Below are 71783 nucleotides of genomic sequence, written 5' to 3'. Positions count from 1 at the left end.
GTCCCTTGAGCTTGATCTCTAAATGCTGCTTCTCATGCAATTGCACAAGTGAATTCAAGAGCCTCTTCTCAGCTTCCTCGATCTTCTGCGTTGTGCCAAAGATTTTCACGTTAAGGCATTGACGGTCGTATAAAATGTACGTTTGAGTCTCCTTCTCAAGTGCACGCAGGATACTGATGCCATCTCGAGTGAGGACCAGATGGAGAAGGGAGGGTGTCATGCCCGGATGACTGAGATCCAGGATTTTGCCCTTCATAAGCAGCTCCAGTGTCCGTCGCAGATCTGCTATGGTTTTTGTTCCATTTGCTGTGACCCGTACCCTGAAAGCCCCATTTTCATTCTTCTCAATATTGTATGAGATACCTGTGTACATGCATCAACAGCATAAGTTGTTGGTGCATAAAGAAATAAGACACTAGTACCATATCTTCATTTCTAATTTATTTATTTTCTTCATTTCTAATTGCATAGGTGAGGTTAACATGTAGCTATTTAAAATAAATACCAGGATGGACTGGCTAAAGTTGTAATTGACAAAACCTACCAGTCAGTTGCTACGACTAAAGGAGAAATCAGTTGAGTTTACCCTTTTTGTTCTGGAAACTCCTGAGCTCTGAATGTATCTCTTCTTTGACAACATTGTAAACACGCGCGGAGCATGTGAGGGAGGTAGTAAACACATGCTGGCATTGAATAGTCTGCCACGGAAGGCACCCTGGCAAGACGTGTCCCTCAAGGTGGTCAAGTGCCTTTGCTGCCTCCAGATGCAAGCTCCCATTGAAGGTGATCACAGCCTTCATGTGGAAATCATTCAGCTCGGGTGTGAACACCTCCACCCGGAAGTTTTTCTCAGGAGAGTTCTTGTCAGGCATGTACTCCCGTATCTCCCTTATAAGAGCCTCTGCGCAATCAGCTTCTGATGGCTGGGCCCCCGCAGGGCCTCGCAGTATACGAATGTCCAGTATCTGCCGGCTGGTCGTGCTGTGGATTGCCTCACGTATCTCCTTTTCAGATGCATCCCGTGGGATTCCAGTTACAAATATGCAGTTTTCAAACTTAGTGCTGATCTCACAATTCACATAGCGGTTTCCAATAGCAAGCAAGAACATGTCACGCAGGATTATTGGAGCCTCCCCTTTTAAACATGCTACAAGTGCGACCCCCTTGCTTGGCCGCCTCAGCCAGGAGACCTTGGCACGCACCGCAGGAAAAGGAAAGTTGCGGTGGTCAGGGGAGATCAATACTGGGACCGCCTTGAGAAGGGTGCCTTCAAATTCTAGACCATTCAGGGTTTTAACAGCATACTCCGCCTTATCTGGTGTTAGAAAGGTGACACGGCCCCACTTGGTGGGGTCCATGCAAGCTACCTGGCCAGACCCCACAAATTTGTGCACATTTGCCATACCACCGTATGCACACTGGTCAATCATGCAAAGAAGGTCCTTTTCCACCAGAGTTTGCGCATTGGGATGGAAAATGTCCACTGTCAGAGAGCGTTTGTCCAGCTCGAGATGTTTGATCTCACCACCCGACCCGAGAAGAGCAACTTGCGGAGGTCCACCTGGTCCGCCCCGAACTGGATACAGAGACCGCTCCCAGCACTCATCCTGTAGCCACCTCTCTTCACGGTCCAATGCATTACTTACACGTGCATAGATCTCCCACAAATCTTTTTCCATGGCAAAGATCTGTATCTGATCACCATCAAAATCAACCTCTATACTTATACGGTCATCCGTGCAATCCTTTCGAACCTGTGCAATGAGCCTGTGCAAATTCTGGCATGACCTACCACAAAACCTCTTTAGCACACTATTGGCAACTCCAGTTATTGATCGCATGTGCAACTTGGAGCTTTCAATCTTCTGTCTGTCAAAAGGAGTCTCAATTGTGCACAGATCCTCATAATCAACTACCGACACACAAACCAGATAATGGTTTACAGACGATAAAATCTCCCCAAAAGCAACCCAGCCAGGGTTATTGTTATACATCAACAAAGAGCACGACGGGTGTAACTTCACATTTTGACCTGTCAAGGCAACCTGATAACCTAACTTATCATACCCCGAAAACACGGCAAGGTTTTCTACGAGACAAGAGAGTATAATCCGTTTAAGAGACTTATCATGCAAGCTCCTCCTGTCAGGGTCCCATGTCCAATAGCTCGGTACAATGGTACTAACCTCTTGCTTCAAGCAGTACTCCAGTTCTCTCACGGTTTCTTGACACCGCCTCATGGATTTGGCATTTATGCTATTCTCCCAGCACCACCTGTTGCGGTTATCTCTCTCCTCCTCCCATTTCTTGTAAACTGAAAGTAGTGTAAAAAGGTCTCCATCAGGGTGACAAAAGGGGATTTTGAGACAATCTGCCTTCAATTTTTCTTCTTCGGACCCAACCCGACAAAATATAGAACTTGCATTTGCCATAACCGCTGCTAGAACCAACCCCTCTTTCCTCAACCCACACGCAAAACAGTCTAGTATCATCTTACCCAAGCGGGGTTCAATACCAAGTTTGACCAGGGATTGACCAGTACTAGTCAGCAAGTACCCATCATCCTGAGGAATAATTGCTCCTAAATGTACCAAATTCCTAACTGCCTTGTCTATAGCTTCTGGGCTGGGTGCATCCACAAACTCGAATTCATGCACATCTTTGACACCTAATGCCAGAATCCTAAGTACTGCGGTACCAAGGTGTACTCTCTTTATCTCCGGTTCCTGGTGCAGTTCCATTACATGGAATTCCTCTTCAGAGTAAAGCCGGAAACATTTACCAGGGGAAGTACGACCTGCCCGACCTGCTCTTTGATTAGCTGAGCTTTGGGTGATCCAAGTCACCCTCAGCACATTCATACCATTCTTCGGCTGGTACCGACATTCTTTCATCATTCCAGAATCAACCACGAATTTCACGCCCCTTATTGTCAAAGAAGTCTCAGCAATGTTGGTTGAGAATATGATCTTTCTTTTCCCTGGATAGCTTTTAAAAACCCGGGCCTGCTCTTCAGGCGACAACTTCCCGTGCATCGGCAGTACAACAGCCTTGGGATTAGCAAAACTCTCACAAGCATGCTCCACTTCCATCTGAGACGTCAGAAAGGCTAGAATATCACCTTCCCCTTCACTCTTGTGTATATTCGCTACTGCTCTTATAGCATCAGAAACATAAGATCCAAAGTCATTGGTCTCCCTGTCATTTACACTCGGCAGATACTTAATATCCACCGGGAATGTTCGACCTGAGACATGAAAAGCACCACAACCATAAAAATACTCTGCCAACTTGTTGGCATCAGCCGTTGCTGACATTATAATAAGCCTTAAATCCATCCTCTCTAGAAGTTTATTTTTTATTAGTGCCAGCAAGAGGTCGGTGTTGAGGCTCCTCTCATGAGCCTCATCAACTAAGATGTATGAGATGCCATCAAGGGCAGTGCCATTCATGCAATGCTGGAGCAAGCAGTGGTCAGTCGTAAAAATGACTTGGGATTTGAATTGTTGGGAGGATGAGTAGGAGGGATAGGCCACCACATGGTTGTCCGTATAGCATCCAGCTGCTTCCTCACCCACCCGCTGTGCCAGAGATACGGCTGCAATCTTGCGCGGCTGTGTGCACACAATCGAGCCATCATTGGCAAAACCAGAGTCAGCCAAGTACTGAACCAACTGTGTGCTCTTGCCTGAACCAGTCTCTCCAATTAAGACCATAACCTGCTAATAATAGATGAAGGAATTAACCAATACATAAAGAAATACTGACCAGACCAATAAATAACAAACAATTAATTAATGGCTCCGGTTACTGGTACTCGACAACTATGCCCAAGACTGAAAAAGCTTACTATTTCTAATCAGTTAACAAGGTAAAAGTAGTTTAACAGTTTTCTAGTACAGAAATGATATATTTTCATTTAGACACCCAATCAAATATTGCTGGATGGTTTTGTATTTCATGCCAATGAGAGGACATCCTTTATTCTTACATTAAGGATTTTTGTATTTTACAAGATATCTATTTTTCTCCAATAAAACTTAAGATTATTACAGTTATTGCAAAATAGTTAAACAGGGGAATTAAATATTTTCAATTTCAAAGGGAGTTGTCAAGTCTTCAATACCCTGACAATTATGTCTCAGAAATTTGCAGAAAATTCATTATTTGTATTTTTTTTCAATTAATGTAGAAATATTCTTTGGTACTAGCTCAAGTTATGTATCCAGTAGTACAAAACAAAATCATTTAAATTGTTTGCATCAAGCTAGCATCTAATTGTTGTTACTGCAAAATAATTCAGACATCTAGTTCAAGCGCGACATAATTAAATCACTATTCTATACACCAAAAACAAATTTGTTTAGCACTAAAAGGGAGAAGTTACCTGGTTAGCAAAAATGTGAGTCAACATTTTTCTCCTACATCCATACACTGGCAACCCATCTTCTAGCCTCCTACACTCTCTGACAATCAAATAATGTAACCGGTCAAAATCTATTTGTTTCCCCAGTTTAAATATCCCAACTTTCTCCCCTTCTTCTGCTACCCCTGTCCCCCGTCTCAACCAAGACAGTATACAATCCATGGCTTCTCTAAACTCCTCCAGTCGGCTATGCACTTGATCCTTCTCCAATTCTAACCCTTTCTTCCTCTCTTGCAGTTCAGCAAAAACCGCCAACCTGTTTCTCGAACTCAACATCCTAGAAACCTTTTCTATCTCAGAATCAAGTTCAAAACCCCTCTGCTCCCACCTCGTCACAGCCGGATGGGTCTCAAGGAGACCGTCGATGTGGAGCGAGAACACAACCGCCATCTGGCGCATCTCATATGCAAAATCAGGCGAACCAGGTTCTGCTGGCGGGTCCAATTTTGTTGTCAGAAAGTGGGACCCGGCAAGACGTTGCTTCCAGAAAAAGGCAGCAGCGCCGACGGCATTATTCCAGTTGTTGTATGTCATAACAGCGGCAAGCGGGCCAATGGGGCGCACTGACGAGGTGTACGGTCGGTACGGGCAATCCTGGATTAGGGTTTGAATGTCAGAGGCGAACATGGGTTTCCTACGGACGAGGATGAGAGTGTAGGGCTGACGTGGCGGCCCCGGTTGCCGGTGCTGATCCGGAGGCCAGTACGGACGGTCTTGGCGATGGTGGTGGTTTGAATAGGAATACGACGGCGACGGTCTCATTTTGAGGTGTATGTTTGGTTTTTGATTTGAGTGGATTTGAAGTTATTTTTAAGATGAAGAATTGAAAGATTGAGACGGAATGAGGGTTTAGCGGGGTTTATAAAAGGGCAGAATTATGATAAAAATAGCAAGAGAGGGGAAGAGGAAAGAAGAGCGCGAGGCACAGAGCCAGTGGGGATAGAGCGAGAAAAATAGTTATACTATTCCAGACGTTCGTGCCGAAATTCAAGTCAGTATTTCGTATGGACTCGGTGCAAAATTCAATGTTTGGCGTAAACAGAAAGTAATAATAATGCATTCTGTCTCCTTTCAAATTCTAGCTAAAATTCTATCTAAAATGATTTAAAAGATGCTAATGGTTCAAATGCTTTTGTTAATGATGTTTTATTACATTTTATGATGGATATGAATTATATTTATTTTCTCTATTATTAAAGTACAATATTTTAATATATGATAATTGATATCGAGAGTTTGTTAAACAATTAGTAATATGGAAAATTATGAACGATGATTTTATCAAGTTTTGGTTTCCATTAAAATTAATTTAAATAAATAATATATTTTTCTTTTGTCTGTAAATAATTATATAGATCAAGTCTAATAATTTATACTTTATAATTTGGTATATAAAATTTTGCTATAATTTTTTTTAAGAATAATAAAGGTAGGATGAAAATATAAAAATAGAGAGACATTTGAACCATTTTCTTTAAAGTTTCGAGTTTCATCAGTCATTAATATTTATTTAACCCCTATTTCTTGACTTGTCAAAAATACAATATATAGTTGAGTCTCACCTTAGATTGCCAATTTTAATGTAAATTAAATGTCAGGCTTAATTGCTCTGCTTTACACGTCTCATTATTAAATTAGCATTACTGACGATTCTTAAATTAGCATTACGAGTGCTATAGACTAAAAAGGTACCATATAAAAATTGAAATGATTGTGAGTGTCATTATTAATTACAAAAAAAAAAAGCAAGCATTTACATTGATAGAAAATCATGGGAGTGGGCATATTGACACCACATCCGTTTATATTAACACAGCATCGTTAAAAAAGTTAATGTATGGACCATTTTAACTATAAATGTCCTTTTAACTTTCATAATTGCTAGATACTCTTTTCTTCTTTTAATTTTGCATTGATGCAATTTAAAGTTTGAAAATCATAATATAATTTGTATTTGCTTTTTGCTGATTAACTAGTTGTATATATTGTTTAAAGTTTGATTTCAATCATCACGATTTTCAAATGGCATATCGAATTAAAGTTTCAAGCAAACAAGGTTTGTATTAATTTAATTTTATATAAATTTAAAAGGTTTTGATATTATTATACATTCGCTTCAATATGTAAAATGATCCAACTCAAATATATTTCATATTTAAAATCTATATTTTTTATTTTTATTAAAATTGTTAGGAATTTTTTTGTTAATGTTTTGTAATTAATTTATATTTGTTAATTGAATAGATACATTAATCTTCTAGCCAAATTAATGACTATCATCAACTTGGATGGACTTTTTGCCAATATGACATTGAGAATTTCTAGAATATTTTATAAATTTAAGTTTGATGCAAGCAATTTATTAATTTAGCATTTATTGATGTAATTTTTTATTGGAGTGTTATGTTGTACTTTTGTTTTATTTTTTAATCATAAGTTGAATTTCAAAATTATTTATGATAACTTACATTCAATGCATCTTTTTATAGTATTATGTCATTTTCTTTAGTCATTTTGTACAAAACAAAAGATAAAATGTTAATTGCCAAAACAATTTTTGTATAGTAGATTGTTAATAAAATTTGTGAAGTTAGATAAAATCAATTGATATATATAATGTTGATAGATTATAATAATATAATAAAATATTTCACGTGTAATTCTCTTAATATATCTTAAAGATGTGATGAAAATAAATAATGAATACTTATTTCATGAATCTAACTTTTAAAGAAGGAAATCATATAATAATATGAGAGAAAAACAGATTTTAAATAAATAATATACTTTATAAAATATAACTTTTAAGAAAAAAAATTTGTGGTAATATATGAGAGAAAATCAGTTTTAAAGGGAATACTTAATGAAGAGTAAAATTTTTTATAAACTAAAATATTTAGATAACGTTGTGTTAATAAAAAAAAAAGTGTGGTTTTAATATCATTACTCAAACCATGGTCAATTTTTTTATTTAGAATATATCTTCATTCTTATATTAAGTATGTAGATGTCTTGATCTGCTGACGACTCTGATTAAAAGATGGAATTTTAGATGGAATATTAGCCCTCCAATCAAATAATCTATCTTCCTTAGATTTGATGCATCTTTTTTATATTGTTTTACACGTAGAAGTTTAAATTTAGCTAGACACGTGTTCACCATACATACTTTATATGCAGGGGCGGACCCAGTGTAGTCCAGGGGGGGGGCAGCTGCCCCCCCCTGGATTTTCGAAAATAGTGGAAAAAATGAGTTGATTTCGGTTTTGCCCCCCCCCCTGAAAATTAGATTGCCCCTCCCTGGAACTAATAAACTAATTTTGTGACTCTCTTCTGTCTCAGCCATTTATATTTGATTTTTTTTGTTGAGTTGTGTTTGGGCGTTCTGCCATTTCTGTTTCTGTTTTAGTTTTTTGGTTGAGTTGTGTTGGAGAAGAAAGCTTCCTTTGCTTAGATAGACTTGGTGTACATATTATTAAAGAAAGATACAAAGAGGCTTTTGTGGGCCAGCTTCAATTAAAATTATATTGAAGATATGAGCTACTCAAATTTAATAAGAGCAACGGCTCTAATTGTTTCTTCTCTCTCAATTTTAGTGCTAATGGAACTATCCATTTTCACATTTTTTTGCATTTTTGTATTTGCTTTTGAATTGTTTTTCCATATTTTCTACTTCTTTTTTGTTTATTTTTTGATTCTTTATATTTCTTATATATATAATATATTTTTAGAGATCAACATTATAGTCCTCTGTGGCTCTGTTTATGTTAAGATCTTGTTATTAATAAAATGGATGTCTTCAATTTTTACCTATTCGTGTGAAGTAATTTTTTATTTCTCTTAGGACATATATATTTATATTTAATTATTTTTCAGAAAGATATTTTGAAATTTAAAAATTAATAACTAATTTTGCTAGCAAAAGAAGTATATTATTTAAAAATGTTAATAATATTTTGGTTTGTCTCTACAATCTTTTTTTTTTTTTTGGGATGAGAACGAGATAATCCAGCAATTTCAACATAATATCTAGCATTAAAAATGTGTATATAGGTTTTAATGTGTATTATATTACTATATTATTTGAGTGTAACATTGTCTTAATTTAATTTTTTTAATTAATTTTTATTATTTTTTCATTTTTTTATAACAAAATAAGCTTCAAGCAAAAAAATTCGGATTTAAGGTTTACGGTTTACGGTATATGGTATACGGTATACAGTTTGAACCCGATAAGCTATTTGAATCCGATTTCTGCCCCCCTCTGACAGAAATCCTGGATCCGCCCCTGTTTATATGCACACAATATGGTTAGTATTAAAATTAAATACACTTGAATTAGCGGTGTTATAATGAGAAAGCTATTGATATCTTTTTTTTTTTCTTTGGTTCCTGATCCCTCCTTCAATACATATAATCTCGCTAATAAGGAATATCTTCTGCATGCCATGAAACTGAGAATGGGTAATCCTTCCTTTAATTTGCATCACACTAAGAATTCTAGCTGAACAATTGCATTACACTAATGTTATATATTAAGTTGTACCTGAATTTTTAAAAAATGTCACAATCTAAGTTAAGGGCCACAAATTTATATGACATGAAAATATTGAGAATTAAATTATTTGCGTTCTTAATAATCTTCAATATTCTAATTTTTTTTCTTTTAAGTTGTACCAGAGTTTACATAAACTTTTACTCTTCCACAAATATATTTTGCTCCCGCACCCATGCATGCATCATTCTACTAAGCAGTATCCACTTACCATCGTGAGATAAATTTTAGAAAAATTAGATAATAATGTAGCTTGATGATCCAATTTGATGGTATGCACAATAACTTCATATCCAAGTTTTATGATATTGTCGGTCTGTACAATAACTTTACCATCTATGTTGAATGAAGAAATAAAAGAATTATTTGTTCATATTCATTTTCAAATTTAATTAGTATATATTTTTTATTTGTGTTGTAAGTAATTTTGAAGAAAAAAAAATGTATGCATTGACATGCACATAAGGTTGTTGAATTTAAGCAGTCATTTGTTGTTGTTTCCTTTTTTGTTATTTATTATTGTACCTATGTTCAATCTTATAATATGTCCCAATATGCAACGTACACAATACTAATTTTTGTTGTATAGTAAACAATAATGTTAATAGTTCCACTTCTATATGCTGCACTAAATAACATTTACTGATGATTCCTGCAATTAATTGCTCAAAACTACAAATGAACCATCTAAAAAATTTGAAGACTCCGAATATTAATTATGTTGGGTTTTCCGGTGCTAACCAAAACCGTTTAGGCTTAAGTTGCGGAATGACCGTAGAACAAAAATTTATACGGCCAACTTAAGCTCAGGATTAAACGGGGTATGTCAGGAAACTTTCCAAGGCGGTCCACCTTCAGTATTCCTTTGACATCAAAACCCAATTTAATCCTTTTACAGATCTACTCCATGATTGATTTCTAAAACTTTAATCTACTTACCAATTAAATAGATTAATATAACATATTTATACCTTGTTTCCAAATCACAGTTGGAATGCAGACCGAGCGAGTAGAGCCTCACCAGGGAAGGAATCCACTCGGAGTATCACACGTGTGATACCTCTATCGGTTATCCACCAGGACTAACCGGAGAGCGGTTTATTTCTTCTGCCAGAAATACCGTAAATCGCGGAATTCTGCAAAAACACTATTCACGAGAAAAAGACGAAAACCCGTAAACACGAATTTTTGGTTGCTCAGTTTCATCAATATGCAAAACTGACATACCGCTAAATTCGATAAAACACTATTCATCGATCCCGTAAATATACTCCACAACAACCTGCAAGATTATACGTCAAGTACGTATAACTTTCTTTTCTCAACCGAAACACTATTCGGGAGAGAAACCGAGAAAGAGAGAAAATACCGATCCGTTTCGACACGAAACCGGTACGAATGAATTAGCTATTTTCTCTCTACCCCTCCACCCCTATTTATAGTGTTTAGGGTCGGTTGCAAAAGACCAAAATGCCCTCCAAGTTCGGCCTATTTACAAGGTATGCCATTGACACCTCATCCTTTTATATGTGAAATGACCAAAATACCCCTTCCACACCCTTCCACACTCTTCTCCATGTTTCTACACATGCAAGGTGGCATAGGTGTGAAATGACCATTTTGCCCTTGTGGATAGGATTGATGACATGTCATCTGGATAGGATCAATGACATGTCATGCGGATAAGGACGAATCTGAAAAGACCCGAATGCCCTCGGCCCGAACACAAATAATATTCGTATAATTATTCTGAACAATTATATATATATTTTTCTTGCGGTTTGTTGTTTCGGTAATTTATACAACGTGTCATGCACATTTATAAATTAACCGGTTAACTTTTATACAACGTGTCACACACGTTTATAAATTAACCAATGTTTTTGCTTGTTATTTTTACATAATATTTATAATTTAATTATAACACGTATAATTAATTATAACCATCTTACTATTGATCATAACCAATTTATAATCAATCACAATAAGATTCTCCGATTAACTCCTATATGGTGTGACCCAATAGGATCTGTGTTATGTTGGTAAATAGAGTTAAAACTGTTTTAACTTCTATAATCATGGGTGGCATCTGGCAACACATCATGACCATCCAATTACACAGATGATGCTGTACTGTACAATATCACGATCCAGTAAACAATTTACTTGTGTCTGTTCTTCTGTCTCATAGCTATCAGATCAGTTTCAAGGTAGATGTGTGTCATCCTTGCTAACTGAATCTTTTCTTGATCTTGAGCAGATTATCAAATATAATTACTCTTGTAATTATACCGCTAGCAGATAATCTTACTCTATCAAGGGGCCCAGTGATGCTATAGTTCGTATAGAGATACGAGGGACAAATAGTATTCTTGGTAAACTATCACTTCCTCAGCTAAGCTATACATATGGAAAAGCTACCGTTATGACTGCTTTTTACGGACAGCGGTAGATAACAATCACACATACATATTTCTCAGTGGGAACGATAAATACCTCATACTTTAGAACTTGACACTGAATGAAAACATAAATGACACGAACACAATTCTATTTAATGTTTCATTCGGGGTCTGTCAAATATCATGTTCCTAGAACATGTATCTATGTGATTAAAATGACATCTCGTGTCAGGTGGTTTGTAAAACTTAACCATCTTTTAATCCACATACTAACCTTATCGCGGTAATTAGTGTTCCTGCTAATTACCTTGGTCAGTGACTTTTTAAGAGTATATATTATCTATATTATGGAGTTTCACAATTTCAGTCATGAGCTCGAAATGATCCATAAATTCAATAATACTCAAGGCAACAAAATGATATTAATCATCCAATTCATGAACAAAGCTTTATGATAAATTATCGTATTATTGACTTCTAGATTATTACACTAACAAATTATTAATTAAGGAAACTAGGCATTTGCATTGGGAATTTGGAATTATTGGAATTTGGGAGCCTCGAGATCAAATTCTTGTATGGATTGTAAAATTATTATCAAATATTGACCTTAGTCACAATTCAACTCTTCAGAGTTTCACACTACAAGTGTTTTTCACAAATTTTTAGAGTTTGTATTTAATCTCTTCCATAATTTATTTTTAGAAAAGTCGCATGTTGAGCCTTCATCTCTGAGATAGAGATTCATGTATTATCATTCAACTAATTTTTAAGATAAACATGAGAAACAAGTCTCTCAATTTTTTTATTATTTTTTTTTGAAATCGGACATTGGTTGCCAGATGTAATTTCTCTCACCATTAAATACTCATAAACGAATTTCCACAGTTACAATTCATATTTTTGACACTTGTTTATTAATAGTTAATGTGCAGAGAAATGAAACAATTTGACAGTGTAACAATTTTGAGGTTAATGTTGGAATGTTAATGATTAATACTCAAGAGTAATAAAAATTCTCACTTATTTACTTCAATTAGTGTCGAATTTGATTATTTGAATTCCTTTTTTTTTTGGATATTCGGTGCTCTGTCACCGACAAGCATATCTTAGTTTTTTCTTTCATATTATTTACTAAAGATAAATGTTCAAAGAAAAAACATACTTTTTCGGAACAATTATGGCATTTTGATTCATATATTTATCCTGATAAAAATTGACTGCCAAATACCAGTACCACATCAGACGCACTTGCTCTTTTGGCTGCGTAATTGTCTATGATCTTAAATATAGACCAAACCCATCTAACTGTCTCGCTGAAATTAGAAATAACGTGGCGCAAAAGAAGCGGGGCCGCCTAAATCCACTGGAAAGTGGGACATGACGCGAAGCGGGGCCCACCACTGTGAAAGTAATCAACCGAAAAGACCGCTCTGTGAATGGCGACCGCTTTATTTTGTTCAGAGGTCGAGGGAATTCACATACTGTGAGATATCTCAAAGTTTGTGTGCTTCTCTGCAAAGTCACAACCGTTCAAATACGTTGTGCACGAATCTCAAAGCAGATATAGTACTGGCCCGGTGGCCCCTGCTCTATCTCAGATCGGTCACGCAAAAGTTGAGATATCTCAGAGGATACGCACTCAGGTTGAGGGCCAGGCCAAGGATTTAAAAAACCACACGAAACGAAAGCGGTCTATTTTCGAAAAGGGGTCCAGGTACAGGATTCGGAACCCACAAAGTAACTCAATTTTTGAGTTTTGATCCAAACCGTTGAAGATGTTCTAACACGAATCTTTAAGAATCTGGAACCTTCAAATAATACTGGTCCCTGTCTATTCCCGAATAGATACCGACACGTCTAAACTCAAAAATTGAGATACTTTAGGGAATCTGGACCCCAGGTCCCGCCTAGAAGTTCAAAGTGGCCCGTGAGTTGGGAGATTTGACGATTTAAAATGGAAACTGCTTTTAATCGGACGATCTAGAATAACCGTAGGGAATAAAAAGCCGAAAAGGGACGAAGCACCTTTGTTTTCTGACTTTCTCCATCAACATATTTTTGACGGTTTAAAATGGAAACTGCTTTTAATCGGACGATCTAGAATAACCGTAAGGAACAAAAAGCCAAAAAGGGACGAACCACCTTTGTTTTATGACTTTGTCCATCAACATATTTTATATGTTGCAAGTACATCGATGATTCGATGTCAAATTGTCAATCAAAATAAGATCATGCCATCATAGTGTCGTGATATTTATATATATAGAGAGAGAAAACTTAAAATTATGCCTAACATTTTTTATTTGAGATTTAAATTTTAATTAGTAAGATTATAAAAAGTGAGACACAATCAACACATTAAAAACCTTAAAAACCAAGGCATTCAAATTCCCCCACATGAAGTCAGTTTACCAATGTGATATTTGATACAACGTTCGTATTAGATTTGCCGAATACGATTTAGATGCACGGATTGCATATATTTTTTGTCATGTATTGGAATATTCCTTCATTAATGAGCACACTTTTACATGCATGCACATTTATTATGTACGGATTCGGAAATTCGCTGGAGTCCAATGTACCATGAATTTCTCCTAATTAATGGACCAATGTGATAACAGAAATATCTGTGAAGCATTTCGTTGTTTCTGTATAATTAATTTCATCATATTTTATAACCGAAAATATAAAGTATGAATATTATAAAAAAAATTAAAAATCTTGAGGGAATCCAACTCTTGATCTTTAGATAACCAACAGTTTTAGAATTTTTTTTCCTAACCAACAGTCTTAGAAATTTTATAAATTTATTAATCTGTAAATCACAAGACCCATATATAGAATCAAAATAACAGATTACAATAACCAATGCCTTGATTTCTTAAAATAACATATTACAATCATATATAGAATAGAGGAGGGTTCCAATGCCTCATTTTTTTCATACCTCATATTTTATATTTTTATTTTCAAAGTCCAAATTGTCGATCCGAACCGTTCAACAAAATATTTATACTAAAATATGCATGGAGATGAAATTTTATATTTTTTGAATATTTTTTGCTATTTTTTAAGATAGGTACAAAATCACTGTTTTTAAACCGTTCAAAAAACAGTGATTTTCTACCCATCTTAAAAAATAGTAAAAAAATTTCATTCCTAACCATATTTTAGTATGGATATTATGTTGAACGGTTCGGATCGACAATTTAGATTTTGAATATGAAGAAAATGGAGATATAAAATATGAGGTATGATGAGGTATAAAAAAAATGAGGCATTGGAACCCTCCTCTATAGAATAATATATATTTTCTCAAATATATAGAATAATATATAGTTTCTCAAATATATAGAATAATATATAGTTTCTCAAATATATAGAATAATATATAGTTTCTGTGTATCTTGTTTCTCAAATATATATATATATGAAAGGAAAAGAATAATATATAGTTCATTAATTTTTTGTAATTCAAGTCAATTCATATATAGAATGAAAAGTGTATCTTGTTTCTCAAATTTAAAAAATTTGTAATACATTTTAACATGAAGCAAATGCTGTTCGCATTAATCTACAAAACGAACTAAATATTATGTTTCAAACTTTCGACATGCAAATAGAAAATTTTCCAAAAAATAAGGAGGCCGAAATGAAACATGTTCAATGTTGTTTTTCTCATCGGAACTATTATACAAACGTTACTGCAAAATAAAACATTGTATTACAACTCTAAGCCGTGCAAAATTATCGTCTGGATTATCCAACTTCACGTGATCTTCTGTGCAAATATATGACCCCTCTAAGCTGGTAGCCCAGGAAAACTGGCGTTTATCGTGGTTCAATATTATCCATATAATCAGAGCCACAGATAATCCTGCTATCAGCTTTGGGCAGGTGACAAATGTGTGAAGCAGCAGCGCGAAACGCATGCCTGCCACGCTCGCGCAGAAAGTGGGGCCCGCAACTTCCTTCGTGGCATTCTGGCCTGATCTTCTGTGATTGTATTGCATGTTGTATTGAGTATTGAGAAGTATAAACAAATTTCAACTCAACTGCTATAGGTTATGTTTGATTGTGGAGTGAAGTTAACGAAAATTAAATTGCTTATTTTATCTTATTTTTCAAACTTTATATCTTCGTTTGATAGCTAAAGTTGTGGATTAAAATTTCAACTCAACTTTATATTAAGTTGTTGGAAAATAAACCTATGTCAATAATAATGTGATCACAGATGGAGTAATTTTTTGAAAAATTTCAATTTAAATAGTTTGCTATTTCGGTTTAGGTTGAATTTTTTATTTATTTTGGTTTAAATGGATTGGTTTAGTTTAGACTTTTCAAAACTGACTAAATCGAAGCGACCTAATTATATTGGTTCAAGTATGGTTTATATTTTGTTTGGTTCAATCATTGTCTCCTTTTTTCATTTTAGTTTAAATATTAAAGAGGGTTCAAATGCCTACATTTTTTGTGCCTCCATCTTGCCTCCATTTTTAAAAACTTTAATAACTCAAAATTTAAATTATAAATGTCAAAATAAAACCGTTAGATATGATCTATGTTATTTTCTTTATATGTTCATGAAATATTATCACATTTCAATTTTGGTTTTATGTGAATTAATAAGTGCAAAAATTAACATCTAGAAATTATCCACATTAGTACATTTTTTTTATAATCTCTTGATGACAACCAAAACAAAGTTGAAATGTCATAATATTTTACATGTGGATAGATAAAATTATGTAGATCATATCCAACGGTTTTATTTTGACTTTTAAGTTTCAAATTTTGAGTTATTAGAGTTTTAAAAAATGGAGGCATGATGGAGGCACAAAAAATGAAGGCATTTGAACCCTCCTCTTAAATATTTTAGAACATCTACATATTTTGTATGGAATTAAAGAACTTGTGTATGAACATGTGTAATTTTCGTTAATAATAACACCAATATATTTACTTTGGTTTGAACCGAACAAACCGAAATTTACTTCGATTTGTTATGTTCAGTTCGGTTCTATTTTTTAAAATTAAAGAAAAGTTTGATTTAGTTATTTTAGTCCGATTTCAACCGAGCCGACCGTTTGAACACATCTACTCGTAATTAAAGTAATCAAAAAATTTGATTGGTTTTCTTATCCACACTTAAGATTGTGCTTATTGATTTCGCATGGTTCAACTGAATTTTTTTTCCCATATAAACAGTAAATTCCGATGCAGGCCCTAATTGTTATAACGATAAGTGAAAAGAGAAAATTAATCGGTATTATATATGTTTTTCCTATGGCGAGGAAACGGAGCAGCCGAAGAGTGAATTGGGCCATTTTGGGCCCAACAAAGAGGTAAAATTAAAACGGCTTGCAACCACTAAGGCACTAATAACCTGTTCGGCGGGATCAAGAGAATAAGAATAGAAATAGGAATGCAAAATTTTTGACATGAGAAAAAAAAATTCAGTTGAATCATGCACAATCAAATTTTTTGTGGATAAGTCCTAATTGTTATATACTGAACCATGCAAAAAAAAAAAAAAAAAAATTCACGTGAACAGTAAATTCCTAACAGGCCCTAATTGTTATATATTGTTTCCCTTTTTCTTATTGTAAAAGAAGAGTACGAAATGAACAAAAGGTTTATCTAGCTAAAAAGTAATATTTTGGTCATGTTATTAATTAGTTGCCTGGATGCCAGGAAGGGATGGCAGCAATATGAAAGAAAAATCTCATTAATTTTGTGAACCATGCGCAGAGACTGCACAAACATATAATTCCAAATTAGAAATGCACTTCAACGAAAGAAATACCAACAAATCCAGTATGCAGCTCCAGTAACAAAAAGTATACGCTCGTTACAATCTATAGTTATTTCTGAAATACGCCTTACATTTTCCACATCAATTTGGCCTCCGAAATAATGATAGCCTCCAAATACATTAGAGAAAAGAAACGTTATCGATCAAGATAACTCTAAAAATTTGCCAACCCTAATTTACCTGCTTTGCGCCTTAGCATCGAGAGCTTGGATTTGCTGCTCCAACTGCACTCAAATTAACACAAAGGAACTTGTATATAACTTCTCGATGGTCATAACTCATAAGACAGTTTGATAACAAGAAACTAAAATGAAGGGCAAGTTTTCTTGAGCACTGATTAAATATGTTTTTACATTTTTACTTGGCAAAAAACAATTTAATTGAAATTCCTCGATCGTGCATGATATCAATATTATCTCCATGTTCTATAGTAAAAAGTTCGTGAACTGAAGGTGCATAAAAAAACCAACTTTTGTTTTCAAGAAAAGAATAATTAAGGTGTGCAAAATCTAACTGCATTTATTATGAAAATAATGCACTTATTTTACCTGAAGCATAGTCTTAAGTCTCATGTGCAGCTCATCAAATTCACGCCTGATCCCAAGCAATGCTGGTATATACCTGCTCGAGTAGACATTCACAAATCATATTGAGAAACTTTAGAATAAAGACAGCAATTCAGAAAAAGTTGTCAGTAAAGAATATTACAATGATGCGATGCACTAATAAAGACTAGTTTTTAGAAAAATATACAAGGTGTGATTTTCATGTATATCCTTGCAAATCCAAATTGGCGTAGGAACTTCTGAAAAATATTGCAAGTTAAACTGTGCATGGAAGGAGTGAGGAGACGTTGTTTCATCTAATTGTCAAATGTCCTACTCGCGCCTAATCTGGGCACATTTTCAGAGAAGACTAGGAAGACGGATACTGGTACACGGACCGGTACCGAACCCGTAAAGGTACTCTTTGATATTTCAGGTATGGGAAGACTCCTGGAACGAGGCGAGAGTACGAAGCAATATCTCTTGGAAAGAATGGATGGTGTGGATGTTATGCACGTGCTGGTGGATCTGGCGACAACGAAATAATCTAATTTTTCAAGGTAATAGAGTGAGATATGTGGCATTGGGGGAGAAAGTAATTTTTGAGGGGGCAATGTGATTAAGGTTCTTCTAATGGGTTAGCGGATTCAATTGAGGGGGTAGTTCTGCTAACTAGGACCTACTTGGCAGCCTCTGCCCTGTTCTTAAAAAAATTAAAAAAAAAACTTCTGAAAAATATTTGACCTCCTAAAGTTCAAAAGCCTTTTTTTTTTGGAAAATAAGGTTCAAGGCCGTTTCATATAGGGATTGAATCGTCTGCCCCAGAGTTACTGTTGGTGGACCCCCTAAACCCTAAATCCTAAACCTCTAAACCCTAAACCCAGCCCCACCCCGCAATGACTGAGGGGGCAGGTGATCTGCTTCCTTCATATAGAAACCATAAAAGTTCAAAAGCCATTGAATCACCCATCCAAAACTTGAAACATATATACAGATATGTGCAAGCATTTTCAACTCCTGGTTTATCTTATGGAAAGACCAAATTCAATTCTTTGATCAAGTAGCTTAATTCTTGTATTATGAAGTAAAAAAGAACTTGGAAAAATAATGCTAGGAATCAATTGACAAACTGTGTTGGTGTGACATGGGATTTGGGAGGGTTGGGACGGAGTGGGTATTGTTTCTCGTCTGCGTGTAGAAAAGGAATTGCATTTATTATGGGAGTTAGATTTAATCAAATTGATCATGGATTGTTGGTACGTATGATATACAGTTGGTCTTTCAGAAAATTAAATTGCAATGATGAGTAGTTAGAAGGGTATCCATCAATTCCACCATTCATTATTTATGCCATGAATAAGAGCAAGCTGGAACCAAATAAAAAAAAGGGTTTGATCATCAATCTTGGAGAAAAATGGCAAATTATATATAAAAAAAAATGAGAACAGGTTCCAAGGCATACCAGACTATGTCATTCTCTTCATAAACCTTGAGAAAACAGTTGCACCACAATGCTACTCTTTTAGCACCAACACTGCAAAATAGAAAACTAATAATAAAAACTGAAAATTTCTTTCATTTGAACAACAATTAACTCTAAGAAGTAAACATATTCTATATTGGGAAGAACACTCTTCAAATTTATTGTTGAAAGAAGATGGTGTTCTAACAAGACCATGATGCTCTGACTAAGTTTAATTTGTGCATAATTTTCCCCAAATTTATACACAACCAGTCATAAAATCAAATGTAGACAGAGGTTGAGAAGTTACATATATGCACTGACAGTTCGTACAGTATCTTAACAAAAAGAGAAAATAAAAGAAAAAGAAAGGTAGGAGAATATGAAACTAACTAAGAGCAGGTTCCCTTGAACTTGTGCACACGTGCAGCAACCTCCTGAAAATCAACAACTGGCTCGCTCCTTTACCAAACAAAATGCAAAAATCATAATTAGGATAGACGTGTTATACTTGCTATATATACAGAATTGAACAAGAACATGTAATTTCACAAATTAAGAGGAGTATCGGTGTATCATAAATGGTGCCATTTCAGTAGTCATAGTCTTTCATGAAAAGAAAGATGTTGTTCATGTTTAGAAATGTAAACACAAAAATTTCCAAATTTAGGAATCAAGTTGCAGGCAAACAATATGAGAAGCACAAAGTTAAAAAACCAGCCATGAACAACACTAGCGGCCTGAATTTTCCTTGTAGCATATCTAGCAATCAAGCAGGTTTGACAAAACAGATTAAAAGAAAAGAGAAACAACAACAGTCTAAATAGCCTAGATTTCACCTACACAAGTTACCACTTACCAGTTACCATTATACCATATATTTTACTTGCCCGCAGAGGCAGAGCTAGTAAGAGGAATGGGGTCAATTAACCCCTATCGTTTTCAAAAAATTTATACTTATACACAATTTTCTATATAGTTTAGAGTAAAATGCTACGGGTACTATAATATAGACCCTCATTAGCAGCATAAAAGTTTTATATGATTGACCCCCATATCTGGTAATTAAGTTTGGCTCTGCCCCTGCTTGTACGTGTTTTAAAGCATAAAATAGTAAAGGTGGTAACTTGGTGAGTACATACGACAGCACAGAGAGCTGAGAGAGCCAGGGTTGATCACAGAATTCAGAGATAACTTCTACCAGTAAGCCACGGCTGTCATCTTCCAGCATCTGCAGTTCCGTGAATTGCTCATCCAGAAAATCCTATTTGATTTTTTTTCCAAGTTCAAATTACAATTAAAAAGTACTGTTAAGTGTTAAAGATATAAAAGAATCCGGGAAAAAAATATAAAATGAAAAAACCATTCATCACAATTTGTTTTCTTTTTCCTGTCTTGGAAAATTTCTGTTTGGTTAACATGCAACTCATTGAGAGGTTCTATTCATTGGAAAAGTAAAATATTAACAAAATTATACTTTCAGCCGTTCAGGGTTCTATTTTTATGAATATGGCAGCAACTTAATTAGGGGGAGAAAGAGAGGAGAACAGAAGGAAACATAATGTTGAATGGACGCACTTGTATAATTTTCTTCATTTTTCACCAAAGCTAGGAATTAGAAACACAATAGGCTTCAGCACTTGTTAGAAAAACAACATGCAGTTATAAACAACAATATAATTGGATTTGGATTTACCATGGCAAACATGGAGTTCACGAGGTAGTTGAGCTGCGCCTTTAATGGAGCCGACATCATTCTCAGAATTTGGGAAGAGCGAATGCTGCGAGAAAAGTGGTTTAAATTAAATCCGATAACAGAGGAAAGAATTGAGAATATTATAGAGAATCTGAATTTTATGGTATAAAATATCGAGGCCTTCGCGCATTGATCGAGTATTGAGATTTACCATATATAAAAAAGGGTATTAATTAAGGACAAAATTGGCAATATAGAAAGAAAAACTGTTTTGGACATGGTGTCCTTTACATTCCTTTTATATAGTTTCTCTCCGTTATTAATTTCGTTCTCCATTAATTTACTTCCATTTTTACGAGTGAACCGTTTCCATTACATGCTATTTAAAATGCTACGTCGTTCGATGCAGATTTTTATATATTTAAAAAAAAGTAAATATATTATCTCCTACTTCTACTTCTAGTTCCCTAACAATCTTCTGCTTCAACTCAGTTATCTAACAAACTTTATCTATATCCAAAAAAATAAGTAGCTTAAAAAAAAAAAATACGTCTCTTCCACCCCATCATTTTTGACAGTCAATGCCTCACCGCTCTCCTCTGCGATCTCCTCTCAGATCTCAAAGTTCCTTCATCGCCTACCACAAGAGAGCATGGTACACCGTCGAGATATGGCGAGGAGAGCGTGGTGCAACGTCGAGATCCGACAAGGAGAGCATGGTGCACCGTCGAGATCCGGGGAGGAGAGCATGGTGCACTGTCGAGATCCGGCGAGGAGAGCGTGGTGCACCGTCGAGATCCAGCGAGGAGATCCGGTGCATTCTAACACAATCTTACCTCATCTCCGATGAGATCCGGCAGGGAGAGCGTGGTGCACCGTCGGAGGGGATCCATACTAGCCCAGAGAAAGTTGTCAAAGTGCAACATATGAATACTCCATTAGTTAGATATGCATACTTTATGTTGTTAGATATGAATATTTCATATTTACATTAATTAGTTATAAATACTTCTATAGTTAGATATGAATACTTCATTAGTTAAACACAATATACTTATTATAAAAAAGACTTTTTAAGTGAATTGAAGAGGTGTTTGATTTTGAATTGTATAAATTATTTCGTACATATGAATACTTCATTAGTTAGATATTAATACTTCATGTTGTCAACATATGTTTTCAGTAATAAAGATTATATGAATATTTCATTAATTAGATATGAATACTTCATTACTTAGATATGAATACTTAATAATTAATGGTTCCCAATTTTGGTAGTTGTCTCCAATTTTGGCAAATGTCATTTTCAGACGGTTGCGGTTCCCAATCCAGGTTGTCAGACGTCGTTAGCAGTCCCCCTGGTTGTTACTGGTTTCTAAGATTAATGATCCCCTCCAGTTTGTGTCTATATTTGACGAATATTATAGATAATAAATAATAGTAAAATTCGTAGGTATGAATACTATACATTTTGACAATGAATAAAATCGCGTTAGCCCTTGCTCATTTCCGGCAGTTATCACATGTGCGTGTCAGTTAGTGGTCCTTCGTTGTTCTTTTTTTTGTCATTTAATACGGGGAACAGATAGGAGACGGAATGGGGGCTACTGTTAGTCTATCCCATTTCAAAATTATAAATCTAAATATCGAATCAGAAACAAAGAATGATAATCTTATGAAATTGGTCGTTCCTCTTATTACTTTGGATCAACTCTATCTTATTAAATATCCTCTCTTTTTTTTGCTTCAAGTTATGCTTGTATGCAAATGCCCCCGACATTTTTAAAAATACCTAAAAAAAAAACAAATTATTAAAAATAACCAGAGTCCGCCCAAATTTTTAAAAATGCTAAAACCGCCAATATTTTCGGCGGTCCGGAATTTTTATTCCGAACCGCTTATTTCCCAGGCAGTCCGAGATTTTTTTTATTTTTTTATTTATTTTTTATTTATTCCGAACCGCCTAATTTATCGGCGGTCCGAGAAATTTTTTTTTTTTTTTTTGCAAATCAAATTTGCACATCTAGTTAACATAGCAAAACACCTTAAAAAATCATGAAAATTGACCGAAATGCAGTCTTAACATCGTAGAACAGGACTGTGAAGTTTCATACAAAATCTCTGATAAGCCGAAATTGTATCTATTGAAACCTAGAGTTTGTTATGTAAATTAAGCCAAGTTTTGTTGAAATTAGGTTTTATTAGGTTAGAAATGTCCAAAAGTTCAAGTTACTGCCCTAGTTATGTTTATTTTACAGGTAATCAAGTGTTTGGAGCTTAACGAAGCAAAACGGGTGAGTTAGCACGAAGATTGGAGCAACTGCTAGCATTCATTGCGGCCCGAAAGAGATTCATTGCGGCCCGCAACACAACAGGCCAGAGCCTCTTCTTTCCAGCACAGTTATTGCGGCCCGTAATAGGTATGGTTGCGGCCCGCAATGACCTCTTCAGTTTCTTCTGCGCAGTCTGTTAACTGCCTCCACTCATTGCGGCCCGCAAATAGGTCGGTTCAGAGCCCGAATTTGCTGTTTTTAGTTAGTTATTTCTAGGATTTACACCAGGGTATAAAAGGGAACCTGTAGAACAGATTTAGTACGTTTTTTTAGAGAGAATTTCTGATTTTGAACAAGGAAAAGCAAGGAAAAGCAAGGAAGAGAGAAGAAGGTAGAAAAAAACATCATTGATCAATCGGTTTTATTATTTTCTTTCCTTTAGAACTCTTTTACTCTTTTGATTTCATTTGTGTCTTAGCCATGACTGGCTAAGGGCTTTTCTAGGGTTGATTAGGGCTGTACTTGAAACTTTTGTTATGATTTAGTTGGTTTTATTTTATATGTTGTTGTTCTTTGTTATGATCTATTCTTTATTTTAATTGATTGTGAAGACTTAATCGAAATCGCATGAAACCCTAGGATTTGGTATTTTCAATTGAGAAATTGAATATTAGGTCCAGACCATAAGGAATAGGATATTTGATAGGATAAGTACCGAGAGATGATGTTTGTCTTATACGGGCTTTACCTAATAGTTTAGACAAATTGTGCCAAGTACCGAGAGGTGAAAGACGGTTTGCTAAATTAATTGGGACAGTAAGAACTTAATGACTTTAGATTAGTGTAGCCAAGTACCGAGAGGTGACGTTTATTCTAATTTAAAGATGGTATTAATATAGAGATATCACTTTGTACCTACAACATCCAATTGTGCCTTCATAATTATAAGAACAAATTTAAGAAACCAATTAGTCATGACATTTGTGGATAGGAACCCTAAGAAACCCTAATTTCTAATACTTGTTAAAAATCAGATTTTGCTTTAAAGACTTTAGTTTAATTCAGTTTAATCACAATCAAACCAACATTTTGAACAAACAAAAATCTTTTTATTTTCTTTTACTAAATTAAATTGTTAGGTTAGATTTAATATTCCAACTTGTCCCTGTGGAGACGATCCCTAAGTTCTACTCGACAAGGTTGTACACTTGCAACCGAATTGAGCATAAATTAGGATTTATTGCTTGTATTGCAAACAACACATCAATCTCCGAACAGGTTGTGAGTTATCGGCTCTCAAAAATTGCCCGAACTGCTGAATATTTCATTCTGAGCCCAACTTTGCACATCTGGTTAACATAGCAAAACACCTTCAAAAATCGTGAAAATTGACCGACATGAAGTCTTGACATCATAGAATAGGACTGCGAAGTTTCATACAAAATCTCCGAACAGGTCGTGAGTTATCCGCTCAGAATGAAATATTCAGCAATTCGGGCAATTTTTGAGAGCCGATAACTCACGACCTGTTCGGAGATTTTGTATGAAACTTCACAGTCCTGTTCTACGATGTCAAGACTACATGTCGGTCAATTTTCACGATTTTTGAAGTTGTTTTGCTATGTTAACCAGATGTGCAAATTTGATTTGCAAAAAAATAAAAATAAAAATAAAAAATTCTCAGACCGCCGATAAATTAGGCGGTTTGGAATAAAAAAAATCTCGGACCGCCTGGGAAATAGGCGGTTCGGAATAAAAATTACGGACCGCCGAAAATATTGGCGGTTTGGGCATTTTTAAAAATTTGGGCGGACTCTGGTTATTTTTAATAATTTGTTTTTTTTTGGATATTTTTAAAAATGTCGGCAAATGCCCTTCAAAGAAAAGAATTAGTGAATTTGATAGGCGGCATTGATTAATTTAAAAGAAAAATCAGAAATATGATTAAAAAGTGAACTGAAATCACATGTTATTTGTTTGCTTATTCAAGCACTAATTAAATGACACTACATGCATGATGCTTATAGACGTCCGACATGATTAATGAGTGTTCATTGTGTTTAAGCACATTTTTTTAATTTCTGTAAGGAACAGAGATATTTCTTTACATGTATTATCGCTCTCTAACATACGTACCTAGGTTCTGACATGTAGGAATTCAAATATAAACGGCATATATAGGGTAAATGCAAAATAAACCGCCAGATCAATTCATGTAGAATACCTAGGTCTAACAAGTGAGAAAACAATTAAAAATGACTTAACCAATGAAGAATTCAAATATGAGCAGCATATGGTGAATGCAAAATAAACTGCCAGATCAATTCATATATAGAATCAAGATTGCACTACTTTTATAAAAATAATAAATATAACGTTCTTTACAATCCTGCCTCCTCATCAAGTATATTATCGAAAAGTTCCAGCAAACTATCAAAGCAAATGACGCGGATTTTTATATATTTCAAATTTTAAGAGATTAGAGTGAAAGATGATCTAGAGAAACTGTCAAAAAAATAAAAAGCGACAACAGTTTCGATGACTGTCGTCGATTTGTATTTAAAAGTATTATCGTAGATGATGATTTGTATTTTTTTTTTTAAATACCATGACAGAAGTTGCTGATGATTTGTATAATTGTATTTAAAAGTATTATTTTTAATATTATCTGGTATAAACTGATAGCATAGCCTACATAGGTATTAAAATCAGCCTCAACTATAACAACGGCATTCAATCCATTTTCACGAGAGAATTATAGTTCTTAAGTCTTAAATCTTGTTTCTATCTAAACAAAATATAAAAACTAATAGCCCATTCATTCTACAGCCATAATAATTCTCAAAATCAAAGAAAGAAAATAAAATGTATAACAGAAGTTGCACAACATATAGCATCATCCAAAGTCAATCATTCTCGTTTTGCAATATCTATCCAGAGTCAATAATATTTATTTTGCAATCTAGCTGGTCTTTTTTGAGGGAATCTATAAATTTGCATATTTCTAAATTTTGCAAATTTGTATATATCTAAATTTCGCATGGGCACACATTTTAGACACTAACGCATTTCTTTGTTTTTTTTGTGCATGAAATTATTTTTTTTGTTACATTAAACGTAGGAGATTGCACTTGGAGAGTATTATGCGCTCTCTACAGTTTAACATGTGATAGCTCTATTAGATAACTTGTGCAAACAATCAACGTGAATGCTTAGTCAATTTGTACTTAAATTCCATTCAGTTATCACTAGAATCAATTTAGGACACACTTCGTATCTGTAAATCCTGCACTTCTATGCATATAACAAAACACAACCTCAGAAGAATTGCCGACAGATGTATCTGTAAATCCTGCACTTTTATGCATATAACAACACAACCTCATATCAACAAACTAGCACATAGATGATAAAAAAATCTTAAGATTTATTTTTCTAATAAATTTGAAACAGATTGGGGGAGGGGGGTTGGAGGAAACGAAGTAATTCTCAGCATTTTGATATCAAGTATGAAAAGAAAATTGCCGACAGATGTAGAACAAAACCGCTGTATGAACAGTCAAATCTCAAACGAACTAAATTTGACATTTTGACAAGTCAAAATTTATTAGTCCATGAAAAATTTCTCAAAAGTTAACAAGATTCCTAGACTTAATGTAGTCCGGATATTATTTTATTTTGAGGCTGCTTGACCATCTACAGAGGACCAGGAAAGGTGCCATTTTCCCTTTGCTCATTCCATCTCTCCACCTGCAAAAAATAATAAATCTATTCAAGTGATTCCTTATGCTTTTTGCATAAAAAATATTTGACTCGACCCCTGTATCTGAATCAACAAAGCCTAATCCAAAATAACTTGCCGCAGCTTTCACATTTATTTTTCGTACCTTTTTTACTTTTAAAATGATGATCATACTAGGGTTTAGTTAAATACCAAAAATAAAGTAACAGAAAATGAGCTTGTGACAGATGGCACAAAAACCAGAATGGAATCATTAGATTATGAATTAACATCCATGGAATTCCATACTAAACAGCGTGAATATGCTCTACCTGTGCCATTACAGGTATATGAATATAAGAGCGACCAAAGAATACATACCCATTCGCTGGGGCACAGCGAGCGATAGTACTTAGCAAACTTATCGCACTCCGGAGCATCCTCGCCTTTTGCAGCCACACATCTGTTCAAAATATACCATTCACAAACCAATACAACAGGGGAGACAATAATGAAGATGATGTTCAAAATATACTGTTTTGGACTATTGTTGAGTTTTGAGTCGTTCAGGTTTGGATTAGGTTCAAATAATCCAGTTTTGGATTCACACAGAGTTTTTAGTCGTTTGCATTCAGGACGGATTATTTCAAGTCACCCAGCTTCAGATCAACATGGATTTCAAGTTGTCTCAGGTTGGGTCTGTCCAGGTTTGGATCAGTTAACTTCTCAAAGTTGTTGTCTATGCATTTTTCTACCCAAACTTGGCATTGTTAGATAAAAAGAGAGACAGAGCGGGGAGGGGAAAGACCGAAGTTTATTTAGAATGAGGATAAAGGTAATTTCAGGAGAATTTTTATGTCCTAGAAGGATAAAAATAATATAAAAATTTTTGGAGAAAAATACATAGTTTGAAATTTAGAAGGGTTTATATATAAAAAAAATTGTACTTTGCAAGGATAATATGATATTTTCCAACAATAGAGGGAAAAATATCTAATTATAAAGGTTTAGAAGGGTAAAATGAGACTTTTTATGGTATAGAAGGATCAATTTGGTATTTGCAATTATAATGGATGAAATGCCTAAGTTTGCAGGTTTAGAGGGGCATACGTGTAACTCAGCCTAAAAAATATTGCAAGTTGAAACCAGTCAACCATAATTATTTCAAGGTAACAATGACGACAAAGGTTAGGGTGAAATGAGGACTCTGATTTGCTATTGGTACTATAAGCAAAAGACTTGCAACCCCCCTCCCCCCCAAAATCCAAACCCAAACCCAAAGAAAAACCACGCCAATGGCACCAACATAACACAAACCAAACAAATAGAGAAAGTAAAAGAGATGTACATGAATTGTTATACCTATGGTACTCAACATAACGGGTGAAGCAATGACGTGTCTGATTGGTAGTTGGGAAACGGAAATCAGCCGGAGCTGTCTCAATCTGCATATAAATTGTACCACACAAAGTTTAGTAGATAAAATAGATAAGAAGAAACATTGCTTGCTTTACGTCCTGTTTGAGTGATCTTCTTCTTTAGCCAAAACCCAACAGATGTGCATGTTCTGGTGCAAATATCTATAGGTATTGCTGTACCTGTACCAGAACACAATTTTTGCTCTGCAACTTCGCAAATTTTACACTCATAGCACAGATAATAAAATTAATGGAACACGAGGGCCAAAAGTATACTGCTATTTGTTACTTCCACAAAATTTGAAATGTGATATCCAAATTTTCTCATTTTGCAGAGCATGTGTGCACACATGGTAGCTAAGGATTCAACAATTAGTGAATTTCGTCATAGGTCAATAAACTTTATCCTTTGTCACGAATTGATCACTCAAGTTTGATTTGTCCCTCTATAGCCATTGAACTTTATTTTTGTTTCAATCAAGTCACCTGGAACTTTTCCATCCAAAATACTAACGGAATATGCTCATCCGTTACTTTTTCCGTCCAAAAAACCTAATAAAATCTAAAAGGACATGTGATGGATGAGCATAGTATTTTGGATGGTACAGTTATAGAGTAACTTGATTGAAACAAATAAAAAATTCAATGGCTATAGAGGGACAAATCACACTTGATTGACCAATTCGTGACAAGGATAAAGTTTAGTGACTTCCGATGAAATTTACCCTTCTTTTTATATAGAGAAATTAGAAAGCCGAGTACATGTATATTTAAATACCCACAAAAAAGACAGTCCCCGTGCACACACAGGATCAAAAAAGGAAAAGGAAAACAAACCAAATATAACAAGGACCAAAGAAAAACCTTAATCTCAGGCTGTACTTCTTCGGCATCACCCTCTTCGACAGCTGCTTCGGTTTCAGTCGTGGCAGTATCTTCCACCTCGGCAGCAGGGTTTTCCGCCACCTGTGCTGCTTCGGAAAGCTTCTCTTCTTCTGTATTCTCAGGGGCCACTTCAGCACCTCCCTCTGGCGCTGCGCCGGTCGTTACTGCTTCCTCGGAAGTTACCTCTGCCGGTTTCTCTTCCTCGGTGGTTTTCACCTCAGGTGCAGGGGTATTTTCGACATTGTCTTGTTTTGTCTCTTCAGTTTTCAATAATGAATATTGCTGAAAGCAAATATAAATAGATTATTAGTTTCAAATCATACGTTGTTTTTTGTTTATTTTTTTCTGTTTGTTTTCTAAAGATTTTTTTTACTTTAAATCTAACTACCCATTTGAGAATAGTTTGGATTAAATTCATGGCATGCAAAGGTCAAACAGTAGCGACACCAGGGTTGTTTGTGGTTTGGTTGTGTCTAATGAATATGAATCCAAGCCTAAGTGGGTTATTTTCAGTTTAAACTCATGATGATTCAGGAAAATTAGGCCCACTATCTAAGGTTGAAATTCTAAGAACGTTATAACAGAAAAATTACAGCTAAAATTTCAGACTTACCAGGTACATGTATACAATAATATATCAATATAACTAGAGTTTACATTCTATGAACTGAATTTCTAATACAGATGGATAAGTTCTCCAGAAGACAGATATAGACTAATCGACCTTATTGCATTATATACAACAGCAACTCAGTTTTTTCTAACAAATTGCTAGAAGCATCAAAGGTTCTTAGGGAACTACAGCAAAAAAATTCAAATAGCTGTTACAAACTTTTTAGATTGTAGAAATTAAATTTCTATCCCTTGTTGTAAAAATTAACTGTAATGGTATTATTAAATAGGACATCAACAACTCAGCACGAAAAAAAAAAATCCTTGAGGCTAAGGTGAGATTGAAAATGAAAGAATCCACAAAGTAAGAAATTGCATTTCCAAGTAAGGAGTAGTGTCCATTGTAGAAGAATTGAGGGATAGAGCAGAACTATTAGCATTGGTTTCCTTTACAGAGAATTGAGTTCAGACTACACTTGATAATGAATGGAACAGACGCAAGAATTGGGTTCAGTCCTCAAAGTGAGGCTATCAAAATGAAAAATCAAATGCTTGGATACTCGCAAGAATTCTCCCAACCTCACTCATTATACCAAATTTGGAATCCCATTTCAACTCCAACTCCAATTTGAAAAAAAAAAAAAAGAATCTACCAAGACAAGGTAGATCCAGCCACAGAAATGAGTTTAGTCTAATTTGATTTGTAAACAGCTAGAGTCGGTTTATACAAGAATACCTTTATCAACTTAAATTTTGCATCAGATCTGATAAATTACTTCAAAAAGTATAAAAGCCACATCTGGAGATGGGGATTTTACAATAGACAGGACTAGATCCACTACGACTAAAAGCTGGAATTGAGAAAAACTACAATTTGCTGACAAACAATCACACAAAATTTTATCAAAAAAAAAGGAGAATTGTAGGGTACGATGAGAGTGAAAGAAGCACCTCGGCGATGGAAGGGATCTTTGCTTGAGATTCCTCCGCCATGGAAAATGGGGCCAAGCAGTAAGCTTCTAAGCGTGGCGGCTGCTCTCTCTTTTTTTATGAATAGAGATAGAAAATAGGAAGAGGAGAAAGGAAGGAAGGGGAGAAGAGGAACTGGGCTTTGGTTGGTGGGACAGATAGAGTCAGCTAGCCAATAGTAGACTCACATGTCAGCTCTCGATTCAGTTTTCTGGACACTTCTTGTTTATGGATCTGTGGGCCAGGCCTGAGATTGTTCTCTCTATTGGGCCTTTAAAACCTCCCCTTATTCGTAAATACGTATGGGCCGTATCTCGTGTCTTAGACCCCTCGACCGCATCAACGGAATAAACTCAGTCAGGCATTGCACTGGATCTGAACTCCAAAGGGGTGACAGGTTGAAAAAGAAAGATAAAAGGGTCCCACATGTATGAGCCGCAGTGCAGGTCAACAAGAACCAGCAACATGCGGACCCCAGCACCGATAGTGTCCACCAATCAGAGTGAGTCTTTCTGACCGGTCTGGAGCCTGTCGAGCGAGCGTCAATATCCTCGGACCACTGTGTTCACTGTTCAGTGTTCCTATCCGTGTTTCGATTTATAAAAAACTTAGCTATTTCAATTTATGGTGTCGTTTTTATCGGTGTTTTAAAATGCAGTTTTGTTCACCACTGCATATCATATATGTTGTATGTGGACGCATATGTGGATTTTAAAATAAAAATTTATGTATATATAATTATATATATATAATCCGGCTAATTTGTTGTCGGCAGCATTTTAGTCAGAGGTGCTGCCGCCCCTTTTTTTATTTTTTGATGTTCAAACAACAAATTCAAGCCGTTAGATGTTTAGTCTATATTATAATATACTTGGAGACCAAATTTTACATTTTTTGAAATTTTTTTACTATTTATTAAGCTAGTTTGAAAACCGCTGTTTTCAGTAAATTTCGGTAGCATTGAAATCAGCAGTAAATTTCAATAAATTGACTTATGGTGAATAAACTCTTAATTATGGACTATATAATTCGAATAATTTGACTAACAATTTTTTTTTTTTGGGGAGGGTTCGTGTAATTATTTTTAGAGTTTTGAGTACTAAAAGTATTTTTTTAGCAAGTTTTTGGGATAGAGCCCAATGAGATGACTCATATTTTAAACTAATTAACGAGTAAGGCTACGATGCTATGGGTTGCATAGAGGGTTACAGTGCTACGACTCAATATTTGAATTTTTAAAATTCTAACGGTCTATCCGAATCGTTCATCTTGTTCTCCATATTAATATGTGTTTGGAGACCAAATTTTACATTTTTTGAAAAAAAATTTACTATTTTTTTAGATAGGTAGAAAATCAGTTGATCTAAAAAATTCTGCACCATTCAGATATATTTGATTTTCTACCTATCTAAAAAATATTAAAAAAATTTCAAAAAATGTAAAATTTGATCTCCAAACACATATTAATATGGAGAACGAGATGAACGTTCGGATCGATCGTTAGGATTTTGAAAACTCGAATATTGAGCCGTAGCACTGTAGCCCTCTATGCAACCCATAGCACCGTAGCCTTACCCCTAATTAACTCTCATATATAATTCCTAATTATTCCACCCGGTACAGTCTAAAGGATCGGATATTATCCGATTTTGTTTGGAATTGAATTCAAAAAATTATTTAATTCAATCCGTATTTGTATTCATATTCGAAAAATTATAACATTTTATAACAAATAAGGTACGATAAATTTTTTAACTATCCATAGCTATTTGTATCTGACGATTTACACCCAACCACCCGGTGCAGAGGGACATGCGATGCATGGAAGAGGTGGCGGTCCCCCAACTCTTGAATTACTTAAATGGAAGTATTAGTTGTCTGTCCTTCTTGGATGCAATTACCAAAACCTATTTTTTCAATTTATGCTTTTATATATATGATGTCTTTTAGATTATGATTTTGGAACTGCCTTTAACATTTTTTGCATATAATCTGAAAACAAAGAAGATTTATGCTAAAAAAAATCATAGATTTAATAAGTATCAAGATTCAACAATTGATTTGGAATTGGACATTCCATCTAACAAAATAACTTATAATTGAATGTGAATTATTGGTCTTTCAATAATACCTTGGTTATGCACTGATGTTAGTGTTTTGATGCTGTTAGATAGTAGACTACTCGGTTTTTCTTACTACTGTTTTAGTAATACTTTGAGATATACCCTGGTGTGTTGGTCACCGGAGTATTGAACAATATTTGGCTTAGTTGCATCATTTCTCTGCTTTTGTAAGAACAATTCGTTTCTATAAGAAACAGGTGGATGTATCCACTTTTTCAAAAAAAAAAATTATTGGTCTTTCATGGTATCTTTCATTTTTCTAAAAATAAAAAAGTTTATGCTAAAAAAATCATAAATTTGATAAGTATCAATGTTCAACGATTGACTTGGAATTGTAAATTCCATCTAACAAAATAACCTATAATTCAACCAATTATTTCTCCTATATAGATAATCGAAAGGATCTAGAACATGAATTCTAGATTATTTATATATATATAAAAGAATTCTAAATTATATTGTATGTTGGTACTAGATATTTGGTACTGTCTTTGTAGTTTCCCTCATTTTCATTCACATAAAAAGGAATTGAGAAACTAATAACACTGTCGGCCGCTGCGTAGCTAGTTTACACGAATATATTTGCATATTATCTGACTGGATCAGTAATTCGGTTTGCATACGGGAATTCGCCCTGCATTGAATCTGAGCAAAGGATTCAATAACGAACTAAGATTGAGCCCATGATAAGGATTCGATTCAACACACCAAAAACTTTTGGTAACATAACATAATGCAATGGCTTTTTGTTCTTTTATCCCAAGCGAAAAAAAGAATAAAAGACACTAGCGGTCGCCGTCATTCTCTCTCTTTCACACCTCACCATTTCATCTCTAGAAGATTATGTATAATTTTCTAGAAAATGTTGTGAATGCTATTTTTTCAGTATTAAATATTTATATAATTAATTTTTATAGTTTGAAAGTTTGACTTTGTTCTTGACACAATGTCTTCTGAGACTTAGTTTTTGTCTGTAAAAAGTTATTTAAATTAATAAAATCACGTACGACTTCTAACTGTGTTTTATCCAGTACGTTGAAACTTATTTAAATTAATAAATATAAATTTTAAAATTAATTTTGATTTAAAAAATAAATTTCAATAAATAATAATTATTTTTCGGTCCCCATTCTCTCTGACAAAAAGTATATGAAAAAAATTACGAGGATGAATTTAAAAGGTCATGTTCTTACAAGGCTCGAAAAATCTCGACATCACAACATGGTTCTGAAATCATGACAATATATATGATCTATCTCGTCTTTGTCGAACTCATCCTCTGCATTAATTCAAACAGTGCATTAATGCAGAGGATGTGAATTTGTCTTTGTATGGATTTGAAATCATGTCGAAACTTGAGACTGGAGAGTTAATAAGATAGATTCAAATCCACTGTTCTTTGTAGAATAGCAGACTTTTTTTTCTCTCTCTCTCTCTAAAAGCAGAGTTTTGCTTTTCTTTTAGAAGAGTGACAGATTTGGATTTTAATGAGATGTGTTTTTCCTTACCGAGGATGCATGTAACAAATTCATAGGAAACGCCACACAAAAATCTTCGAAATTTCTAAAAATAAATTTGATTGGATATAAATAAATAAATAAACTTTTCCCCGTGCATCGACATCCGTTCAATGTAAATCGCAAATATAAATATATGAAACTATTGAATAATGTTAACAGCTACAGAATGCAGACCCCACTATGGATTCGCTTTAACGAATCTCATGCAAAAAAAGAAACATACAAAAGCAACAGATTGCTAATCAGAAAAAAAAGAAGAGCAAACTAAAAATAACAGATTGGTTGTACCATGCCTGATCATCAGATTCATCACCATTAGACTGAGAATGATTAACTAAACTTTGTCAAGTTATTTTAATATTTAGACTGAAACGGGAGAATTTTGAACCACAATTAAGATTTTGTATTGATTAATAACTAGGCCGGTAAGACTGCCACGTGCTATCGGTTTGAAACTTTGAATTGCCCATGTCTAAAGATAGTAGTGGGATCCCATAACATTATTATTGAAAAAGCAACAGTGACACACCAGACACCACACCTACTCTAAATAATTTGCATGACTAACATTATGTTTGCTTTTGCGTGCTGTAATTTGTGTAACGAATGGAAATATACCATGCTACTGATATTAGTGACAAATGAATTATTCAGGTTCGGTTCGGCGACGTAAAAAAATTGTGATTCGGGAATGATTCGAATTATCTGGACCAAAGATCTCAGTCCTGCAAGAGGAAAAAAAACCAAAAATATATATATTATGGGAAAAATTCGTGAAAAATCCGGAAAATTTGGAAAAAGTTTGTAAAATTCGTGAACTATTCAGGTTTAATTCGGTCAAAGTTCAGTCAACCGAATAATTCGACATTCGGTTCGGCATCACCAAAAAAATGAATTTTTCGGATATAATTCGAATATAATACGCGAATCTTATCACTATGCTCATGAGAATTAGCTTTATTATTTTTTCTTTTCTTTTTGATAACTCAAACAATTTTATTGTAAACATTTAGTGTGATTAATTTGTTTTTAATGAGATGACATGATATGAACTACAACAACATTATGATATGTTTTAATGTGTTGTAAAGAATTTGTGTTATTAGTAGTGGCCTAGCTATATTGAATTAGGGAAGACAACTATTTACTTCTGAATTTTGAAAATTGGATGCAAGTCTATGTATAATCGGGTTGTTGTCTACTTCAGATAACTCACAGTCTGAATTTGTTAATTCACGACAGTCTGCAATCCGCTATTGGTACCATTAAATTTGTTTTGTCCAATTATGTTAAAATGCACACCGTGTTCTAGTAATTTTTTTTTTTTCATTTTTCTTTTTGACAGCTCAAATATTTATGTAAAAATTTAGTATGATTAATTTATTTTTTAACGACGATATGATATGAACTGCAAAAAAAATTATGATTTTCTTATTTCTTTCAAATAAATTGTGGTATTCTAAAAAAACAATTGTATTAATTTCTTCAAAAAAAAATTCTAGATCGCCAAAATCTTGTCTAGACACAGTCAACCCATTTTTTACTTGAGGCTCAGGTTTTCGTGCGTCAAATTTATTTGAATATTCCAAGATTTTGTTTGATAGAAGAATAAAAAATAAAAATAAGAGAAGAATGATAAAGTTAAAAAGAATAATTATTTTTCCCGTGAGATAATAGAAGACCACAAGATGATATAGGAACACTTTACCAGTTCAACATAATTGGCCAATTTTTTAATCTCGGAGATTTGAATTCCTGCTTATAATACGTATAAGTTAAATTATGCGTCCACGTCTTTTAAACTTATAATTTTCATTATCGCTTAAAATTTATTAATTCTGATAATCACCTTTTGGATTGTCTTTAATAATTATCTCCCAGCTTAAGTTTAATTAAAATAGTTTTTTTTTTTTCCAACCATAGTGATGAATGAAGATGTCATACCCACCACTTTTTGTTCCTAGTACTGTAACCCTCAGCCCTCTACTTGAGTGGCTTAGTTATAGCATGTTTAGCTTACTTTTGGACATTAGCTAGTTCTTATGTTTCATTGTTCTGCTGCTGGTTGCCTATATAGCTATGCTATTATTTTGTGCTTCGTACTGAACTACCAGGAGTAGAACTAGAACTAGGGTGCTCTTAAGCTCACCAAAGTTTTGGTGAGCTTAACTCTAAAACTCATCAAATCGATTTCAAATGACGAATTTGAACCGTTGAAACCTGCCTACCTTACGTGTGATGCATCTACATGTGAAATTTTTAAATATTTGAATTAATTTAATATAAAGTCAAGCGGTCAAAAAACGTTCAAAAAATGAATGCACTAAAATTAATTTATTAATCTTCTAATTTTGACCGCTTGACTTTATACTAAATTAATTCGAATATTTAAAAATTTCACATGTAGATGCATCACACGTAAGGTAGGCGGGTTTTAACGGTTCGGATTCGTCATTTGAAATCGATTTGATGAGTTTTAGAGTTAAGCTCACCAAAACTTTGGTGAGCTTAAGGGCAACCTAGTTCTACTCGGTAGTATATGACTTGAGCATGTAACTTTATGTTCAAAAAATGGGCTTGAAGCCTTGAAGCCTCTTTTTTTTTTTTTTTTTTAAATACGTTTTTTTAAGTAAATGTTAGAGATCAAGGTACCCAACTATTTAATATCATTGTTATTACAACAAAGAATTTTTCTTATATGAATTTCGAACTCATGACCTCCCTCCTACGTAGAGACTATATGCATTTACTACTAAATCAAATATTAGTTATTAAAAAATCATTATTTTTGTTACGGCAGATGATCAAAATATCTTTAACTTGTTGCATCTTCCGTTGGTTTTCATTAGGTAGAATAATCTGGTCTTGCTATTTTGCAAAATAAGAATTAATACCCTAGCAATATGCAACATTCTTCATTGGTTTTAATATTTTTCCTTTTTTTTTATAATATACCTTTTTTTTTTAAAAAAAAGGTCTTTGCAAAGCTAACTTGTTTGTTTTTTAAACCTTGACAGTGGCTGTCAAGTATAATTTTACTAACTTCTTAGTGTACTCGTTGAAAAATTGCGACAATTCTAACAAAAAAAAATTATTTATTTGAAAAAGTAATGGCAGAATTTAGAAAAATAAATTAACTTAGATCGTGCTCCACAAACACATCGCAAAGAGGAAGCAAAAGAAGGAAAAAGAAAGAGCCCAAGCGCGTTACGCTACAATTAAACCTACATCCCAATTTGGAAGTTATGAATTTCGGAACTTTATACAACAGTTTTCCCTCAATACAGTAGCGCATTCCTTTCCTTCCCTCTCCGATTACCTTCCTCTGAAGCGGGATCGCAACGTGGACAGACCGCATTTCACTCCTCTTTCCCTTCGTTCCCGTTCCTTCCTTTAATAAAGGAATTTCTACCCCTCTCAGAAGCACACCCTTAGAAATTTATTTTATCATTCTGTGGCACAACTTTATCATGACCAATATAACATGTACATTTCAAGAACGATATTGTGTCCGTATCCAATATGAAACCGACCCGGGCTGTAATAGATGTTGGATAAAAATAATGTGTTATGTTGTACTGTCTCGTGATGACACTAGTATCAAGGTGGAGCTATAATATTTAGCAGGATAGAGCAAAATTTTAGGATGAAACATGATGTTATAATTATTTTGAATATTTAATGTTTTTATATATTCTTTAATTTTTTAAGAAAAGTATAGAAATAGAAGAATATTTTAAAAAAAAGTCACGATGAAACATAGTTATGTAATATTTTTTAATCTCAAGTATATTTTTATAATATTTTCTCAAAATGTAAAGAAATAAAAAAATATTTTTGAAATGCTTTCGAGTTGGAAGTGAAAGTGCACTACTACAGGTTTATTTTATCCATGAGAGTAAAAATACTTAATCGCGTTGGTAAACGGATATTTTCATCGGTAATAGCAATATTATCAAAAATAATAATTTACGTCGACTAACTCACGTTAATAATCATTTTTCATCCTCACGGATATTCACAGATTCTTGTAGAATCAAAGACTGCGCTGTAACTAAAACATTGCTATACAATTATGCATAAATTGGAACATGCTATTTTTTCTTTTTAAAAGAGATGGATGTACCGTATTGATATGGGAACTCATATCCTTCTCAGTACCAAAAATGGAATTTTATAGAATTAGTGGATCTGAATTGTTCTTTTAATTTTGCACGAATTTCAAAGCCAAAACAATATTGTCCTATGCACTAGTCCGAATCTCAAAACGGTTGAGACTTGAGACTTGAGAGTAAACCTCAGACCGTAAAGTGAAGATAATCTTTTACTCATATTGCCGAAATTTTTAAATATACCATTTTAAGAAAATAAATAAACCAAAACACTATCGGTGGCTGGATTTAATAAAAATAGCATGGCCGCTTTGGCACGAAGCGGGTAGATTAAACGTGGCCGCTTTGGTGGGAATCGGCCAATATATTGGGCCGGCTTTAGGCCCAGCGGGCTGGCCGCTTTGGGGCGTAGCGGCCACGCCTCAACCCATGGCAGCGGCCATGGTACCATATAAATTCCCACAGTTACGTTTTTTTGATATCAATTCTCATTTCTCATTTCATCCCTTCAAATCAGGTAATTTTCTTCTTCTTTCTAAATTTAAATTTTAGTTTAAAGTAGGAGTAGGAGTAGGAGTAGGAGTAGGAGTAAGGTAAATATTCAGGGTTTAGGATCAGGTAATTATGAAATTGTACCAAAATAATTATGAAATGGTATGGAAATTTATTATTGATCAAAATAATTGTAAAATTGTACCAAAATTGATTATTTGACCAAAATAATTATCGCATTGTACCAAAATTGATTATTTGACCAAAATAATTATCGTATTGTACCAAAATAATTATCAGTTTTTCTCTACGCAGGTAAGTTATTTTTTTAATATATACAACTTGTGCATTTTTAAAAAAAAAATGATGCATAACTTGTTTGTAAATTTGTAGGAGGAGGAGGGACTCGGCTTCAATATCGACCCAAACCCTGATGGTTTGTATTCTCCGGGTTATGATCCGACCCAGTCGATTCCTCCTGCATATCTACCAGGGTTCACTATGCCGCACCCCTTTCCACCCTTTCCTGGCAGCTCACAGCCTACGCAGTATCCTCCAATTCCGGACTTTGCTGGCACCTCCACACAGTATCCTCCCATTCCTGACATCTCCATGGATGATCCTATCGTGAGAGCTGCCTACGGTATGTTATCGACTCAGGAGTCTGGACACACAGTTGCATTTGGTCCTGCAGTCCAGCAGTCAGCTGAGATTGAGGAGGTCGAGGCCGTTGAGTTAGATGATTCTCTCGACCACACGCCACTCGCAGTGCGGATTAAGGGTTTGAGGACTAGGAAGGCGAGGTGCCCATTCACTCCTTCTGACTTTTAGGTTGTTGTTTGTTTTTGTACTTTTTTTTACTCTAGTGTTGTCATATACTGTGATTTGTTATATCAGGATGCTTATCTTTCTTTCATGTTGTTATTTATTGTACTATTTTGCTTTTATCTTTCATCATTTTTCGTCACAGTAAATCTGAACGTAACGATTTGTAAAACAAACAATAAAACAACAAATAAATCACAAATAAATCAAAACAAACAATAATAGTGCGCCTAAATAGGTGTATGCATGTTAATACAATAAACGAGTAATACTTGCCTAAATAGATGTCTGCATGTTAATACAATAAACGAGTAAACAAACAATAAATCACAAATCTAAACTTGATCGTCGGATAAAAATACATTGCTTGCCTCTTTCTCAACCTGAAAATTTAATAACAAAAATGTATTGTTACTCCTCTTTCTCAACCTGAAAATTTAATAACAAAAATGTATGAGTTAACTACCTCGTGCATCTCGAGCAGCTCTATTTTGTTGTTCTTGTGTATCCCGGCGAGTCTGATGTCCTCTCCTTCTATTATGAAGTAAATCAAGCCACATCGGAATCCTATTAACTCGCCTTCGACCCAAGGTAATATTTTTGTCATTTGGAACAAGGATTGGGCCTTCATTTTCCGGCCAATCAGACTGATTGTCATACACATGCCATTCACCCAGCCATGTGTTGATAAGTGTCTGTATGTGGTAGTAGTAATGTACAAACCTTCCAGGGTCAATGCCACGGAGACGGCACACTGCCAGAACATGAGAACACGGTATTCTGTTTAATTGCGGCTTCTGGCATGTGCATGTAACCGTGTTCTCATCCATGATTACCACCGTGTATTTATAATTCGCTTTGGTAGACCGGCCAGAAGCGTCTTTCATGTATGCATTAACTTTCTCTTGTGTGGATGTTATCTCAAACTCGTTCCAGTTGCCAAATCCACCGAGCGTCGTCATAGATTGTGACCTCCCGCACCGTTTGTTAATCAACTACGAAAAATACATTGCTTGAAATTAATAAAAATTACAAAAATAAAATAATTTAATTAAAATAACATACCTCGTGCACACGACATGAGAACTGTTGACCCTGGCTTGCTTCAAATTGCGTTTTTGCCCTCCTTTGAGCAAACCATTGCTGACATTTGTAAAACGTGTCCTCAATTATTGCTGCTACCGGCAACCTACGAGAAGATCTAAAAACATTATTGAACGACTCGGACCCGTTCGTCGTCATAATTCCCCAACGGAAACCCCCATCCAACGCCTGGAATATCTTTCATGGTTTAGGACATTCGTTCTCATCTTGATCTAGATACTTACCCACACCATCCAACCAATTCAGAGCCCGATCACATATATCTCCCATTGCTTGCATTCCTTGCTCATATCTCCTCATCTTTCTCTTCGCCACACATATCCTGAAGTACTTGATTGCTTCTTCATTGCAATGATTCTTTTTCATATTTTCTGCTATGTGAGTAGCACAAAGACGGTGAACGCACTCATCCTCATCTTCCTCATTCCATCCCAGATCATCCTGTCGAAACACCTTTTTTATGCCCTTACCCCTATCAGTGATGACACACACAAACCTGGAGCGAATTACATTGCGCCTCAACCATTGCATGAACCATGCACAATCTTCAAAATTCTCTGTATCTACCAATGAAAAAGCCAACGGGAGGAGCTGATTTTCTGCATCGTACCCGGTTGCAATCAACATTTTACCTTTGTACCGGCCTGCTAAGAAACAGGCATCAACAGTGATGACAGGTATCAGGTGTTGGAAAGCCTCTATGCATGGTCCAAATGCCCAAGCCGCCCTATTAAAGTACCTGTAAGGTCCAGGCTCACCAGTTGGATATGAGGTAACATCAAACAATGTACCTGGATTTTTTCGCTTAATTGCCTCCAATAAGGGGACTATAAGCGCATATGACCCCTCCCAACTACCAAATTGGCGGGCAATTGCCAACTCCCTTCCACGCCACAATTTATTGTACGCTGGTACCTGACCGTTGTACGTTTGTGCACAAGCTATTCTGACAGAAGTGATACTTAAATCTACGTCATTTCTCATGTGCGCCGAGATGCAATCGGCAACCATAGCAGCGGTCAACTGTGCATGATCTATTCTTGTGGCATCCGCATGACAAACATGTTTTGTTGGGCACTTGGATACTTTCCATTGTGTACCAAAACCAGTGACCCTTGCATTAATGTACCAACCACATCTGGGGTCCTTGCACTTGAACCTAATCCGTTGTTTGTCACTGTGCGTATTCTTAATCTCTTTATTACAAAGAATGTGAAACTTGTAAATTGCAGCTTTCATTTCCTCATTTGAATCATAGGTTTGTCCCTCTGACAATTCATTTTCAAACTCTGCATGTCTACCAAATAACCCCACATTTGCTTCCTGAAAACCTGACAGGTCATTGAAAGCTGCAATCGGGTGCTCAACCCCGCGACCCATTATCCGAAACCCTTTATCAACCTTGAATTTTTTTTGTCTGCCCGAGCACAGGCCTCGTATCTGCTGTGTCACTGTGATCGCTCATGCAATCAGGACCAACATCCCCCCAATTTTCCTCTGCCTCTTGTATTTCCGGATCCACCGTCTCCTCAGTTTCCTCCGGATCACAAGGCTGGGCTCGGGATCGATGGGAGTGCTGACTATTAGACGGTCGGTCCCTCTGGACTGGGGCTTGACTACTCTCAGGCATGTCAATCGGCAAAGGGATTCGGGACCGACGGGAGGGCCGACTAGTAGACCGTCGGCCCTCCTGAACTGGGGCATTACTACTTTCAGGCATGTCAATCTGGAAAGGGGGTTGGGACACTGGACTTGAGGAGGTTGAGGCATTAGCCCGAATAGCACCCCGGATTAACCTTGCAAGGGGGTTAGGACGCTGGACTCGGTTAATCTCCACAAAGAGTTCAATTATCTTGTATCCACCCCCAGAAAAACTAATTGTCTGGTTGTACAGTACCTGCCAGACTCCATCATTCTGAACAGGAAAAAGTTGGAACCAAGTTTGGCCTGAACCAGTGGGCATGCTAATTTTGGCCTGAATATCAAGGTCATATCGATCCTGATTCAATCCGAGGTTCTGAGAAATAATCGATTTCAGAACCAACAAATCAGTACCCGAGATTACAGGTATCACAGAAACAGGCCCGATACTGTAATAAACCCCATTAGGGCCTGTTAAAATCTCACCACCAGTGTAAATAGATACGATAACAGCCATTTGGTATGAGTATAAGAAAACCTAAAATTAAAAATTAATTAAATTAATTATAAATACTAATTTTTTTTTTATAAGAAAGAAAATAAAATACATACAGTTGAAGCGGCACTAGTGGCATATGACCTCTGTGCGTCAAATGAATATCTCTCTCCTCTATAATACAACTCTGTATATATATATATTTTATCAGGGTGCCCTCTACCCCAGGAAGCGGCCCTGGCCGCTACCCCCCAAAGCGGCTACCCCGCTGGGCCTAAAGCCGGCCCAATATAGTGGCCGATTCCCACCATAGCGGCCACGTTCAGGGTACCCGCTTCGCGCCAAAGCGGCCATGCTATTTTTATTAAATCCAGCCACCGATGGTGTTTTGGTTTATTTATTTTCTTAAAATGGTATATTTAAAAATTTCGGCTCATATTGGATATGATATTCTTCTCTGATACGATGCTGCTTATTAAAAATGAGTAAATATGATTTGTGGAAATTAAATCTATAATTTTATAAAAATCAAATAGAACTTTTACCACTAAACTACAAGCACACATTTATTATTTTATAAAAAAAAAGACTAAATTATATAAAAACTCAAAAAAATAAAAATTTAATTTTAATACACATAATTAAAAAAAATTATTAAAATAACTTAACACTCCCAATATATATGTAGATCCGTCCCAGAAAGAAACAAACTTAACATAATATTATGAGGAGGGATCAAATGCCTCCATGTTTTTGTGCCTCCATTATGCCTCCATCTCTCTCTATCATTTTCAAAGTTCAAACAGTCAATCCGAACCGCTCAATCTAGCCTCCATACTAAAATATGTTTGGAGACCAAATTTTATATTTTTAGGAATTTTTTTACTATTTTTTTAGATAGGTACAAAATCAGTAAATCTGAACCATCTAAAAACAGTATTTTTGTACCTATCTAAAAAAATAGTAAAAAAATTTCTAAAAATATAAAATTTGGTCTCCAAACATATCTTAGTATGGAGGTTAGGTTGAGCGGTTTGGATCGACTGTTTGAACTTTGAAAATGATGGAGAGAAATGAAGGCATGATGGAGGCATTTGAACCCTCCTCTAATATTATATATATAATTCTTTTTAGGGTAAACAAAACTTGGCATACAGTAACATACTCGAGAATCGGAATCAGATATAGTAACGTACTAACACACACCGAAGCCGATAAATCAGAACATTTGATTCGCTGTGCTTTCAAGAGCGATGATTTGTCTTCTACAAATTGTCTGCGAGAGATGAGAAAAGGGATAAAGATTTTAACAGAGCAGTTTTAGTTTCATGCAGCGCTGTTTTCTATAATCTGTGCATTGTATGAAGTAAAAAATACTCTGTCAACATTTTACCCTAGAAAAAGGATTGATTGGGTCCCAGAATCAGAAACTCACTGTACTCATCTATTCCCAGAATCAACTCCGGGAAATCGGGCTCACAAAAGAAGTACTTAAATAAAAGAATTATAATATTCTATATTGCCTATCCAGCTAACCGCCTTACAGTCATTTTGTCTGTTCGGTCTTATCTTGCAATTTCTCATTGCCCATTTGTGTGGCGGGTATCCCATGAGGAAAGGCATCGACTCAATATGAATTTTGTTTACATGAAATCTATTAGTAAAAATTTAATTCAAACTACAGAGCAAATAGTTTCTAAATAATTTTGTGAATAAAAAAATTTCTTGTTTAGAGTGTACGCTAAAAAATAAGACATTTGATATATTTATGAAGTCATGTCGTAACTTTTTACTACGATTTATACAGGAACGCACATGGGAATCAAATCTGCAGCTCATATGTATTGTTTTAACTTTTGTCAAATCAATGTTTTACTTTCGTCAAATCATCACTCAAAAAAATAAAAGAGCAAACCGGAACACAACACTCAAAGAATCTGTATCTTATGGGACTTGAGGTGCAATCTATATAGATGGTCCAGATTAATTCTCAGCCAAAATAAATTCAATGTCTTAAGAAAATATAAGAGTCTGTTTCAAGATGTGTGCCAAGTTAAATAAATGGTTCAGATTTTATAATTGAACCTCAGGTATCTAAGATCTGAATTCCACACTCAACGATCATATGAGACATTTTAGACTGTCACATGTGCTACTCAAAGCACTTTTGCATTTTGGTCCCTATATCAGTCCAGACTGGCCAGTCTGGACTGATTTACCAGCAGAGGTCTGGACTGATACAGGGATCAAAATGCAAAAGTGATTATACCAGCATGTAGAGCATTAAAAAATACACAGAATTGACACAAATTTCAATTTATTTGAATTTTTCTATAGTTAGTTATGAATTTCCAAAGTTCAGCTTTCAAAAAAAAACTTTAAACAACCATAACTTTGGCTAAGAAAGTCGAATTTGCGCGTATGACCACTTTTCGGAAAGGGGGGGACGAGACGAATCCGATTTTGTTCGACGGTAGACGTACAACGATTTGTATTTTGTTTAGTTAAAAGCCTAAGAAATTATTCAAAAATTATTCATATACTTATTTTAAAATGCACTTACTATTTATTGTGTTCATTAGCCTATCTCCGAACAAATGGTATATGTCGACAATAATCAAATAATCCAATTATTTTCTAAAAAAAAAAAAAAGTTGACATCATTGAGGCAATCTAACTATATTTCTTTGTGTATATTTGAATAAAATAAATTATTAAGAATCTAGGCCAAGAAAACTTCATAACTATATCCCATGCGCGTATCCTGTATAAATCATAGTAAAGAGTTACAGCATCACTTCATAAATATATCAAATGTCTTATTTTTTTGGCGTACACTCTAAACAAGAAAAAAAAAAATTCACAAAATTATTTAAATCAAAATATTAATATCTCTAAAAAAAAATAGAGGACCGTCTCTGCAGGGGGCGGTCCGCTAGTGGACTGACCCGCCTCTGCATGGGGCGGTCTGGTGGGTTTATTGGACCGCCCGTGGGTCTAACAGTCGGGGCAGTTTTAAAAAAAAAAAAACAGAGAGCAGGAACATTTTTTTAACTTTTTTTTTGAGGGGTATTAATAAAAATGGCTGCGGATCCTATGTTTCAAAAAACAGTGTCTTGTAACCTTTACAAAAAAAATTATGTCGATTTGGAGTTTTTATAAGTTTTATTCAGTACATCACGTACATACAGTGGCAAAAAAAAAAAAAAAACTTTGATTTGTTGGAATTGACTAAATAAAAAACTTAAAATAATGATATTTTTGTTAATTCAACGATAAAGCGGAGTCCCCCCAAACAATTTGGCATGGAACAATAATTGTACTAATAATTATTTTCAAACATTAAACATGGCCTGCAACCAGGTTCGGTTCGGAATTAATTCAAACCAAACCCAAACCTAGCCTGGTTCGATCGAAATGAGTTCGATCATTTTTATGGTTCGAATCTCATAATAACATTGGCCGTTCATTTACCTGATGAAATTAAAATCCAAGATAGAGAGTCATAATTTAACTTAGCCGACACTCCCTCGCTCTCAAATCTCAATAACCTAGTTCTCTCTCCACCTCTCCCTAACTCACTCTCCCTCTAGCTCTAAAATCTAGCCGACGCTCTCGGCGACTGGTTGTCTCTCCGGCCTAGATGACTGTCTCTTCTCTCTCTTCGGTCGTCTCTCATAGTTTATACCAGGAAAGCCGTCTCTGATGTATTTTTTCATAAATAATTTTCCAACTTAAAAACACTCATTTCATAGTTCATACCGGTAAAAGGAAGCCATGTGAATTGTCCCGCGAGAAAAAATTAATGTATAAACTACCGGTATAACTAGGACTGTTAAAAAATAATTTAGTTCGTGGTTCGATTCAGGTTCGATTCGAAAAATGTGTAGTTCGCAATTAATTCGATTCGAAATGGGTTCAGTTCGAAACGAATCAAACCAGGTTCAGTTCGAAATTAATTCAAACCAAACTCAAACCTAAGGTAAGTTCGGTTCGGTTCGGTTCGTTGCCACCCCTATGGCGTATATATCTTTTGATTCTTCTTCAATTTGATTATGCTTTATTTAATTAATTAAATTTGTTTAGATCCATTTAAATAAACAATATAACTTTTTCGGGTTGTATTCATAATTTTTATCAGGATAGACAAAAAAAAAATACTGGTATGACCAATGAGTTGCAAACTATCTTATATTAATCAATTTGTTTAGGAAAAAACAATTTTTTCTTAAAAAATAGACAATAATTCGATTATACTTAGAGCTATATCTAATTTTCAAAATTCAGAAATAGACAATTGTTTTCCCTGATTCAATATGGCTCTTTCAATACATTTACTATAAATTTTCTGATGTATGGTTTATTTTTTGCACCATGACTCGTCTTAATCATAGTGATATAATTGGTATTTTATTCATTTTTTTTTTTTGTGTTTTCGAACCGAACGATGAATATTCGGCTGACCGAATTATTTGGGAATAAAACACGAAAAAATGCGATAATTTTTTTGCTTCCTTATAAGACCAAATTATACCTGAATTATTCCTCAATCACGAATTTTTTACTTTGCCGAATCGAACTCGAGTAAATTATTTGTCACTATGGTCTTGATGATCGCTATATGTGTTCTTATTCCTTGCTCCCTTGTATTTGTTGGGTCCATATCCCCTAAAGTAACTCAATCTTTGGGTTTTGGATTGAGACCATCCGATTTGAATCCGTTGTTCAAGATTGCTTCGTGATTTGAATTTATCTCTCGAGATGTATGCGCTCCACTTCAGATAGATTATCACGGATTCAAATCGAACGGGCCCAATTTAAAACCCAAAAATTGAGTTACTTCACTGGATCCGAATACGTATTTGTTTCCACTTCTCTACAAATCACTCTCCTCTTCTTGTATTCCATATTGCAACCTTTAATACTATAATTAGCAATCATGTGAGTATAAAATTCAAATTTTATATTAGAAAATTAAGAACATTTTATTTATCTCTAGAATTCAACCGAATTAATCCATGTTAACACAATTCAGACTGTCAACGTCTTTTTTTCTTTGGGGAAATTTGTCCGTAGGCTACTGTCAACGTATTTATTAGTAACGCCACATGTATAGTCTTATATATCGACAAATATGCTAATCAACAATAAATTTTCACAAGAAAGTTTCGATGCATAAGATTTTGGCGTCACCAAAAATAACCATACCAATTTAATTTCATGTATATTTTAAAAGTTGAAACTTGAAACTCATTGCAAACTGTTGACCTTGTTCGTTTTATATTAGATCAAGATGTAATTTTTTTTTATGGTAGTGAAATCTCGGGACAATAAAAGTATAAAACCTTCCTCAATTTCCTATAGTTTATGTTTTGGCCGAAAACTAAGTAGATATTGTGGATAACGGCTCAAATATTTAATTTCTATTTAATTTTAATATGTATTATGCTTAACTAGTATCAACTAAAACACATCCTAATTAGTAAAGATTTTCAATGCAAGAACTTCATATTTTAAAATCCCATTAAATATTAAATATGATTTAAATAATAAATCCAAACTATTAAAATTATCTTGCAAGTAATGCATTTACTTCTCTTATTGAGCAAAGATATTAATAGTTGATTGAGCTGATTTGACTTGATACAGCACATCCGTCATATATTTTTGTTATATTGTTTTTAATAACCATGGGTAATGGGTTTACTTCAAGTTAAAGTAACTGTCAAATGTGTCTTCGACGATCACACAGCGGACCGCCGTAAGAGGTCGAGACTGACTTTATCGACTTAAAAAAAAGGTACGTTTGGAAGCTCCACTGGACACTGGTCAGAAGTTGAAACTTGAATGGATTTTACTTTTGGGACGTGATATTAGTACCCGCACTCTCATCCTCCTATTATTTCTCAATTTTATTTGTTTAATCTCATTCACATTTCTCATGATCTATAATAAATTTTGCGAATCTAAAATCACGAACGTCTTCTACGCAATTTTATCTTTCAAATGAGATCCATAACGACATACTTTCGAGTTCGTCATCACACAAGTATTTATACCTAGTATTTTCACATATGACACTGCTGACATTTAAAAGTATTAATATCAAGTATTACAAGTATTTATACCTATGCACGGAAGTATTTATACCTATGTGGTCAACTATTTTTGTTAGAGAAAGGTTGACGCAGGGACGATTAGGGAAATGTGATGCGGAGATGCGGGATCCACGATTAGGGATAAAATACTTACAAGTATAGGTATAAATACTTGCACGATGAGGTATAAATACTTACACAATGAGGTATAAATACTTGTGTAACGATGAATCCGAAAGTACGTCATTATGGATCTCATTTGAAAGATAAAATTGCGTATAATACGTTCATGGTTTTAGATTCACAAAATTCCTCATAGAATGTGAGAAATGCGGAAGATATTGAAAAAAAAAACCCACCTCTAAAAACGTGTATGATTCTTCTCCCATGTAGTTTGAATGGTCCCTCTATATAGTTATATCAAGTTAGACATGCAAGTATTAATATCTTAATTTGCAAGTATTAATTTATTATCTTCCAAGTATTTATACCCATGAATTTAATTAAACTTGGAAGATCACAGTGTTGTGAATAAATTTAATTAAACTAGTTAGTTAAGTTAAGTTATGGAAAGTTAAATTCTGTTTAAAAGATGGAGGTACAATGTGGATACTGGAGTATGGGGATTGAAATAATTATTATTTACTTTTACTCAGATAAAAAAAAGAAAGAAACCAAAAGAAAATAACAATAATTCCCAACTTGACTCTGTCTTTGCCCTACAGTGCACTAGCGAGGGACACATGGCTGTTTCTCGTCGCCAATCCCTTTCTTTTTCCTTTTCTCTCTCTCCCCAAAAGAAAAGAAAAGTTGCATTATTCAACTCGTATTCAATTCGATTATTCTCATCCCCCAGCTCTTATCTCTCTCTCTCCATTTTCTCACACTTTCAGCTGTCCCTTTTGGTTTGCTCTCTTTCCACTTTTGGAGGAAACCCAGTAAATAGTATAAAGAGAGAGAGTCTTTGGCGGTTCCCCTTTCTCTATCCAAGTCTCTCCTCTCCATCCCTGTTATGATTGCCTCTTTCGTGCGTAGCTTTCATCGGTTCTAGTTCTCAGAGTTCTGCGAGAAGAGAATCTATGGAGAAGTACGAGGTCATCAAAGATATCGGCTCGGGAAATTTTGGCGTGGCCAAGCTGGTTAGAGATGTTAAAACCAAGGAACTGTTTGCTGTCAAGTACATAGAGAGAGGTCAAAAGGTTTGTTTTTAATTTTCTTTCTAAGTTTGGCTTGTTATTGATTTAATATGAATTTATGACATTAATTGGTCTTATTATTCTGAATATGAGTTAGATTGATGAGCATGTTCAGAGAGAGATAATGAACCACAGATCATTGCGGCACCCACATATCGTAAGATTTAAGGAGGTAACACTCTGTTTCTTTCTTAGGTCTAAAACCCTCAATTGGTCTTAACCTTTTCTCTTTACATACAAACCAAAAATTGAATTAGATTATTAATTTCCGTATTGGATTGAAGTATTGAACAATGGTATGTGACCTGTATGTAAACGCTGGTATATATAATTGCAAAGGGTTGTTCTGTGTTTTGTATTTTGTATTAGTCTACTGGAGCCTTTGATCCCTTTATGTAGATTGTTAATAACCTGTAAGTCTACCAGGTTCTTTTAATTGTTTTTCAAAATTGGTTTAATTAATTCGGAAACTTGATTTACTTCTACCAGTTACTATTTTAATCTTCTACGCCAAACTTAATCACTAATTCAGCGAGTTAAAAATAATATATGTAGCAGAGGTAACTATTGGTTCCAGTTATGACAGATTTTAATTATTAATTAAATTGAGAGGTAGAATCCCTGGCCTTATCTCAGATTTGAAAATGTTATTCCACCTTTATGAGTAGTCATAAACCACCTAAGAAATATTTGGTTGTGCAAGAGTTTACAAGTATCTGGAAAATGCAAATCATATACTGACAGAATTTTTTAATTTTGAAATCAGGTGATGTTGACACCTACACATCTCGCTATAGTAATGGAGTATGCAGCTGGTGGTGAACTCTTTGAAAGAATCTGCAATGCTGGCAGATTTAGTGAGGATGAGGTATACAAATTTGTGCAAGAGTTTTAATAAAAATAGGATTCTGTTCTCGTAACTAATATCCAACACTTTTAAGTTTCTTGCACCAACACCACAGAACTTGGTCAACTGAATAATAAAAAATATGTATCATGTTAGATATTAACTACTTAGACCATGACTTCACTATGATTTTTGAAAAGTCAGTATTTGTTACAACAAAGTCAAGGACAATTTAAGGTGTTGTCTTCAGGGTAATGTGAACAAGTTAATGAAGCTTTTTAAGTTTTTTGCTAAAGTGAACTCTAAACAGTTTGGCTATTGTTTACAATATATTTCATAACTTAAAGTAGTATTTGCAAGAATAAAAAATGTTGGGTGTTAATGTCTTATCTTATTTCCATGAAGTCATTCTAATTGTTGGGCGTAATTCCCAAATATGTCAAGATTGAGAAAACTGTAGACATGTTGCGAGAATGTGAATACCTTTTTTTTTGGCCAAGACTGTGTCAATGTGCACCATAACTGGCATAAGTCCTTATTTTGCTCATAAGTTCAAGATTCCAGAAAAACATTTTACGACGAATAAATTTTCATTATCTGAGGGTTTTATTTGTAAGGTGACCAACTTAACAACGAATAAAATATCTCTCACAGGCAAGGTTCTTCTTCCAACAACTCATATCCGGTGTCAGCTATTGTCACTCAATGGTACAATTTAAATTGATATTCATTAGTCAGAGATTATGCTTCCTTCTGAAAATAAATATTTACTTGTCAGAGATTTACAAATTGCAATCAAACAAAGCCTTTTCTTGTCAGAGATTATGTTGAATTGTCGACGTCATCTTCTTCTTCTTTTTGGCAGGAAATATGTCACCGGGACTTAAAGTTAGAAAATACACTCTTGGATGGTAGTACTGCTCCTCGTGTTAAGATTTGTGATTTTGGATACTCCAAGGTATTATCTCGGTTGAATTCATTTTCCGCTTGCAAAATATACCAAATGTTATGTCGTTACAGAATGAAACACCCAACTTTTTTGGGTTGCTGACAAAAAAATCCTACCGTGAAATCTTTTCCTAGTTTTTTGCAAACATCAATGATCTTATCATATTTGGAACGATCTAAGCATGTCTTCTATTTACAATTATCACCACCATATTTTGGTGGGTTGCAAGTAGCACCTGATTATTAAAAATCAATGCTAAGCTGAATACAAGACGACTAAACTTTGTAACTTTTCCATATTAATTGTACAACCTGTTATAATCAAGATCATTTATAACTTGGCATCGCAAGGTTTAATTTCTTCTAGTTGCTTACATAAACTGCACTTGAGGGAAAATAAAGTGAACTCATTGAAGTTATGGATAAACTTCTCATTACTGAGTTAATGTTAAGCTGAGAGCTGCAAGTATCACAAGTTTCAAATCTTAGTCGCTAGAGTGTTATTTTCACAAATATGGTAAAATTACTGGGTGTTCTTGCAAAAGATCCTATTTTGTAAAAAAGGCCTGAATGTCTGGTAATAGTTGCCTTCACACTAGCTCTGGATACCTTTGACCACATCATATGGGAACCATCCCCTATTTCCTGCGATATACTAGCACTTCAATTGTATGTTGATAACTAATTTTTTAAATTCTTTTGGTATATCAGAGTTCTGTTTTGCACTCTCAGCCAAAATCTACTGTTGGCACTCCAGCTTACATTGCCCCGGAGGTTCTTTCTAGAAAGCAATATGATGGGAAGGTAAATCTAATGCTTCTTTTCGTTGCAATTTGGTCAGGTCCTGTACTGGCACATACCAGTATAATTTCCCATTGCTTAGTGTTATTGGTTGGTTATTTATTACTGACTCTGTGAGTTCTCATACTAAATGCATCAAGTTGTTGCAGTTTTTAAACCAAAATTTATATTCTGTACTATCTGTATAGTTAAGTATTGTATTTGCCAGTCAACTATCAGAACCTATTTGTATTATTGTTACTGACTCAATATCGATGAGAAGATCGTTACAAACTTGGTGTCTATATTCTGAGGTTTCTTTTTCATGTGCTTCTGGTTTGTTTTGTTCGAAACAACTAACTGGAAGCACCAGCTAGAAATCATTGATGCCTAGAATGTACAACAATAAAGGATGCATTAGATCACACAAAAAAGCATCAAACATATATACAATTCAGTGAGGTGCCTACTTGTACCAGCGGGAATTGATGTCCTTAGAGTTTCATTTGTCAACCAATATCAACAAGTTCTCTTCTAATTATACTTTCTTTCCTACTTTGTTTTATTTCTTTTATTTGGCGGCATCGATTTAGATTGCAGATGTTTGGTCATGTGGGGTGACATTGTATGTCATGCTTGTTGGATCGTACCCATTTGAGGACCCTGATGATCCTAGAAACTTCAGAAAAACAATTACTGTGAGTATTCTAGATTGAACTACTAATCCAACTTTTTTTGGTTGAAATATAATCAGGTCTTTTTTGCAACAAAACCCATTTTCTCCTTCATTATTGCAATTAGCACCCAACATTTCTTATATTTACAACTAGCACTGACATTTTTCGAGCTGCTTAGATAACACGGACTGTATATTAGTGTGAAGGAGAAGGAGCTGTTAAATATTACACGATTTTTCAAGAAAAAGTTCTGTCTAAACATAATGCTTAAGCTTAGAAAGTTTACTGTAAATTAAACACCAGAATACATTGGTTAAGCAATTACCATAACTGTTTATATAATTAGATGACAATGTTGAGGACAATTTGTTCATCTTATACGTTAATTCTATTGTTTTGATACTTTTCATGAATTACCAAGTATTATCGGAAATAGTGGCCACAAATTATATTGGATGTTGTATGCAATTCAAAAATATTTGGGTTTCCTTTGCAAAGTTTCCTAGTAGGATTTGTATGTTCTCTATAAGACTTCGCATTTAAATCTTAGGATCCCATTTTTGGTTTCTACTTTGACCCCTTTATTTTAAAGTCTCAATAAGTATCAAATTTAGGCTATTTAGCCATTACTTACACGGTGTGTTTGAGTTTCCATAACTCTCTGAACCAAATTTAAACATACTAATGCTTTAGATGGGCCTGACTGGGATGATATTGAGATCTGATATTTCAATCTTAGGTTTTTCTTATTATCATTTCTCACAAGTACATGTACTTATATAATGACATGAATTCCTTAAATCTCCACTTTTTGTTTGTTTTGTGCAGCGCATACTTAGTGTCCAGTACTCATTTCCAGATTATGTTAGGGTATCCACAGAATGCCGTCATCTGTTGTCCATGATATTTGTTGGAAATCCTGAACAGGTAATTTATTTCTATCATAAAAGCAGATGAGAGGAGTTGAGGTATACAATATTTAACCAAGTTACATAACGGAATCTATTACATTTATTATAAATTTAGTTTTGGGTTCGATAAGATAGCATCAATGAAGAACACATGAAACAAATTTGTTATTTAGGAAAGTAGAACCATACGTTTGTACTCTCCTTGCAGATTATCTCCTTATTAATTCATCTGATATGTTTTTGTACATATGAATGAGTACAAAAATTGCTATAAATACAAGAACCATACCAAAAAATAACTATATTTCCAATGTACTGATTAGTATTATGAGGTTTTTCTCTCTATTTACTATATTGTCAATATCGGATCCGTTGACATATCTTCAATTGATTTACATGCATTTGTAAATAATTTCAGAGAATTACAATCCCAGAGATAAAATCCCACCCATGGTTTTTAAAGAACTTGCCAATAGAACTAACGGATGAATACCAAGCGCTGTTGCAATCAGCTGACACCAACCTCCCTGCTCAAAGCATTGAAGAAATAACTGCAATCATACAAGAGGCGAAGAAGCCTGGTGCTGGTAAACCTGGAGCTGATCATCTATTTGTTGGAGGCGGCAGCATGGACCTCGACGAAATCGATGATGCTGAGATTGATGACATTGAGACAAGTGGCGACTATGTGGGTGCACACGATTATTTTTAATCAAAAAGGTTCCATGTATACCCCTGCAAAACCTAAAAATATCATCACATTTAGTCTCAATACGAATCATGAGAAGCATTGCCTGTGTTGTTATGGATTATTGGTGCGTACTGTGTCTTTTTTTTTTACCTTTCTGTGTCTGTTTTTTGTAAATAAAGATGTCAAGGGTGTTTTTGGGCAATGCTTGGAACGCATGGGGGGATGTCACAGGCTTAGGTTCGATTTGTATCATGGTTTTGTTGGGGTATATACCTAGAAGATCTATCTGTTTCACAGCGGAATACTTGAATCGACTGAATGAAGGTTGCCATACATTGATGATTTTCTCCTACATGTACGTGTGTCAGTATAATTATTTGTTTGTTATAGTAGCACTTGCTTGTTGGATAGGTTCCTCGAATTAAATTGAGATAGGTGGTGTTTTTTGGTGAATGATGACAGCTTTCTGTTATCTTCTTTACTGTTTTCGCTCCAGACTCTTATGAACAAATATCATTTTTTTTTTTAAATCAGCATGTGTTTTTACAATTCAAACTTCTACGTTAAGTCTTTGAGAGTTAAGCTTATGAACAAAAGAAGCAGAACAAAACTGGTAATATATGTAGCATGGCGTGCTCAAGCACATCCATGTCAGCAATGTATAAGTTCTCTCTCTAGTCTCTTCTCTTGTTGATGATCATATATTCGTACTTAGGAAGTTGTGTGCCACGTCGGACGTTTTTTTATTCGTAGCAGTAAAAAATAATAAAAAAAATCCGAAGCATGATTTTTGCAAAATGTTCAAAACTAGTTCCTACTTTAATCCTGACCGTTCAGATCATGAATAGATAGAGTATGTCAGCAGGAATTTTCTGCTCATCTATGAGCAGGAGATTCAGTTCCCCAAAGGTCGTTACAATTGTTTGTAAACAGAGGGCCTAGTTGAGTTTATTGTTTGCAAGTCGTCGGAATTTATTGCGACCATGGCAGTTTATGGATCGCGATCATTGCAGTACTTGTTAGTTTCTAATTAGTATGGTGTTAACGGGAACATATAAGATAATATTTTTTTATATAAAATAAAATTAATTAAATGACAAATAACATTTTTTAAATGACATATTAAATGACATTTACATGTAAATAGCATTTCTTAAATAACATAGTAAATGATATATATAGAGAGAGAGATGGCCGATTTTTTTATTTATATCCAAAAAATAAATTAAATTTTAAAAAATAACCGAACCGGCTTTGTAATTTGAAATCTACCCAAACCGGTTAACCGTTAACCGGACCAAATTTCCGGTTAACGGTTAACCGGACCCTTTAAAAGAGTCCGGTTAACCGTTAACCGGACCCAAACCATGGGTCCGGTTAACGGTTAACCGGACCCAAACCATGGGTCCGGTTAACGGTTAACCGGATTCTTTGGTTCGCTTAACCGTTAACTGAACCCAATTTTTTTTTTTTTTTACTTTTTTTTAAAACAGAAATTTTTTAATTTTTCTATTGAAAATATACATGAAAATTCGTATTTAGATTTATCAAATTTACACCAAATTTTTTTGTAAATCAAATATGAAATTTAAAATTATAGAAAAATACACATACACATACACATATACATATACATATACATATACATAAATAATATACGGTTACCAATTTTTTTTTACTTTTTTTTAAAACAGAAAATTTTAATTTTTTTTATTTTTCTATTGAAAATATACATGAAAATTCATATTTAGATTTATCAAATTTACACCAAAAAAATTTGTAAATCAAATATGAAATTTAAAATTATAGAAAAATACACATACACATATACATATACATATACATATACATATTATATATGAAATTTAAAATAATATGTATATGTATATGTATATGTATATGTATATGTATATGTATATGTATATGTATATGTGTATGTGTATTTTTCTATAATTTTAAATTTCATATTTGATTTACAAAATTTTTTGGTGTAAATTTGATAAATCTAAATACGAATTTTCATGTATATTTTCAATAGAAAAATAAAAAAATAAAAAATTTTCTTTTTTAAAAAAAAGTAAAAAAAAAATAAAAAAAATAAAAATCGGGTTCGGTTAACGGTTAAGCGAACCAACGAATCTGGTTAACCGTTAAGCGGACCCATGGTTTGGGTCCGGTTAACCGTTAACCGGAAATTTGGTCCGGTTAACCGTTAACCGGAAATTTTGGTCCGGTTAACGGTTAACCGGTTTGTGTAGATTTCAAATTCCAAAGCCGGTTCGGTTATTTTTTAAAATTTAATTTATTTTTTGGATATAAATAAAAAAATCGGGAGAGATGGACTATGATGCTTCGCGAAGTAAACCGAGTATTTTACTTCAGATTTTGAACCATTTGATTTACTTTTAATTGCGTGCCGATCGAATCTTTGATCAGAGACATTTTTCTTTAAAACTTTCATCCAGTGATCTACTCTAAATGAAATCGTCCAGTCTAAATAACAATTAAAGTTGATTGTCATCCAGTCCAAGTAAAACCCTTCGATCCAATTTAAATGGAGTCGTCCAGTGCATGTAAAACCCTCAACCCGTCCCTTGAGATTTCCTCTCGCTAAGCTAAACCCTCTTCTCTCTCTCTGCTCTCTCCCTTGAGATTTCCCCGCCCACCTGCTGACCCCTCAAAACACCGAGTCCTAAGCCCCTTTCCTCCCGCCCCCTCCTCCCTTATCTCTTTTAGCCCTCAAATTAATGTCCCGTTTATTTTTCAATAATTTATCTGATTCTACCAATGTATTGAAAAAATTCATCATAAAAAACTGTTAGTGGACAAAGCTAAAATACTACGAGAGGAGGATAAATGTGCGAACACTTGATTATTGTACCAATAAAATCCAAAAATAAAAGCATATAATTTCTTCTATAAAGAAAAGCATGAAGCCACAAAATATTCTCAGTTAAACTTGAAAAAAATATCCTCTTGTTACAGGACCTATCATGGAAAAGTATTATCTACATATGACCTCTTAGTACATGATCCATCACTTTTAAATCATACCAAAACAACCCTACAAATAGAGAAAAGAAGAAAGAATGTCAAAATTAGAAAAAAAAAATACAAACACTTGAATATGTACCAGTAACATTCCTGGTTTCCAGAAAAAAAAAAATACAAACACTTCATTTCTCAACTTGAATATGTACCAGATATGTCAAAGACTTTAGATACAGCTGGCTTGAAAAAAGTACTGTGATGGAAGTTGAGAAATGAAGACGAACAGCAACTTAAATTGAAACAACATGGCTTACTAGTCAGATTCTTCCAATTCTTCGGATTCTTCAGATACTTCCTCTTCTAATTCTTCCGAGTCTTCTAATTCTTCCTCTTCGATATCGTCATCGTCATTCGTTTTTTTCTTCCCTTTTCCACAACCTTTTGCTCCCTTCTAATATTATAAACAATAGCCAATGGTCAGCAATTAACACGAGAAAGAAAGTAAAAAAAATCAGAAATACAGTACATCACAGAATTGAACCTGTGGGCATGTTCTTGCATTGTGACCCTCTTTTGCATTACAGATGCTACAGGTTCTCCTCTTTCTGCTATTCTTTATAGAGGCCGGCACAAATCGTGTAGCCTTCCTCTTCCTACCTTTACACTGTGCTTCTGGTGGGTCAAGATACAAGGACAATTTGGACACTTCAATCTCCAACCCTTTTTTCTTATCAGCTGAAGCAAATAGCTTCTCTTTTCCTACTACATCCAACAACTCCTCTTTTTTGCTTGAAATCCAATTCTTTAAGTAACATTTAAAAATTAGAAATATAAATCACGAACAATCAGAAAAAATTATACAATTGCATGTGGAAAGTACGTGTGACAAGTACGTGTCTAAATAAATTTAGACTTCTATATATAAAAAACATCAAATAGATACATAGAATCAAAATATTTGATCAAAAGGATAATATATAATCCGAAATCTCATTTATTAATTAAAATCGTCGACGGATTAGGACATCTACATGCTTAATTTAAGAATGGAAATTTATTTATTTTAATGCTTTGAATAAAAAACTCAGCTACATTTAACTTTGAGTGAGTCTATGGTACTATGCATATCACGGGTTGTTACCGTGCTACGGCTCTATATTCGAATTTTCAAATCCTAACGGTCGATCCGAACCGTTCATCTTGTTCTCCATATTAATATGTGTTTGGAGACCAAATTTTACATTTTTTGAAAATTTTTTACTATTTTTTTAGATATTTAGAAAATCACTTGATCTGAAAATTCTGGACCATCCAAAAACAGTGATTTTCAATAAATCTAAAAAAATAGTAAAAAAAAATTCAAAAAATGTAAAATTTGGTCTCCAAACACATATTAATATGGAGAACAAGATGAACGGTTCGGATCGACCGTTAGGATTTGAAAACTTGAATATAGAGCCGTAGCACGGTAACAAATCGTAATATGCATAGTACCATAGACTCACTCTTTAACTTTTTATGATGCTATTGTGGGCCGCTCAATGAGTGATGAAGATTCATAGTTCCAATCTATTAGGCAGCTGCAGTTCAAAAGTATTTTAAGGTTTAAAAATTATTTGACAGAGGGCAGAGACATGTATTGAATTCTTTTGACTGTACTTTTCTTTAAAATAAAAGTAGCTTTACGTGTTTTTATGATTTTCAATAAATATTTCATGTTTCAATAAATTTGTTTGAAATTATTTGGTAAATGTAAAATGTCTCCTCTGTTGATTTACTGTTCGGAAAAAATAATAATACCAATATATGTTATTCTCTAGAGAGAAGATTGGGCCCAGGTCCCAGGACAGGAATTCAGGACAATATGATAAGTGGGCCGACAATAAGCGCTCTCCGGTTCCTTTTCAATTGGGTCTCTTGGGCTTGGTTGATAGTTTTGCTGAACCAACTCGGTTCGGGTGGGGTTGGTTCTCTTAACAAAGCGACCCGAGATAGACTCAGATCTAGCCGCGACCATAAATCAACGGCTTAGATTAGACATGAAACCAAAAGCCCTAGTATTGCTTCCGCCGCCCACTATATATAATAAGCCTCGTGTCCACCCTTTATTTTCTCTAGAAGGAAAAAACCCTAGCCGCTGCTCGAATCCCTTGCTCTCGCCTCCGGCTTTGGGACACCTTCAGCCCGAGATTTTGGTCCAAGATGAAGGTATAGATTCGCGTCATTCCGATATTACACCGTTTAATTGCGCATGATTCAAGATGTGCTTCTGATGGATGGTTTTTGTGGAGATGATTTATGTTTTTTCTGTATTTTGTTTGAACTTTGCAGTTCAACATCGCAAATCCGACGACTGGATGCCAGAAGAAGCTGGAGATAGACGACGACCAGAAGCTGTAAGTTCTGCCCCATTGCTTATTGTCAGATTTATTTCTGTTTTTTTTTATTATGTGCAGACAATTAGATTTGCAAGTGAGATGAAGCTCTGAAAGGATATTTATTTCCGCTTTGTTATCATGTATTCTAGGCTTTTGTACTGGCGTATAACATTTGAATTCAAAATGCATCATGGTTTACCCCAATTCGTATAAGATTCTCTGAATCTGAATCATTTCGCATATAGATTCTACCTATCTCCAATATAATATAAGTTCAGTGTCTTATTTTGTGTTCAATTTAATCAAGATGCCCTGTAGACAGTGGTTTGTTCTTAGGAAGGAAGGTCTTAGGTAGATTGTCACTTATTTTGTTAAATGATACTGTTTTCTGAGTTACAAATGCTTGAATTGTTCCCTTTAAAACATAATGAATGTACAAATTTTATGATAACATTTCTTACTATGTAATATAGAATTCTAATCTAGACTTAATATCTGAATTATATTACAAATTTTAATGTTTCTGATAGTTTTTATTTGTTAATTTAACACGGGGCTTAAAATTGCTTTATTCTGCAGTCGTTGCTTTTATGATAAAAGGATCTCACAAGAGGTCAATGGTGATGCCCTTGGCGAGGTATGTCTAATCTCCATTGTATTTTTGAGTTTTATTCTGACTTTCTGAAATGTTATGCACTAAAACTCTCAAAACATGTAATATTAATCTTAATCTTAATCTATAGTCATGCATTATACTAAGTTTTGTTACTTGATTTCAATAGGAGTTCAAGGGTTATGTCTTCAAAATTATGGGAGGCTGTGACAAGCAGGGGTTCCCCATGAAGCAGGGTGTGCTGACTCCTGGCCGTGTCCGTCTGCTCCTTTACAGAGGTAAATTTATTTATATCTTCTAGCCTTTGTCAAACCCATTGTTGCTGGTTAGTACACTTGTTTAGTCAAATATAATACTAGAACTTGTAAACAATGTCTTATATTTCACCTCCAGAGTCCAATTTGTTTTGGTTCTTTGTTATAAGGTTTTTGTAATGAATCTGTTGTTTACATTGGTTGGTTGTATTTTGGTGCAGGAACTCCTTGCTTCCGTGGGTACGGAAGGCGCAATGGAGAGCGCCGTAGGAAGTCTGTGCGTGGGTGCATTGTGAGCCCTGACCTGTCAGTGCTGAACTTGGTGATTGTGAAGAAGGGAGATAATGATCTACCCGGCTTGACAGATGTTGAAAAGCCAAGGATGAGGGGACCCAAGAGGGCCTCCAAGATCCGCAAGCTCTTCAACCTGAGCAAGGAAGATGATGTCCGCAAGTATGTCAACACCTACCGCCGCACTTTCACCTCCAAAACTGGTATGTTTTCTATCTTTTGTTTGTAGTTATTTTCAATGTGTTTAGGAGTTCCTCTTTGTTTTTTCTGAGATAGGTTTTATGTATTGTTTCACTTGGTGTGTTACGCATTTTTATTTTAAAAGTTCATGTAAACCATATGTTTTATGCTTAAATTGGGTTTCATTCGACTTGCTAGAATGGTTAAGACTTAATTGTCAGATGGGTGACAACAACTAAGCTTGTGATTTTTATATGAATTTATATTTTTAGCTGGCTTAGGTATTGGTTAACTTAGATCTCATTGGGCTTTACTAATGGGCAAGCTCAATGAAAAAATTTGCAGGAAAGAAGTGCAGCAAGGCACCCAAGATACAGAGGCTGGTGACCCCTCTTACACTCCAGAGGAAGCGCACGAGAATTGCTGACAAGAAGAAGAGAATAACCAAGGCAAAACTTGAGGCAGCTGAGTACCAGAAACTTCTTGCTCAGCGCCTTAAGGAGCAGCGTGAGCGCCGTAGTGAGAGCCTTGCCAAGCGCCGATCCAAGCTCTCCTCTGCAGCTGCTAAGAAGACTTCTGTTGCTACTGCATAGGCCTTTTTCCCATCTTGTTAGATTTTGAGTAAAAGATGATAGTTTGTTTTGGTATTCGAGTATTTCTTGATGTCAAGTTTTGGAAAACTTAATGTCTACTGCTTTCTGAGTTAAGTTTTACTGTTAGACAATTTTTTGTTGATTTAATGTTGGAGCTTGATCAAGTCGTGGTACTTTGCTCTCTTAGTTGTGGTACTTTTCCTATAATGGTTTTCTGAAAATTTAAAGACTATTGTGGGATGTCCAATTTTCCTATAATAGTGAAGTTCCATTCTTCTGGTTGGTTGATTGCTAGTAGATAATTTCGCTACCTTCATTAATTACCATCGCTCTTGTATTATTTGTGTACGAACAATTAAAATTTATGTGGTATTCGATTTTATTTAGCAAAAGCTTGTTAAAATCTATGTACATTAATTGTGGGATATTGATTTTCAATTTGTTGGCTTCTATTATAAACTTATTTTGAAACATCATAACTTTTATGTTTTGTCATTAATAGTATGATTTTTATTTTACTATTTTGAACCATACATATATTTTTAAATTTTTTTTAACAATTATGACGGTAATAAAAAATAAAAGCATGGTGAAAGGATTGAAATTCCGCCCTTATCAGTGAAATTATGGAAAGTTTATGGCATTTCGCGTCATTGAAAACTGGAAGTTCAGGGCTGGTATTCTAAACTTTTTCATTGTGCATGGTCATTTCTCGAAGGCGAAGGCGAATGAAATTACCTTTTTTTCTGATACACTTAAAAAGAGGTTACACTTTTCCTCTTTTCAATTTGTTGACTGTTGTAACTCAGGCAGCATGTACTGATATGTAACACAATATTGAATGAAAAGCCTCGGGCAGTGTGGGAGACAAAAAAGTCACATACCAAATCTCTGTCTACTGAAAGAACCTATTTGAGCATATTCACCAATAACAACACAATGGTATGATCTTCATAGCACCGCTCATCAGAAGAGATCCTACATATCAGTAATTCAGAGTTTTTGTACTACAGTATAACAGTGCTGAATCTGACATATAAAATGGTTTACTATAGAAATCAACGAAACAGGAATGTTTCCAATGACAACTCCTACGGAAAAGAAAGGAATACCAATATAACTTGGCATAAACGATAAATAATTGTTTGCATACAAATTATGTCTGTGTTGTATTTATCAGATTTTCCTTAGTTTGGTTGGTTAGAGAGCGATTGCTGGTAGTAGTTGAGCTCTCCCCAAACAGTCTCTTCTACGACTTCCCATGACACAGCTGCCTTCAACTTGTCCCACAAACTGAATATGGCTCCCAAAACATTGTCATCATGCAGTATACAATAGCACCTGAAAACGGAAAATTAATTCAATGATCCAACAATTTGGTTTTGCATAGGAAATTTCTCTGGGTGCGGGCTTATAATTTTGGCACAATCAAATGCTTTGGAGTTTTGAGTCTTTCTTCAAGCAATGCAATCCACAGCACCATTTGCCGGAAAAAAATTAAAAGTATTTTTAAGAGTCACTCTTTACATTGCAAAGAGCAACAAAACATTCCTCAATTTTTTAACTAGGCCCCAGCATATTCGAGAATCAGATTTTTGTTTTACAACACCCCAGTCATTTTTTCCCCACAAATAATTGAAACAGGTTAACGAAAAATTAGAATCTTCCCAAGTTAAACCTCAACACTAAAATTTGGCCAGCCTATTTTTAGTTTCAAAATGGTTCCATTGCAGTAAGACTGTTAACAAATGATGTGCTGTCCTTCTCATTGCACCAATCTAATGGTTGGAGTCTCAAAAGTATTAAAAAAAATGTTGATGGTTATAAGTAAAAACATTAAAAGTATTGGTGCAAATGCAACAAAATGTGAGTGCAATTTGCAAGCCCCAAAGAAAAGGGGTTCCTTTAGTTAGCCGAGCCAGTCCCTACAACCTACATGTACCAAAACTCATGGTACCAAATTTGAGAACTGAGTCCTTAATTTGATATTAATACAATAATCTAAGTTTGGAAGTACTTACATGGCACGATAAGATACTCTATTTAACTTTGACTGTTCAAGTCGCCCATTGGTAGGTGCCTCTTGATCTTTAACCTTGGAAAAAGGAAGTGCATAACTCTCCAGAAATTTCTTTAGAAGAGGCGTATCTCCCCGGAGTACATCGAGATACATTGGAATTATATCCAACAATGGATCTCCTGAAATAAGTTCAACACAACTGAGAATCTACTTTGTTAAACACAACCACACCATATCTAATAAGAACGCGTGCATGTCCATGTTGAGCATACAAAAAATGTGATATACAAAATATCTAAAATAATATGTTTTGTTACATAGTCTAGTCAGATCCAAATTGGAGTATTAAGACATAAAGATATCTTATATAGTAGGTACATAATATGCAATTACAAAACATACACATATAACAAATGCAGATTTATCAGCTCAAATAAATTCAAATCTAAAAGAACAAGTCACCAAATTATAAACCCAAAGCAGACACTAAAAAAATTCAAATGAGTTACCACCAAATTATTATTTAAGTTCTAGCTCTATGCTGTTTTTGTTTTTGACAATGCACCTCACACCAATATGAATAGTTGAAACTTACTCAATGAGGCCCCTTCCCCTATTATGCACACAGATACGCCTGCGCACACAATTAAAAAAGAATAATAATGAAGAGTTGTGCTCACCGATAGATAGGTCACTAAAATCAATGATGTGCGTTGGGATCCATTTTTGGTTTCCTCCAATGCCATTAGATAAACTATTTACTCCATTTTTAACAGGACCATCTTCTGGTGCCAGCTTGCCGGAGCTAGAAGTTGAAGCAGGCTCCAAAAGAATGTTATCATCCATTATATCTGAATGTATCCATGAAGGACCACTTGAGGTGGATAAACCATGATCATCCTGGTAAATGATAACCAAACCAACAGAATTAGTAACGTTTCCAACTTGACTAGGCCAACAGGGCCAGGTTCACTCTAAGTTGTTAAGTTGAACCTCAACTCTTAACTCCAGCAGTTGACCTGATTATAAGGAACTGTATGTAATAACTACTGGCACAGCCACAACAATTGATTTTGTACCCACATATAATCAGGCCTTTACCTACTTAGAACTCTAGTAAAGTATTTTCTGGTAAAAAGATACCAAAGTCATATAGAAAATCAACCTTGACAATATCAAGCAGATGTGTTACATCATAGGGAAGATAATCTTCCGCTTTCTCGATTAGAGCCGCTGGAATTGGATCTCCCCTGCAATTATCTTATACAAATCAGAATGTTCAAAATATATTAAATTAAATCAGTTAAGTGTCACGTTCAAAAGCTATAAAAAAAAACCAGTATTATCTCTGAAGGTCAAAACATTTTTTTTTCCAATTGAAAGATAGACAGAACAATTTTATCCAAATAATATAAGAGAGGAAAAAGGACATTACCATTGTTCGAGGCGTCTTCTAACGTTTCGTTTGCTTGCATGAAGAGAATCAGCAAACAAATTCCATTCTGAAGGTATGTCAGAATTTTCCACAAAAATATCTCTACATTCCTCTGTATGAATTTCTCGCGTCCTCTTATTGAAATGTATCTGATTCATATCAGAATGACTTTTATTTTTGACAGGAGGAAGTGGTAGCTGATGAAGTAATCTAAGCTGAACGCCCAAGAAAGAAGCTAGGTTCAAAGCATCATCTTGCGACATTTTCTCCCTTCTACAAAATGCAAATCAGGAAGGCAAGGGTTACAATCTTGAGTTTAATTTTTTTGATTTTCTTAACTTGTGCAATATTAAATTGCATGAAGCTTACCTGATGACTGGTTATCAGAATTGAGAATAGTACAAAAATATTTTCATAATTATATAACTCACATTTTACCGAATATATCCCCCTTGCATCTTTTGGTCACGAGATATGGCCATATATTCTTGCATGAAGCATTAAACCCTTTTAGTGCAGTGTGCATCTTTCGGAACACGCCAAAACTGAAACTGTCATCTGAAATGCCTCCTATTGTATCTGGATACAACTGAGAAATAGCTCCTGGGAAACCTCTCCCATCCCATGGTATTGTTTTGTGGGACCCGTTTTCTAGCACAAGAAAACCACTAGCGACAATCTCGGGAACATGCTCCCTTAGAGGAGAGTCATACTTCTGAAGGAGGTTGTAGAACTCAAGCTACAAAAAATATAGATAAGAGTAGATACATTATGCCCAGGATAAATTGGTATAGCAAAGCTGGATTAGCAATAGGACGGTCAGTACAGGTTATAGTTTTTGAGTACAGATTGAGATTTTCTAACTTGTGAATAAATTGGCACAAGGACATTTATTTTTATGGACTTGGTAACTAGGGTCATACTTTGTTCGTCTTTATACCAGAAGATTCAGACTGGTCAAAGATCATCCGAACTATTGTTTATGCCATCCGATAACCATCAACAACTAGTATTGTTCATTGGTATAACATATTAATATTTCAATGTTAATAGAGAAAAGCAAAGGTAAAAAAAAAAACCTCTGTGCCTAGACCATGGAGAGCGCACTCAAAACCTCCTTCAGCATAAATTTTCACTATATTATCTGAAATAACAAAAACCTACAAACAGTAAAAAGAAATACAATCAATACCAATTTGTAAAGAACAAAAATATGATTATACCTCTGAAACATACTGACGTTCAGAATCCATTCTGAAAACCCAAATTACTGAAAAGCTAAAGACAAATGCTGACTGTTGCAATGTAAGAACCCATAACACAAAAACAATCTCAAGCATTTAAAAAGCCAAAAAAAATAAAAAATAGACACTGGAAATAGTGGCCACTTACAGGATTGCTACCAGTACCTACTGGTAGCTTTTCGTCATCCAAAGGAGCTGGCAACTTATGATTCGAACATATTTCTAGTAAGCACTTGTACCACTTCTCCACATTTACAGCTAAACATGCCCCCTGAAACAAAACATCATCTTCATGTTTACAAGGCACGCTCTTAGAATATATAAGTTTAACATCTGGGACATCGATCATTATTGGTCACTCTTTTGTTTAGAAAGACCATACAAGTAAACCTACAAATTTGACAGAAAGAAAATTGGTCTCTCTACCCATCATTCAGCTTTGTAGTACTTTAATTAATTGTTTATATCTATTTTTTTCTCACGTGCATCATTTAGGAAGGTTTTCTAAATCAGTATCTACATATTTTTTTTCTACTGGATAAGATAGTATAATAAAAAAATTTGCTATCTGTTGACAGTAGTGGTTTCTTTGCCCAATGTTAAGTTAACAGTAAGCGAGACAGCTTACCTTCCATATTAACTCCCTAATGTCAGGTTTAGCAACCCATAATTTGCACAACCATTCTCTCATTTCTCTTTGCCCAATGTAGATATTAGGGCTCCAAGCAGAACAGTAGTGGTTTCTTTCTTCTTCCAAAAATTGAGACAAGAATTCAATATCATATGAAAAGACCTGATTAATTGTCCCATCATAAATCTCCGTGGGGCTTTTTAATATGTCTCCTTTTTGGGTCACCTCAGGGTGATTAAACCTGTCCGAATTTAGTACATTTTCTGTGTCATGACCTGATAAAGCCAGAAATCCTGCCCGGGACACACCCTTGTGACAGTGGCCGGGTGCCAGATCAAGGCAAACAAATTCAAAATTGGACTTATTAACATAGTTCTGTGTGACAGCTATTGTGGTTTCAAGATTTAAAACACAATGCCACCAGCCACTAGGGACATATATGGTTTCTCCTGCAAATTGAGTGCATTCTATTGGCTTGTCTTTATCAGAAAGATGAGGGTATATATCCAGCCACCACTGTAAAACACAAAAAAAATATTATAAAACAAAAAAACGGAATAACAAATTAGTCATCAAGCATGAAGCAATAGGAAAATTTCTAGAAATAACATGTCAACATGCTTTACAAACAAGTCCAATTTGAAAAGGCAAAGGATCGTTTGCAACACTCAAAAAGAATTACTTGCTAGCTGGTGCGGGACATAGTTCCACAAAAAGTCCCCATACTATTAGCTTCATTTTATTACATTAACAAAACTTCATTATTCATATATAGAGCATCTTGGATTTTATTGATAGATTTAGCTTAGCTTAGGATTATACAGAGATTAACTATTTTTTGTTTAATGGTCAAGAAGGTCGGCTTAAGTAGTGAGAATATAATAATAACGGTTGAAATAATCCTTCTTAGAAAGGAAAGGAACTTTTGAATATAATAATAATGGTTGAAATAATCCTTATTTTACGAATTAATTTCTTAATACCCATAATCTGTGCTAAATCTACAAACCAAAATATTAGGCGCTCTAAATCTTAATAAAAAACAGTAAGAAGCTTTTAAAAATTTATTGCTTCCAAAATTTCACAGATGAAAATTACAGTCGAAATTTTACTAGGGATCAAAATGAAATTTCTGAAAGAACCTGCCAAGATAACTGAAAAGCACCATAAGAAATATCTAGAACAAAAGCAAAACAACAGCAATAGAATAATAAAAATAATAGCGAACCTGCACTGATGTGGGGCTTTCAATATTGACATCACCATCTTCCTCATTTACATGGACTATCACTCCAGCAGGTACCCGGCCGGGGGGGTATAATGCCCATCTATTTGAATGTAAAATAGCAAAAACCTATATGAGAAGCAACTATAAAATAAAATGGCCATTGCACTTGTGAGGGTGGGATCAAAGAGTGAAAGAGTAAACCTTTTTCTGCCACATAAAAGGGTGTTCCAAGCACTTGTGAGGCCGGGATCAACATGCCAGGAGGCACCGGACCTCTCAGGACCTATTATGAGCCATCTAAAGGGAGGCCGCTGGTCATGGCCTAGCAGATCAAAGAAGTCATCTTTGAATAGATGAGGTACTTCGTAGTCTTCTAATAACGGAGGTGCTCTCTCTCCAAACTGCACAGTAATAATTAAATAAGATTAAACTGATACAAAGGCAGTAATCCAACAACATTTGAAACACTCTTGCTTCATTTTCTTACTGGTCAAATTTCAAACTGGTAAAAACAAAAATACCTACCTTGTCATCAAAAATATAGAGAGGATCTTCGTCATGCTGGACATGCATGTAGGAAACATAGTCCTTAAACTTCATCGTTACTTTTTTGGAGCTCTTTTGAGATATCCTGAAGATAGTGTCCCCATAGATTTCAACCAATTGTTCAATTGTCCATTTCTTTCTTGCCGGCCAAGTCTCTGCAAGACCCGTAATCATGATCTGGAATAAAACAAATTCACAAAAAGGAGGAATAAAACATATTACATGAATGTCAACCATGAATTTGTTCATTCTTGCTTTTTGAACCCAAGTCAAAACAAAAATTAAGCTAATCCAATTAGAGTTGGGTTAAGTGAAATAAACTAGTCATTAGGAGGCTTAAATGGCTTAGGGCATTTTAGCATTTTAGAAGAAAAAAAATACTTCACTAGACTTTAATTTTAACATATAGTTGTTATTTACAAATAACCCAATAAGTGTTGGACACTAACTGCAAACAAATAAAAATGTTGGATGTAGTTTGCAAATACAGTAAAATGTTGTGTACAACTTAGAAATAATCAGAAACAACTAAAAATCTCGGAGAAAACAGAGAGAACTACACAAACACTTATAAAAAACAATACAAAATGATTTACCGGCTTTTTGCCATCGTAATTCAAAGAAAACTCTTCCTGTGAAAGATCTTCCTTCCTTTCAAGGTAGCCATTGTCCAAAGAGAACGAACTCAATGAAGTATGGCATCTGTACCATCTCCTGTACAAGAACAGAGAAAAAAACCCTGAAAGGGGAGAAAAGATTATGAAATGTAAAAATAACAGAAATTGAAAATTTTAAAAATTAGCCATGAAGAAAGATAAATTGTTACCACCAAATGTAAGGGGTTTATGGAAAGTCTCAGCAGCGTCCTTGCAAAGGTTATCCCTACACCAACAACATTTGTTGTAACTCTCATTTGTATATTTTAGAAAAAATCACCGGGAGCTAACACATGCAGCTTCACCACAGACAGCAACTTTAATTTAACATATTCATTACATTCTGGGTTTACCTTCATAATTCTGGAAATAACCTTTTACTAAGCCAGTAAGCCTAGGTATAAGCACTAGAGTTCTTTTTTCTAGCTATTTCTAATTTGCACATGTTTTACACTTACAACTTCAGGGCTTATGGCTTACCATCATAACTTTACAAATGTACCCAAGAGCACCTTGCATTGCATGGTTTTCAGCTATGTTGTATCACATAGATAGCTATTTCATTATGAACCAAAGAAGAGTTTTTATTTTATTATATTGCAGACCTTGATAAAGTTGTCTTTTTCCAAGAACCCTTGTAGTCAATTGAGCCCCCAATAGAAAGGCATTTATTCATCCAAAGTGGTTCCTCGTTGCAAAATATGTACATGACACTGTAAACAAGGAGAATGAGAAGAATGCATCATATTAAGTAGGAAGGGAGAAAAGAGACAATATGATAGAAAGAGAGAGAGGGAGAGGAAGAGACCTGCTGACGCAAGACAGGCGACCAAGGTCGGTTGGAGAGAGCAATTCGAGGATCGCACAGATGGTTTCATCGGGAAGAATTCTCAGAGCGCCGAGCGCATCAACGCGGCGATCGGTCAAAGCTGGGGCCGAATCAGACATTTGGAGCAGCTACCAAAGGAAACTAAACTGTGCAGAGCAGAAAGAGAATAAATTTTAATACGAGGGCTGTTGACAAATTACAAAGGAGAAAGATTGTGCGTCGGCTCTACGCGCTCGCGGGAGATGGAGGGGGATCCGATTGGAATCCGAGGGTTGAATATTTCATGTAAGTATGATAGCTCAAAGTTTAAAAGTTGGTGATTTTATTTATTTATTCTTAAAAAAAAGGGAAAATTTCCTATCTACCCATTCAAAATTTGGAAATAGCCAATATTCCCATGAATACATCATAATATCCAATATCCCCATACAAACTTAACTTTCTTTCTTCTATTCCCTTTCAACCATTTTATCTTTTATTTAATTAATTTAAAAATTATATTGACTAATACACCCTTTCATTAAAATGGAGGTGTCCATTAAATTGCTCACAATAATTAAATAAGAGCAAAAACAAAAAACTGTTCATCTTTCTTCTTTCTAATGCGGCAGACTCATCTATGATTCCAAATTAATCTTACACATCCTC

The 71783-nt window shown here is 34.7% G+C and overlaps 7 protein-coding genes across 9 annotated transcripts in view; 2 read left to right on the top strand and 5 right to left on the bottom strand.

Moving 5' to 3' along the window:
* Positions 1-5355, bottom strand: part of LOC144553003 (ATP-dependent RNA helicase DEAH11, chloroplastic-like) — a 6851-nt gene extending 1496 nt beyond the window's left edge. The window contains exons 1-3 of the mRNA XM_078301069.1: positions 4388-5355; positions 587-3719; positions 1-363 (exon numbers count right to left, since the gene is read on the bottom strand). The exon at positions 1-363 is cut by the window's left edge and continues 201 nt beyond it. Of these exons, the coding sequence (XP_078157195.1) occupies positions 1-363; positions 587-3719; positions 4388-5188 (4297 nt within the window). The 5' untranslated portion in view covers positions 5189-5355. The remainder of the gene's footprint in view (positions 364-586; positions 3720-4387) is intronic.
* Positions 5356-17064: 11709 nt separating this feature from the next.
* LOC144553228 (histidine-containing phosphotransfer protein 2-like) lies at positions 17065-20964 on the bottom strand. The gene is made up of 7 exons (XM_078301326.1): positions 20908-20964; positions 20354-20475; positions 19605-19673; positions 19212-19283; positions 17753-17825; positions 17385-17428; positions 17065-17143 (listed from the first exon to the last, which is right to left on the bottom strand). The coding sequence occupies exons 1-7, from the start codon at positions 20962-20964 to the stop codon at positions 17065-17067; spliced, it is 516 nt and encodes a 171-aa protein (XP_078157452.1).
* A 5621-nt stretch (positions 20965-26585) lies between these two features.
* On the bottom strand, positions 26586-30985 carry LOC144553001 (uncharacterized). The gene is made up of 5 exons (XM_078301067.1): positions 30768-30985; positions 29184-29486; positions 28264-28346; positions 27283-27364; positions 26586-26930 (listed from the first exon to the last, which is right to left on the bottom strand). Exons 1-5 carry the CDS (start codon positions 30807-30809, stop codon positions 26877-26879), a joined length of 564 nt encoding a protein of 187 aa, XP_078157193.1. The 5' UTR covers positions 30810-30985; the 3' UTR covers positions 26586-26876.
* Positions 30986-41141: 10156 nt separating this feature from the next.
* LOC144553226 (uncharacterized) lies at positions 41142-41972 on the bottom strand. The gene has a single exon (XM_078301325.1). It carries the CDS (start codon positions 41970-41972, stop codon positions 41142-41144), a length of 831 nt encoding a protein of 276 aa, XP_078157451.1.
* A 7977-nt stretch (positions 41973-49949) lies between these two features.
* On the top strand, positions 49950-55600 carry SNRK2-8 (Protein kinase superfamily protein). Its single transcript, XM_078301061.1, has 9 exons — positions 49950-50395; positions 50490-50564; positions 51159-51260; positions 51894-51947; positions 52105-52197; positions 52899-52991; positions 53561-53665; positions 54473-54571; positions 54974-55600. Exons 1-9 carry the CDS (start codon positions 50276-50278, stop codon positions 55265-55267), a joined length of 1035 nt encoding a protein of 344 aa, XP_078157187.1. The 5' UTR covers positions 49950-50275; the 3' UTR covers positions 55268-55600.
* A 4684-nt stretch (positions 55601-60284) lies between these two features.
* Positions 60285-62732, top strand: LOC144552997 (small ribosomal subunit protein eS6). The gene is made up of 6 exons (XM_078301062.1): positions 60285-60445; positions 60569-60633; positions 61195-61252; positions 61398-61506; positions 61704-61976; positions 62299-62732. The coding sequence occupies exons 1-6, from the start codon at positions 60440-60442 to the stop codon at positions 62544-62546; spliced, it is 759 nt and encodes a 252-aa protein (XP_078157188.1). The 5' UTR covers positions 60285-60439; the 3' UTR covers positions 62547-62732.
* Positions 62733-63570: 838 nt separating this feature from the next.
* Positions 63571-71432, bottom strand: LOC144552995 (putative glycosyltransferase). 3 transcript variants are annotated; one of them, XM_078301060.1, is made up of 16 exons: positions 71115-71432; positions 70912-71019; positions 70477-70532; positions 70247-70389; positions 69630-69827; positions 69306-69505; positions 69105-69204; positions 67874-68392; positions 67394-67516; positions 67081-67161; positions 66433-66740; positions 66002-66274; positions 65732-65816; positions 65247-65466; positions 64568-64745; positions 63571-63887 (listed from the first exon to the last, which is right to left on the bottom strand). In XM_078301060.1, exons 1-16 carry the CDS (start codon positions 71252-71254, stop codon positions 63734-63736), a joined length of 2886 nt encoding a protein of 961 aa, XP_078157186.1. In that variant the 5' UTR covers positions 71255-71432; the 3' UTR covers positions 63571-63733. The 3 variants fall into 3 exon arrangements, 2 of the variants coding, with proteins under 2 accessions (XP_078157186.1, XP_078157185.1); XM_078301059.1 differs by having other exon boundaries at positions 70903-71019; positions 71115-71333; XR_013511297.1 differs by lacking the exon at positions 65247-65466 and having other exon boundaries at positions 70903-71019; positions 71115-71343.
* Positions 71433-71783: the final 351 nt, after the last annotated feature.

This window comes from Carex rostrata, chromosome 4, assembly GCF_964058835.1.
Source record: "Carex rostrata chromosome 4, lpCarRost1.2, whole genome shotgun sequence".
Classification (NCBI taxonomy): domain Eukaryota; kingdom Viridiplantae; phylum Streptophyta; class Magnoliopsida; order Poales; family Cyperaceae; genus Carex; species Carex rostrata.
Note: the sequence above shows the minus strand (reverse complement) of the source record. Positions and strands in the feature narration are given on the sequence as shown.

Coding starts and splice junctions, on each gene's coding strand:
- LOC144552995 (XM_078301059.1), bottom strand. CDS start 71,254: ATGTCTGATTCGGCCCCAGCTTTGACCGATCGCCGCGTTGATGCGCTC. Junction 66,275..66,432: donor GGGGATATATTCGGTAAAAT/GTGAGTTATATA, acceptor TGCATTTTGTAG/AAGGGAGAAAATGTCGCAAG. Junction 63,888..64,567: donor AGAGTATCTTATCGTGCCAT/GTAAGTACTTCC, acceptor TTCCGTTTTCAG/GTGCTATTGTATACTGCATG.
- LOC144553226 (XM_078301325.1), bottom strand. CDS start 41,972: ATGGTTGCCGATTGCATCTCGGCGCACATGAGAAATGACGTAGATTTA.
- LOC144552997 (XM_078301062.1), top strand. Junction 61,253..61,397: donor ATGGTGATGCCCTTGGCGAG/GTATGTCTAATC, acceptor TGATTTCAATAG/GAGTTCAAGGGTTATGTCTT. Junction 61,977..62,298: donor CACTTTCACCTCCAAAACTG/GTATGTTTTCTA, acceptor AAAAATTTGCAG/GAAAGAAGTGCAGCAAGGCA.
- SNRK2-8 (XM_078301061.1), top strand. CDS start 50,276: ATGGAGAAGTACGAGGTCATCAAAGATATCGGCTCGGGAAATTTTGGC. Junction 50,565..51,158: donor ATATCGTAAGATTTAAGGAG/GTAACACTCTGT, acceptor TTTTGAAATCAG/GTGATGTTGACACCTACACA. Junction 53,666..54,472: donor ACTTCAGAAAAACAATTACT/GTGAGTATTCTA, acceptor TGTTTTGTGCAG/CGCATACTTAGTGTCCAGTA.
- LOC144553228 (XM_078301326.1), bottom strand. CDS start 20,964: ATGTCGGCTCCATTAAAGGCGCAGCTCAACTACCTCGTGAACTCCATG. Junction 19,674..20,353: donor TCTCAGCTCTCTGTGCTGTC/GTATGTACTCAC, acceptor TGTTTGGTAAAG/GAGCGAGCCAGTTGTTGATT. Junction 19,284..19,604: donor TTCAAGGGAACCTGCTCTTA/GTTAGTTTCATA, acceptor TCTATTTTGCAG/TGTTGGTGCTAAAAGAGTAG.
- LOC144553001 (XM_078301067.1), bottom strand. CDS start 30,809: ATGGCGGAGGAATCTCAAGCAAAGATCCCTTCCATCGCCGAG. Junction 28,347..29,183: donor AAGTACAGCCTGAGATTAAG/GTTTTTCTTTGG, acceptor ATTTATATGCAG/ATTGAGACAGCTCCGGCTGA. Junction 26,931..27,282: donor CGCTGTGCCCCAGCGAATGG/GTATGTATTCTT, acceptor TATTTTTTGCAG/GTGGAGAGATGGAATGAGCA.